Raw genomic sequence first — 72089 nt, 5'->3', positions numbered from 1 at the left:
GTGAATTTCGATTGGCACCATGCCCTTTTAAAAGAAAACATTATTCCCTGCTACTTTTAAAACAGTTCTTTTTTTGTTATTTATGGAAGATTTGTATGAGGACAAAAAAATTTTAAGCACAAAATAAAACAATTTTGAACAACAATTTACAAAACACAGCCAAATTTTAGAATTAAAGTTTATATAAAACCCCTAGGATTATCAAATAACATTAATTCACTCCTTAACACATCATCTCATCCATGACAAATCTCAATGAAATTATTTAAAACGTTTAAAAAACATACCTGAAACCAAAGTTGCTGCTTTCAGCTTCTAAAAAACGTGTAAAATGGGTTAGCCAAAAGTCATAAGACGTAAGTCACAAATCAAAAGTCAAAAGTCGAAAGTCAAAAGTAAAACATCCGTAAGTCGAAACTCAAAAGTGACCCTCCAAGGCTTCCATACTTATCTGATAAGAGTTTAGAATTGATGTCTTTCTTAAAAAAGAAAAACAAAAAAACATCCTCATATATACATAATGATTACCAGTCTATCGGCACTCAAAAGTAAAACCGTCGTAAATTTGATAAATCTATTACATCATTTTTATGTCATGAATGTGAATGAACCTCCTTACATATACTTTATAAAGATGAGGTCACATGCATTAATTGATCGACAGGTCGCAAACTTGTTTCATTTGAGGCAATACTTTTTAAACGTGTGAATAAATCATACATATAACATTCCTGTAGTTCTGAAAATAAACAGAATCCAGTCTTTGTAGCGTATTCATGCCCACTTGTTCAATAAATTCATTGCAGAGTATTCAAGTATATACATGAAGCCACACTTGTTCAGTTAATTCATTCTTCTATATACAACCACACTTGTTCAATCAAATCATTATAGGATAATTCGTGCTTAAATATACAGCCATACTTGTTGTAGCGTATTTATACTTAAAAAGATACACAATAGGACGAAAACCGCGTGTCCTTGCTACAGACACAATAGGACGAATACTTGGTGTTCTTGCTACAGGAACAATAGCACCAACACCGTGTATCCTTTGTACAGGCCTGGGTCTCCTTGCTACATGCACAATAGGACGACGACTGATGTCCTTGCTACATACACGAAAGTACAAAGACTGGAACACAAAAGTACAAATACTGACTGTCTTTAATACTGAAACAAAAGTACAAAGACTGAGTGTCCTTGCTACATGCACAATAGGACGACGACTGAGTGTCCTTGCTACATGCACAATAAGACGAAGACTGGGTGTCCTTGCTACATGCACAATAGGACGACGACTGATGTCCTTGCTACATACACAATAGACTATAGTACAAAGACTGGTTGTCCTTGCTGTATGCGCAATAGGACGAAGACTGGGTATCCTTGCTACATGCACAATAGGACGAGGACTGGATGTCCTTACAACATGCACAATAGGACGTAGATTGGATATCCTTGCTACATGCACAATAGGACGCAGATTGGGTATCCTTGCTACATGCACAATAGGACGACGACTGGGTGTCCTTGTGGCAGACACAAATATACAAAGACAGGGTGTCCTTGCTACATGTACAATAGGACGGGAACAGGGCGTTCTTGCTACAGATAGACACTACATTAAATAGAATGAATGACGATTGGAGCCACAATTTCATTAACAAAGACTGCCTGGTTTTGGTATATAAATGTACATGAACTTGTATTTAGATTAACAAAAAATAGAAAAAGATAAAAAAAAACAAAAAGAATGGGCAAAAGATAGGAAAAGAAAGAAAAAAAGCAAAGAAAAAACGAAAACAAAGAAAAATACAGATAAAATCAAAATACTGCCCTATACAAAACAAGTTAACGTTATTTCCTTGTTTGTTAAATCACCCTATCTATCTAAAATACGGAATGTTTAAACGTGAACAAACTTTGCTGTCGCTTTCTTAAAGGTCTTGTTTATACACCATTTATGATTGTGTTAATTAATTAAAATACAGTTTACAAAACATCGCTTCAGTAGGTATAATTATATACGGTTCGTTGTTTCACCAGGATGTGATTTTAAAGTAATTACTGCATCTCTTGTAATATAACGTGTTATGTACGATATTTGTTTTGGTTAAGAATCTCACCTAAGATGCGGTGATTTTCCCCCATACATAAAATGTAAATTTTTTTAAAGAACGTTAATCACTGTTGTACAGCGTCCACCGGATATAGCCCCTCAAAACTCCGAAAACGAAAGTAAAACGGTTTACGTCGAGTTCACCCAAGGTAATGTTTCAACTTAATTCTTCATCATAACTTCATCGATTTTTCCAATCTAAACAATTTTGTGAAGCTAAATATGTCAGATTTTAGGGCAGTATTTGCTTTTTTCTGCAAATTGAATACTTTTTGTTAAATCGGCGATAAATTGTGCCGTTTTTGTTGACATTTGCGAACGATGTTGATATTGACCTGTTAATTGGATCCAAGAGGCATTTGTTGTACCAAAATCCGTATTTAATATACAATATAGACTTCCTTCTACTTGTATTCAAGTGGTCATCCATCAACTGGGGCTGCTTTCATCAAAATTTGCGAAAAACGGTCTTTCCTTGTGTACAGAGTCTAGCAAGAAATACAAATTAAAGTGAACGGAGTGTAGAAGTTTAATGTACAGGGTTTAGTAGAATGTTACGGTGTATAGCAGTCACATATTTTTAATTTTTATAGCCTTTATGAGCTGACAATCATTCGAAGACACAAGATATTGATCGTAAACTTCAATAATTACTTAAATTCATACTAAAACAGGCGTGGGTAAGATTGGTACTGTGTTCATACTGGGATATACGATAAGTTATCGTATATCCCAGGTTCATGTCGTATGGTCGGATCAAGTGTTTTACGCTTATGCATGATTTACCGCCCCCAGTTTGCATCTAATCAAATTCATAGTTTGGAACGCGCATTTGCTCTTTTTAATCTGAACATGTTATGGCCCAGACCCTTTTTTATGGGCCTACAAGTTGGAAAAAGCTAACTATGTCTTTGCCATTAAAATTGTATTCAATGTTTACGATAAAACATTTGTATACTTTCACGAAGTTGCGTGACCTCACTGCATAGTTATACGTGGTCAACTATTATCTTACAGGAAAAGGCCCATGATAATTTTGCAAAAAACAATTGGCCCAACCCTTTTGTTTATTGTGTAATTATGTTGATGTAAATAATTGATGATTATATATATGCAATGAAATATCATCAAACTTACTGTTCACAATGCATATCTTGAACATGTTTTGATTATTGTTTAAGACAAATTTTAGAATTCCACTGTAACATGGTAAAGTTCTACCAATCTATAATGATTCAGTCTACTGACTTTTACATTTTTTCCACAAAATCACGCATAAAAAGTTGTCTAGCTTAGGACGGAAACGGTTTACTACCATTGATATCATTGCTACGTATAATGTTTCTTATCTAATTTAACATTTTTATCCTTTTTAAAATGATAAATGTTCACCTTACGATCCCTGCCCCCGGCATCGATTGTCATTACTTCATCAGCGTACGTGTATGCTCTAGTACTTAATTTAGTTTATTTTTTGCAAAAAAATATAGCAGTCGTTTACCTACTACACCCCGTACACTTGCTAACAGATTTCCATCTACACCCCGTACAAAACCGTGCTAGACTCTGTACACTAGGCAATGTCTTTTTTCGCAAATTTTGCTAAAAGCAGCTTGATTTGATGGATGACCACTCAAATACAAGTAGAGGGAAGTCTATATTTTATATTAAATACGGATTTTGATACAACAAATGCCTTTTGGACCTGATTTACAGGTAAATATCAACATTGTTCGAAAATATCAACAAAAACGGTACAATTTATCGCCGATTTAACAAAAAGTATTCAATTTGCAGAAAAAAGAAAATACTGCCCTAAAATCTGACATATTTAGCTTCGCAAAATTGTTTAGTTTGGAAAAATCGATGGAGTTATGATGGAGAAATAAGCTGAAACATTACCTTGGGTGAACTCGACGTAAACCTTTTTACTTTCGTTTTCGGAGTTTTGAGGGGCTATATCCGGTGGACGCTGTACAACAGTGTTAATATGAATGTACAAATGTACTGTGTATTTACATTTCATTATTATATATGTAACGGTCAGTAACTATTCGATGAAAATATTCAATTTAGCTGGAGGGACCGTAACCTCGTGATCTTGCTCAGACACTCGGTGACACAGTGACATCTCAGCCAGCCTCTGGCTCAAACCTAGGACCCCCTCTAGCAACAACAGTATGCAGTCTTCAATCTGTCAAAATTGTCGCCTTTCAATTTTAAAATTTCAACCTTTCAAATAAAATGGGGTAAAAATAAGTTGTTAAAAACAATTCCCCCTTTTATATCTAAATAATGTATATACTTAAGTTACGTAAACTTAAGAACGTTATTAAAACATAATGTAAGCAAAATGTAGCAACTACCAACATACATTACTGTTTTAGGATTATATACCAGCACAGAGCTGTTTTCCGACATCACTTTACAAGAGTTTTCTTAATTTACGTGAACGAATTCTTTAACACTAAGTACCCGACTATACATGTAGTTAATATCTACAATAATTATTGCACTGCTTTTTTTTACTGTAACAAGGGACAGTGTAACCAATGTCTTCAAAGAGCAAAATCAACTTGCATCAACATTGCATAAATCAGCAAGATTTCTAGAGATAACTTCGTAAAGTTTTAGGTATGGAATACATTAGAAGCTGTATTCACGACATACGAAAACCTTTTACTGTTATCATTTCGTGTAGGCGGTGCGTTGACACTTAACATTTGGTCTGTAAAACAATAAGGAGTTTTCATTTTTATTTAATAATAAAAAGGGCGGTTAGTCATTGCGCCGACATTACCCTAATTTATTCGGTATTTGTTACAATTCATATGTGAATTATATGTATACCATGCAACCGTGTATAAAAATGCAATTAACTAATTTACACTGAATACAGTTGTTACGTGGTAAAAAGAAATTTACAGTGATATTTTTCAGCAGTCATTTCTATTTCCTTAAAAAATTATTATACTTGTAATAATTTTTTTTTCATTCTATTTATGTCATTATTACATAAACAAATAACATCAAAAACAATACCAGTACAAAACTTCAAATACAGTACCGGTATAAAATTAAAAACAAGAAAACTATGTGACATTTTACAAAAAAAACAAAAACAAAAAAACAACAAAAACTGATAAAGAAATATTACAATTTCATAATATCCTTGACACATAATGATATAATATTATAACCTGTTAACCACAGTATGATTTCCCACAACACACACAGGAGACATAGATATATAACAGGAATATGGTCTTAATTTGAGGGAGTGTTACAGGAGCGTTATCTTGAACGACCGGAGGTGTGTGTAAAAATTGCAAATGTTCGACAATGTTTCAAAATTATTATGTTTTAAATATGTTTGACGTGTGTTATCGATGTAATATTGAACATTGTCGTTATTTGAAACCCCTCTGTTGATGGCCAGACATTAAACGACAACATTTATCTTAAATTTCAGGGCTAGACCTTAACAAAACAACATGTTATGGATGTATTGAAATCCAACAATTAATAATATATAGTGAATAGATAATAGTGAAGAGAACTCAAGGACTAGAAGGTGAAACCCCGTCTTCTGAATACATATAGCTTATCACACGTTCAATATAGTATCAAGCAACTGTTTTCCCAGTAATACAATAAATGTGAACTATTATATGAAATATATGCCAACAATATGGTCCATACATTTAATAATTTATCTCCACATTTCCCCACCCCGACAACATAAACATACTGCTATCGATTAAACTGGACTTAACTGCCTGAACGATATACAATATAATTATACAGACAAGTATTTTATGTAAGACTCTGATATTTTAGATAGTGTTTGTGTTTCTGTATGCATAAAGGATGAAATTTCTAATTTGCAGCAGCTTAACAAAATGTTAAGGACCAGATACACAGACGGTCGGTTCTCAATCGGTCATTTAATTTTAAATTTACTCGCTGTTATGATCGGTTGCTTTGTATCGCTACAATTCAACTTTCCTATGCAGTTAGCACAATGGTGTTTTTTTTTTCAGCAGAGAAAAAATTAAAAAGATTGTGGTCAAGCCTCGTGACAGTGTTATTATCTTGTTGTAATGTTTAAACGTTTGTATTTAAGAATTTTTGTCTGTGCATACAAGTTTGATCCAGATATGTAATCACTTCTGTAAATTATACAATATTATATAAATGCTATTTCTCCCATTTAACGAAAGGTATTTTTGATACATAAACAACTTAAGCAAATTAGCTATGGTCAGAATTTAATATAACTGTGTATTGTTTGACAACAATGGTCAGCAAAATGACCCGGATTATTATCTGTTAAATACAGGGCACTTCTGGTTTAAATTCTCTTGTACTAAACGGGTGAATAGGTCACTCATTAACCAGAGTGTAGTTCATAGTTCATAAACAATTTTACATATAAAATACGTTAAGACTTTTTTCTGTCTCAAGTTATGAAAAGCGGATGTTCTTACACAATATGCGTCTGATATTAAATTATAAAGATATAATTTCTAAAGAAATAAACTATATTTCTCACAATATTTTCTAGATCATGCGTTAAACCGGGTCACAAATGCATATGAATATTCATCCTGTATTACGGACAGCTATATGTGTACCAGAGTACATTAATTCTACACGGTATTTAAAAGAAAAACTTCAGTTTCATTCATATTGCAGTGATGTTTTATATTTATTTGTACTTATAAGTGTCGCAAAAATGGTTTAATGTTAACTGATAAACAATGTCGCAAACGTAATGCGTAACCAAATCTGCACGTGAATCTCGTGGTTACGAGAATGTGACAGCTGTATATTCTTACCTTTTGGTAAGGTAGACTGAGCTATTCCGGTCCCTGTCATCAGGAACATGTACAATGCTAAAATAATCCGTAAACTTAGCTCCATATTGAGTTTTCAATTCGCACGTTACTACAGAATTTAATGATCACATTATATCCGTATGGAATTTCTGTATCACAAACTATTAACACTACTGTAGAAGTTGCAAATCACGTTAACAACTCACTGTGTCATTTTATCAACTATTACGATGGTTAGAAACTTTCTATTTAGTTCACGTATAAAAAAGTAAAAGCGTCTGGAAAAAATCCAAAAAATAATATCAAAAGTACCACCACATATTTTCAACAAACTCCGTTACATAAACACGTTTTAAAGTAACGGTAATGACAGATCAAATGTAAATGCCGAAAGTAACAATCTATTATTCTTTCCAATTTTGACAAACGGCCCAGGTAAACGATTAAAACTACAGCGTTATGCGCGTTCCGCCTCAATGCCCGAATGACAGCCTGCTTGTTGCTTATGGACAACGAAATTGATAGAAAATTGCGTCTTTATATTGGTGAAACATCACTTTATTTAACACACGGTATAATGAAGGTACTTTTGCTTGTCACTTGAAACAAAGCAGTAATGATCCTCTACTTATTATATGACATCAGATAAACAAGTGAAGCGTACCTTGCTGGTCATCGTTGACATACAGTGGTCATCAAATGATAATTATAATAATGATCAATATACAATACACTTAATGAGCACGATCATATAATTTATGTTTATACACTAATATCATGTGTGTAAGTTACATTTATACATATAAATAATTACATGCATGTATTATAATGAGAACGCGCGCGTTATCAAATGAGGTAGAAATTCATACTCATGTTTCAACGCAGAGAAAAAAAATATAGAGACATATATAACACACCTCGAAGACACCACACATTTTACTTTGTAACCCATTTCCTACCAATGTACTTATGAGCACTAAATTTATAAACTTAATTATATTCTGTCCTTACTATTGTTAGAGCGCATTGTAATCATCATATGGTTATAGTACTTAACATACGATGATGTATTTTTCTCAATCAAACGACATTTGAGCCGCGTCACGACAAAACCAACATAATGGGTTTGCGACCAGAAAGGATCCAGACCAGCCTGCGCATCCGCGCAGTCTGATCAGGATCCATGCTGTTCGCTATCAGTTTCTCTACTTGTTATACGGTTTGTAAAGGCCTCAACAGACGGTAGGATTTTGAAGTACAACACTAATTAAAACTAAGATGTACAGGCAAATCTTAATGTGTGAAGGCTACTATTTCTTGAATTCGGAAACCTTAAGTCTAGATGTAAGGGATAGGACATGTTCTATTTTGAAAATCTTGTCGTATAGATTTCTACAGACCTCCCACAATGACAAGTAACAGATTACCGAATTATCTCCTGATAGTGGGTGTAATGAATGAAATTCCAGAACAATTAGGACTAAAAGGTAAACATATATAGTAGTAAGATGGGGTAAAAATGATGTTGAAAAACTCTTCAGGAGACCCAAAGTTGTGTTATGTTCCAATCCCAAATTATTCCGAAAATGATTATGTCACGGTATTGAACTGTTCTCTAATTAGGGGAGGGGAGGTAGTTTGTAGGCGGCCGGAAAGCTTAGTCAGTAGAGCCGCAGTACGGTATCCCGAGGGTCCCAGGTTTGAGTCTCGGTCAGGCTTCACATTAAAAAAATATGGAGGTGTTTCAATCATTACTCATGGGGAAAAAGTATTTAGTGAGTAAAGTAGGTAATGGATCAATGTAAAGGGATCCTTTTTAGGGAAACCTCAGACGATTCCTACAGTGTAGATGCAAGTGTTGTATTGCTTTGAAGTTTATTTATAAACATGATTTGATATTACAGGCAATTTCTTCCCATATTTATGCTCTCTGCAAGGCTAATAACACATGATGCATTATAAAAACAACAATTGTAATGTAAGTCGCTCAAATTCTCCTAATGGTTTCTAAAAGTAGTGGCTTAAAACCATTGTAAGCTCCGACATTCATCTTGTGAAAGAGACCGCAACACCATCCCAGAATCATATCATAATCTATCTAACAGTTGAGGTGATTTTGATGAAAGCATTTCCTGCTCTTGAGGTAATGTTGTTTAACAGACAGAAAGGGTTTTATAATTTACGCACGGGGTCATGTAAGGGTCATTCCTAATGACTTTTACTCCCTTATACATTAGATAAACAAACAGGAGTGTTGAAGAATAAATATAAAAAAGAGAGAGAATTTGATCAAAGTATATGCAATGGTTATAGAGTAGGATATATATAAAGGATATATATGCAATTGTTTAAGTCCAATGTTTATCTAGCTCAGTTGGTTATCTTGACGACTGTAGCATTTTTTTTGTAAAGGGCCACCTGAGGATCATTCATCAAACACTGTCAAATGGTTGAGGTGGATCCATTTTAAGTTGTTGTTTTTTTCGATTTATAGCTATGATGGACATCTTTTTCAGCACATATGATTATTCTATAAAATTAAACAAGAGAGCCGTGATGGCCATGTATCACTCATCTGAGATACACTGCTAGAAAAGGTCACACTTTCAGTACTGAGGTCATATTGGGCTTGTCACCATCATGAATTTCAAAGGGTTTGTATCAATGCTTCATTGCAAATATCTAAGCATTAGTTTCACATAATAGGACATAAATATACTTTACCAGGTGCGTGTCACGTGACTTTTCCTGCCAAAATGTTATATTTTTCGCACAGATAAATGGTCAAGGTGGGGAACAAACACAAAGTTAACCATGTAGGAGACAGCTGCACTGCGTTTATACTTCCGGTTTCTTTTTTTTTTTTAAGTTAGCCGCGCATACATCACCATAACAGCCTGCGCATGTCGTCACGTCCTGAAATCGCGTGCTCTGACGCGCGCTTTTATGTCACACACCACTAAATCAGAATGTCATAGGGTTGAAACATCGCCAGTAACTGCCTATGCGGACTGAGAGGCGACACTTTAAGGTAGGGGGTCTCTATGAAAATGCTTGAAAAGGTGGTGGCCGCCGAAAGGATATCAAACAGACCATTAATCTCGAAAAATTATCTTTAGTTCTCGTCTTGTCCACAATACCTAAGTGGGGTCCCTTTAAGATAATGATTTAGGCAACATGTTCCTTTGTATAAACATATCTAGTGACACTTCATACAGTATGTATTCACTTAATTAAAAAAAAACACACACACACACACAATAAAACATGCAACAGCAATAACAAATTCAACAATACCAGTATTTTCAGAGCAATTTATTTACAATAATGAATTTTTGTTTCTTTTTTTAACAAATGAATATTTATTTGTATGACTGATGGACTTTCAATATTTATACTGATTTAATTTACACTATTTACAAATTATGACTGAAATAAATAAAATGTCAGTAAAACAAGAGGTTGTTTTCTAAACAAACATGTAGATACAAGAAACCCAATGGGTATATATCTCTCACCTGAGTAAATGGAAATTAGCATGAAAAATTCAAAATGTGATTTTTTTGGACTACATGTATTACTTTTGTTGAGTCCAATTGTACCAATTACTTTTATAACAAAATGTAGGATCTGATACCTGGTAAAGTTTGTATACATAAAAAATAAACATGAGAATCAAACATTTCAAGATGAAATCAAACAAAATGTCCTTAAATAATTAAAACACTTACAAAAAATCAAACCTGATTAAAACAATAACAAAAATTAAAGAAACATATGATTTTTTTTTCAATGAGCTTTGCATGCATTATATAAGAAAGGATTAAGTTTATTATTTTATCACCATTATTCGAGTGTAGGACAAAAGCCCCCGGATGAAAGCCCATTCCCCCCCCCCCCCCCCCCGTCTAAAAATGACAAGGTGGACAAAAGCCCCCCCATGAAATTTTCACATAGGACAAAAGCCCCCCCATCAAAAATACAGGTAGGACAACCCCCCCCCCCCCATCTTTTTTTCACTTGCACAGGTGCTCGAATTCATCAAATTTCACACAAAATTTTAAATAAAAATGAAAAGAATTTGTTTTAATGTTTATTTATAATGTATATATTGAAGTGATAACAAAGTTTATGATAAAAAATTGAATAATATATGCATGTGATACCGAATTCATAGCTTTTCATATACACAACAAGGGTCAGAAGAGTAGTAATGTTTTATCACTTTTGTAAAGGGATCAAATTAATATCCTAAGCACTTTGTCACCTACATGTGATGTCCATACATATCTTTTTAAACACATAAAAAACACAACTTTAATACAATATATGTAAATTTGATTGACTATGGGAGGGGGGCTTTTGTCCTACCTTTACTTTTTTAGGGGGGGGGGGGGGGCTTTTGCCCTATGTGAAAATTTCATGGGGGGGCTTTTGTCCACCTTGTCATTTTTAGATGGGGGGGGGGGCTTTCGTCCGGGGGGGCTTTTGTCCGTATCCCCCATTTTTCTAACCTGTTTCTGACATAATAATAGCTGATGTGAATATTCTGACATATTGTAAACCTTTTCTACAGCACTGATTTAATATAAAATTATAAAACAAAATATGGTTAAGTAGTGGATTTTAAAATCCTTTACATTTTCAAGTAAAGTCTGGTCAAATAACACAGTTGTGCTAAATGGGATGAATCTTTATTGGCGGAGAAGGCCTTTTACAGTTTTTGATTCCATCATTGTAAAGATTTAAGTACTGAACTTCTCCCCTGAATTTAAATTACAATACCTGAAATATTACATTAATTATCACTAAGCAATAACAGTAACTTACAATTTTTATAAGTACTTAATTTTGCTTTTTGATAAATATAAAAGACTTTATGTATGAAATTATATAACAAAAAAACCCTCTAAAGTCAAAGACCACAAAATTAACAAAACATGTCTGATGAAAAACAGGGGGTGGCATGTTATGATGTATTAAATTTGTATATAACAATGGTAACAATATGCAGATGAGATCGAAGTTGTCTTTACACAAAAATCATGATAAAAACATGTGTAAGACAATAATATACAATAAAATCCTGGTTTTGTTCACTTCTTGTGTGTAAAGAACGTTATATTTTCACTCATACCAATATTAAAGCTTCTCTCTCATAGAAATGTTGGTTAATTTGAACTTTTACACTCTGCTGAATTGTGAGTGGTCCTGCTTTAAATATCAAAATGACAAGTATATGATTCAACTCAAAATTGAAGCAACCATTAATCTTGTAGGTCTGTACAGACATTACTGATAGTAGCTTATTAACACTGGAGTTCTGTACAAACTTGCATCTATATGAAACATGTACCAAGAAATTCAGGAACCTAAAATGATACCAAGCCAGCTTGTTGTATACTCTCTATATGATGTACATGTACAACAAGATCCGAATGTAAGTAAAATGAGGTGTTGATACATATGGCAAGAATACCTAGTTTATCTAAAACATTAATATAACAACAATCATTTAAAACATCTTTATTTATCAGTAAGATTTATATCACTCATTGTACAACCCTTACTATATCTCTATTTCACTGTACATCACTCTCAGAACATCTCGCACTTTACATGACTCAATGTTTATCTCTCACTTTACATAACTCACTGTTTATCTCTCACTTTACATGACTTGCTGATTATCTCTCACTTTACATAACTCACTGTCTATTGCTCATTTTACATAACTCACTGTTTTTCTCTCACTTTACATAACTCACTGTTTATATCTCAATTAACATGAATCACTGTTTATATCTCACTTTACATAACTCACTGTCTATCTCTCACTTAACATGACTCACTGTTTATATCTCACTTTACGTAACTCACTGTCTATCTCTCACTTTACATAGCTCACTGTTTATATCTCACTTTACATAACTCACTGTTTCACTGTTTATATCTCACTTTACATACCTCACTGTTTATATCTCACTTTACATAACTCACTGTTTATATCTCACTTTACATAACTCACTGTTTATATCTCATGTGGGTTCAGTAGAGAAGCAATCAAGCAAGACTGGTAACATTACATGTCGACCATTTCAAATCATGAACTATGCTAGTTACCTATATATGTAACATTAACCTGCTGGAGGCAACAGGTTCTACCACAGCTACCAGTGCAGACCAAGATCCCTAAAACTGATGAATGGTTTAGTCTATACTGAAAGATGGACAAGTCCATTTAAGATGTTTAAGCTTGACATGGGTGAATTTGATTCTATCATTTGCCACTTTTAGCCAGTAGCTGTGTTTAACATAAATATTGTATATATTTGTTTAACAAATATTTTAATGATACTAAAATATCCTAGATGTAACATGTTTCCTTTCCTTCATCTAACTTGTGTGTTTGTTTTGTTTATTCATTTTATTTTTTTGGCATCCAAACAATTTAGGTCATATGGCACCAAAATAGGAAAGATGATATTGGCTAACCTATTAAATTTGTTGTATTATTATGCATCAAGTCAGTTTTGTATACATTTCTAAACAAATTATTTAAATCATGTGGACTATAAAAACAAGTGCAAGTGAAATGTTAAAATGACAAAAATCTAAACGTAAAATTAATTTCCAATGCATTTCAGAAATAACCCTTATATATATGCATAGGCACTTGCACTCTTAATAACAAATGAGATAAACTTAAGTAGATGCATTTGTACAATTTCAATTTGAGGGTGTTTCAATAAGCTTATAGCTTCCAACACAATTGAACTGAAATAAATTTGTATAAACTAAACTAAGTTAATGCTTCAATTACCGGTTATTGGCAAATCCAAAACCTTACAATATTTGAAGATCCCTATAGTGACTTACATTGTTATTATTTTAATGATGAAACACAAAATATAGTGTAACATTGACCTGTAAAATGAGCCGCGCCATGACAAAACCAACATAGCATCTGCGCAGTCTGATCAGGATCCATGCTGTTTGCTATCAGTTTCTCTACTTGTTATATAGGGTTTGTAAGTGAACAGCATGGATCCTGTTCAGACTGTGCGGATGCACAGGCTGGTCTGGATCCATGCTGGTTGTAAACGCATTGTGTTGGTTTTGTCATGGCGCGGCTCATATATCAATTATATCATATGTATTGTTTAAAGTGACGTAATGCACATACATGAGTTAATGGCGAGTGTTCAGGTAAAATTAAAATACTTGACATTTTATCATATTTGTTATCAATTTTATAATGACCAGAGTCCATGACCCACATAAATATCTATCAATATCCTTATTATCGGTAATGTTCAATTTATAAAAAGATCAGGGCAATCTTTTTATATTTTTGACAGTTTTTATATTTTAACCTAAACATTTGTAATTATTAATTATTGTTCAATCGCTATCAAAATAGTCAATCTTATGAAATATACAAACGACTTACCTAACCTTGATAGTGAACAAGAGGGCCATGATGGCCCTGAGGTCGCTCACCTGTATATAGGCCCCCCCCAACCCCCGGGCCAATTTTTACCCAAGGGCTTTTTATTTGTTTATTTGAACAGACTTGGTAGACACCCATAAGAAGATGTTTCATGCTAAACATCTAAGTTCTAGCTCATTGGGTTTTTTAAAAGAAGATTTTTAAAGTTTTTACTATACACATATAGTTAAAAACAATGACACCCCTGGGGCAGGGCCAGTTTTGACCCCCGCGCTTTTATTTGAACAAACTTTGTAGATATTTACTTAAAGATGTTTCATGCTTAATATCTAAACTCTAGCTATTTGGGTTTTTTCAAAGAAGATTTTTAAGTTTTTGCTATACACATATAAGGAAAATCAATGACCCCCCCCCCCCCCGGGCGGGGCCAGTTTTGACCCCAGGGCTTTTATTTGAACATACTTGGTAGACACCCATTAGAACATGTTTCATGCTAAATATCTTAGCTCTAGCTCTTTGAGTTCTTTAAAAGAAGATTTTTTAAGTTTTTACTATATGCATATAGGGAAAATCAATGACCCCCTGGGGCGGGGCCAATTTTGACCACAGGGCTTTTATTTGAACAAACTTGGTAGACACTCATTAGAAGATGTTTCATGCTAAATATCTTAGCTCTAGCTCTTTGGGTTCTTTAAAAGAAGATTTTTTAAGTTTTTACTATATGCATGTAGGGAAAATCAATGACCCCCCGGGGTGGGGCCAATTTTGACCACAGGGCTTTAATTTGAACAAACTTGGTAGACACTCACTAGAAGATGTTTCATGCTTAATATCTTAGCTCTAGCTCTTTGGGTTCTTTAAAAGAAGATTTTTTAAGTTTTTACTATATGCATATAGGGAAAATCAATGACCCCCTGGGGCGGGGCCAATTTTGACCCCAGGGCTTTTATTTGAACAAACTTGGTAGACATTCACTAGAAGATGTTTCATGCTTAATATCTAAGCTCTAGCTCTTACGGTTCTTTAAAAGAAGATTTTTTAAGTTTTTACTATATGCATATAGGGAAAATCAATGACCCCCCGGGGCGGGGCCAATTTTGACCCCAGGGCTTTTATTTGAACAAACTTGGTAGACACTCACTAGAAGATGTTTCATGCCAAATATCTTAGCTCTAGCTCTTTGGGTTCTTTAAAAGAAGATTTTTTAAGTTTTTACTATATGCATATAGGGAAAATCAATGACCCCCTGGGGCGGGGCCAATTTTGACCCCAGGGCTTTTATTTGAACAAACTTTGTAGACACTCACTAGAAGATGTTTCATGCCAAATATCTAAGCTCTAGCTCTTAGGGTTGTTTAAAAGAAGATATTTAAAGATTTTTCTTTCGGTTGCCATGGCAACCAGAGTTCTGCATGGAATTAAATTCTTTGAACAATTTTTAAAGGTGACCACCAAAGGAACATTCCTGTGAAGTTTGGATGAAATTGGCTCAGTGGTTTATGAGGAGATGTCATTTAAAGCAAAAGTTTACGGACGGACGACGGACGGACGGACGCCGGACGAAAAGCGATCACAAAAGCTCACCCTGTCACAAAGTGACAGGTGAGCTAAAAAATGAGCATAATGTCAATTCCATACACTTATTGCAATTAGAATTTGGAATTGTTCACTATTATTATATCAGAGGGATATTGTTGCAAGTTTTTAAACCTACTATTCAAGTTGTGTATGTGACAATACAGGGCCTAATCAGAAAATTTCAATGTGGCATACATCACATGTTAAATGCTGCTGTTGATCAATGTGAATATGATCATTATAATATTGCTATAGAACTGATGTAAAGTAAGGAAGAATGTAAATAAAACTGAATAAACTTTAAACTGTTAACTCAAAAATAATTTGAACTTAAAAAAACACCTGATATAACAGAAATGAAGTCTCTGTCAATGGAATTAACACTCAGTAGATAAAACAAGATGGCCATGATGGCCCTAGATTGCTCTCCTGAGACCCATTGCTAGAAGATGTCATAATTCATGGATATAGTAAATAAGTGGGTTGTTCCATTTTTTACTGTAGGTGTACATGCAAAATAACAAAACTCTTGGCATACTGGTTTCCTAGCAGTTTCCGACCCCAAGTCGCACTTTTAAAGAAATAAAATAAAAATCTGTCTATGGACGAGTATAAGACTTTGATAGAACAAATGTAGGTACCTGTCCAGAATGACAATGTTTTCAATGTTGCTCTTTCACTTCACTTTTTAATTGGAATATAGGCCTGAATGTAACACCTTTTCTCACTTTCATTCAAAATTTCATAGCAGTTTTTTTGACCTTTTTTATTTAAATATACATGTAATTCAATACCAGTAAGAAATGTTAAGATGATTTTATCAAAGAAATATAACCTTTTCTGTGATACTCCAAATATATTTTTCAAAAGTATTGATTTACACATGTACCTGGAATGGGGTGTCAGTTATTGCAGATGGGCATTCAAACAAATTCCCCAGGTGTTGCTTATTTTAAAATGTTGCAAGTTCTCTAAGGTAACTTTAAACTGTTTAATAAACAACAGGAAAAACTTCAAAACATATAAATCGCTGCATTATTTTAACTACTGTCTTGCATAGAAAACAAATGTCTCTGATTTATTGAAGTAACAGAGCTGCCCTATTGGTAAAAATAGACTGTATTGGACGAAAATAATAAAGGGCTGGAAAACTGCTAGGGGTTGGAATCTACTAGGAAACTAGTAGTAGTTTTAAGATAGATTCATTTTGACACTAGTTTGACAATATATTAAGTTATTGACAGGTATGTAAACTATCTGTTCGCAAAATCAACACTGGATCTTTCCTTTACCCACATGTTCTCCTTCTTCTATCATATACTACATGAAGCATAAAAAATAAAACAGGTCAACTTTACAATATGACACAAGAACAAATCAAATCTTTCAGCACCAATGTTATATATAAGTCACTATCTTATTGTGTAATATAAACATTCTTTTAGACCATATAATGTTCACTGACTAACACTTTTCATTTCACTATAAAAATATAAATATATGGTCCATATTTGAATGAATCCTGTAATAATATATTACATATACTCATCAAACATTCTTCAAATCTGTCAAACCCGGCTACAATTGTTTATACCCGCATCATAATGCTCTTGACATCACATTAATGAAGAGATATGTATGTCACATGTCGATCAAACACTCTCTCTGGTCTTCCTTTATATATAAAACTTCCTGACTTCAGTAATTTCTATCCCTGCAGACTAAATAACTAGGTCAACATCAGTTCCCTAGTGAGCATAATTTCTCATGCAATGTTATGTCCCTTCAAGGGCAAAATCACGGATGACTCCTATTTGCAATATGTTCAATTAACACCACTAACATAACCTGCATCAATTAACACCACTAACATAACCTGCATCAATCCAAAGATATAATGTCCGAGGGTGAGACATTTAAATAGTTTCTTGAACTTAGGCTGTTTCCATTAGGCGTAGGGTTTGATGTCAGAGTCAATGGAAAGTCAGGTGGAAATGGTAAAACGTGGGCAATCTGAAATATATTCATTATGTCATAACAACCTCAGTTTATCTGTATTAGTATAAAATTGATAAGTATAAAATAACAGTATCTCAATAACAAACAAGATCTTTGACTGACTTAACCCTTATATAATTCAGAATTTACTTGATTGATATGTAAAACAAATACAATCCTCAAGTCAAATGCATGGCGGCATGGCCGAGTGGTTAAAGCTTCGGACTAGTAATCTAATGATCGCTAGCCGTATGGGTTCAAACCCAGTCAGGGGCAAGTCGTTGTTTCCTTGAGCAAGAAACTTTACACTCATTGCTCAGTACTGGTTGGTTCCAGGAATGGATTCGAAAGTGTGTCTATAAGCTTATAGATTCCTACACAATCAAACTAAAATAAATTCTGTATAAACCAAATGCATGGTTTTTACAAACTGCTGTGTGGATAAAATAATCTGCTACCACTACTTGAAAAAGTTGATCCATTATAATATATTAAACAAGCAATTATCATAGTATTGCAAGCAATCCATAAGTCCCCTACCGGTTAGAACCCCAGCAACATTCTGATGGGCCATTGGCCATTCAATTTTACCAGTGATATTTTCATATTGTCATATTATTACGATGTGGGATTTTAAAGTAAATCCTATAAGGAATGAAGAAGTTGGAGTGAAAAATACCAATTTCTCGAAAAAATCTAAGTTCAAGGGGGACATAATTCTGGAAATAGTCTTGCTAGAGTATTTAACCTTCTCAAAAATGTTGAGTGATAATAAGAAACATATATATGAAGTTTGAAGTAGATACATTAGGAAATAAAGAAGTTATTTAAAAAAGACAACATTTTTTTTCATAAAAATTCTTAGTTCAAGGGAGGTAATACTGATAATTTTTGTGTGCTAGAGTTGTAAACCTTGTCACATATGTTGTGGTTGATGACCAGAATGTTATATTTAAAGTTTGAAGTAAACACCTTAAGAAATAAAGAACTTATAGTGAAAAAGCAGAAAAAATTTAAATCAGAAATCTTGAATTTCAGGCTATTTGTTGCCATAGCAACCAGATTTTTCAACATAGGAAAAAAGGAAAAGATGTGCATAATTTCCAGACTGCCATCTACCCATATTTCCAGTTTCATAAAAATATTTTCAGTACTTTTTAAGTTATCACTGGGTCCAGTTTATGTGTTAAATTTGCCATATTTTCAGACTATTTGTTGCCATAGCAACCAGAATTTTTCAACATAGGAAGAAAAGAAAAAGATGTGCATAATCTCCAGACTGCCATCTTCCCATATTTGAAGTTTCATAAAAATATTTTCAGTACTTTTTGAGTTATCATTGGATCCAGTTTATGTGTTAAATTTGCCATATTTTCAGACTATTTGTTGCCATAGCAACCAAAATTTTCAACATAGGAAGAAAAAAAAAGACGTGCATAATCTCCATACTGCCATCTATCCATATATCAAGTTTCATAAAAATATTTTCAGTACTTTTTGCGTTATCGCGGGATCCAGATTTGTGGACGGACTGACGGACGGACGTTCCCACAGGACAGTAATTATGTGGCTACTCTATTGTTCTTTTTAGCCACACAAAAGAAAATAGCCACATAAAAGCATTACGGAATGAATGACATCAAAGAGAAAGAACAGTTACCTATTGTCCCTATAGCCACATAATTACTGTCCTGTGAATGCGGACTGACAGACAGACGGACAGACAGACGGACGGAGGGTAAACCTAAAGTCCCCTCCGGTTAAACCGGTAGGGGACTAATAAAAGAATTCATATTCCTTTAACAAGAACCTTTTTTGTATCCTTACCAGTGCTTAAAATAACTTCTGAACAAACTGCAAGCAATTACTCAAAATATTTCACAGAGTGCAAATGACTAAACATTTTCTTGAATAATCACAAAAATTGTGCAGTAACTAAGGTCAATATTTGCCTTACTGTTGGAAAACATGTGGAATCATCTTATATCATTTATTTGAAATCAAATTTGACCAATAATATATATAAAGAAAATTGGTTGTATACAAACATACCTCCTCGCTATTTCTATCCCTGTCTGAATCTAGTATACTACACAGCTGATCCAAATCTGAAATCAAACAAACAAAATTACATTGTATAACTATCATTCTCATGTACAATATTAGCTATCACACACAAGCCTATGTTACAAGTATTGTGCCAGCCCTGACTGAACTACGATTTGTCTAACCTAATCAAGCTAACTTTTATTTTTGAATGTCTTCATTGTACTATGGAGGGTTCAAAATTTAAAATGTGACAATTTTATAACATCTCTAACCCCACACCCCCACCCCAAAGGGTATAGAGAAGAAAATAATTTCAGTACTTTTAAATGTGTCATGGTAGAACATTGCATGTTGCATATAAGCAATATTCACTGGTAGTAATGATAACTTCCCAAACATTCTTGATAGAAGGGAGATTTTTTTAGCACATTTACAAAACAATCAAGCTAAACTGCATATGACAATTTTTTCTGTAACTTTTGCACACATACCTTAAACCCAGTAATCAGTGAAAATTATGGGACAGTATAAAAATGTAAATAAATCATATGAATACATGTACATTGTACTTATATAGAATTAAAAAATAAAAAGTCATTTATTTGACTGTATAACAGTCAATTATTATTATGCTTGGTTTAGTTCAGTATAAAACAAAAACACATCAAATGAAAATGATAATACACCAGAAAGTAGCGTGGCAGTTAGTAAGAAAAAAAGTGTGATATTCAATAAACAAACTGAACTATCAACAAATTTTGTTCTGTGTTAACTAAGTGCTAATTATGATAAACACTAAAGTTTAAACAACTGGATGTAAAAGACTTGCATGCAAAAACTTTGATTTTAACAAAACCGATTTTCTTTTCCAGCTAGTCTCGTTGCCTCTTTATCAGAAAGTGGCATCCCATTAGGTATTACTAAAATTTCAAAATAACAGATTATTTCTTTTCATAAGAACTTGTCATTATCTACAGGGAGTACATGTATTGGTCCATCCTTGTTTAAAAATGAAAATAAACATTTTTTTCTTTTTGCAATTCTTCGTATCCAATTGTTAGCACTACTAGAAAACTGACTTAAACAAACTAGAAAAAATTCATCTGTTAAAACAACTGGCTAAAACTAAATGGCTTTTACACTCATGTGGTTAATGAATATCAAAATCTTTATTTTTTAGTCTTTTTTGAAAAACAGTAAAAATCCTATTAATTTTTCAAGTTAATTTGGCTATAAATTTCAAGAATCAGACAGACCCATGATATAAAGAGAATAAATCATGACTTTATTCTGTCAATAAACAGGTTATAACCCTTCACAGTATTATAACTTCTAGTTAAGATCAATAGATACAAGTTACAAGAGCAATCAATAGATACAGACATCATCTTAAACTTATACTGATTTATCACCCTCTGTGAACCTGTACTACTGTATAACTTTCAGTATCTAACAGCAGTTTCAATTGTTACCCCACAAATGCAAAAGTTAAAATCCATTTCCATAATTATCAAAGCGTCATAACTCTAAATCAACGATTATACACGAGACAACGAGCAATATGTAAAACTACAAGTAGGTATTCAATTTTCTATTTCTAAACTTTTATTGCATTGTAAATATAGCTGTTGTAAGAAAGCAAAATAGCATAGACGGCACAATCTACTAAATTTCATTTTTAAACAATGCTACAATTTGTTATTTATTTCAAAATAATCAAAACAAACACAAATTTACAGTAAATATGACAGTATACATACCAACAAGTGGTGACATGTTAGAGTTTGATGATGACGGAGAACCTGTCCCAACTTTGTCCATCAGTGTACGTTTAGGTGGTGGCTGGTTGTTTGAATGAGCAGGTGGCGGTCTTTTCTGTCCTTGCGTCTGTCCACTTAATGCTGTAAGCCACGACTGAGGTGATGATGACGAGGGTGAGGGTAACGGTACCATTGATGAAGTATGAGGAGGACTGTGTAAAGTGTGGGACTCGTATTTCACTGGGCTACTGTTTCTTGAGTTTACACTAAGATTTAGACCCGACTCATTTAGAGAATGAGATGAAATATTCCCTGGATTGTTAAAGTTTGTACTGGGTACATTACTATCACTTCTTCTATAACTAGTTAATGGTGGTAGTGGCGGGAGTTTATGTACAGCACTGGAGATCTCTGGAGATAATGGTGCTGATATAGGTGGTGCATTCATTATCAGCGACGGTGTAGACGATCTGAAAATGTAACAACAGCAAAATTCAATACCATGCTCATACAAAATTTTATGGAGAAAACAACATATCAAACACTTATGTAGTATTAAATGTATTCAAACAAATTGTATTACAAACGTTTCAAAACATTTAAACAAGAATTTCTAAGTGCATATTTATACCTCTGCCTCCAATTTTGTTCAGCAAAAAATTAAATATGTCCAATGATTATTTCTAATAATAAATATAATCCAAATTTTTTTGGCGGTCATCATGTTCTATGGAGCAGAACTGGCTTGAGTTTCAGTGCTAAAATTGATTCTGCTGAGTTTAACATGCAGTAGTTAAAGAATGGTAATAAGATTATTCTAGCTCAGACTGCCATTTTTTTTTCAATGGACAAGATTTAACATTTTTTATTGCAGCACTATATACAGACCACTCTGTGTATTAAAATTGACCAAGGTTTAAATAAGGAGAGTTGATAAAAGAATAACTGATTACAGGATTACTGAATACCAGAACAAATTCGATCAAAACTAACATTTGGCTCTCCAGACAGGTTTTTTTTTATTTTGAATGATGTTGACTTTCAGAAACATGTTTACATGTTAACACAAACCATTTTATACAAAGTTCAAGACCCTGAAACTATTCAGTTTTCACCTTTTGCAAATTGCATATTTCAAACATTCAAGAGGGATAACTTTGTCCAAAATCATCCATCCATGATCAAATTCAAACTTGATGATGTATCTATATGTCAAATTTGAATTGAATGTGTGCAACTGTTGAGGAGATAATGAAAAGAAACTGAAAATTTCTCTTTTTTTTTCAAAGTTCAAGAGAGACTACTTTGTCAAAAATCATCTAACCATGACCAAATTCGAACATGACCTGCGTATTCCTATGACATATCCATATCTTAAATTTGAGTTGAATGTGTACAACTTTTAAAGAGATAATGAACGAAAACTGAAAATTTCTTCTCTTTTTTTTTTTCAAAGTTAAAGGGAAATAACTCTTTCAAAATTCATCAAACTATGACCAAATTTGAATTTGACCCGAGCATTTTAATGTATCCATATATCAAATTAGAGTTGAATACAACTGTTGTGAAGACAATGAACGGACGCTGAAAATTTAATTAAGGAGCATAACTCTGTCAAGTCATCAGACCATGACCAAATTCGAACTCCACCTGCGTATTCCTATGATGTATCCATATGTCAAATTTGACTGTGGGAACTGATGATGACAGAACAGAGTAACAGCTGCCATAACTTTGCTATATATAATTTCAGGATAATCTGCCCATGTGATGTTTCATCATAAGATGACAATAAACAAGTGAATAGCTTTGGAAGTTTGAGAAAATGGACCCTAACATATTACAGGTCACATTGACCTTAACCTTTTGATTACTGTAACCCAATTTATATTCGCGAATACAAATTTTCGCGTTTTGCCGAGGTCGGACATATTCGCGAATATTAATTTCCGCGTTTTCTTGATTTCCGAAAAAAAAATATATTCGCGGATTGGAAAGTCTGATGGGGCCATAAAATCCATTGGCCGACTATTAATCTTCAATAATTGAGGTCATTATTAGTCTTTAAGAAATTCAATTAAAGCGTTTCATAAAAAAATACCTTCGCCAATCAGAGATCGAACCCACGCCGAGAAAATTATGTTATATGAGTCGCAATCTAACCAACTGGGCTATACAGGCTGTTAAGTTTGACGGGTAAAAATCGATACTAGTATGAAACCATCTTGTTTTTCACTGTTTGAAATTATGTACACCCAATACCCTTTTGTGATGCTTGATAGGTTTCTTAACAATTCACTCAAACAATTATTTTATAGGGTCCAAAAAACAATAGCCTTTTGTGATGCTCGATAGTTTTCCCACTTTTGTCAAACGATTTATTCAAACATTTATTTTATAGGGTCCAAACAGGTCGTGGTCACTGGACTTGAGGACAAAAGGCAAATTACTGCACTTTTTATTTATAAAATAGTAGTAGTTTACTTTGTTTGTGTTTTTATTGCTTTATGGCAATATTCGTAACAATTCATTACTTCCTAACAGGTGCCCGTAAAATTTGAATATATCCGGTCAAGTAGCTTTGCATGAACAACGTCTAAAATAAAAAAATCTCTCTCCAATTTATTCGCGAAATCGTGCGGACTTATTAGCGCAAACAAATATTCGCGATTCGTGGCCATCCCCGAATAAAGCGAATATTAATTGGTCGCGAATATTCGTTGGGTTACAGTAAATTCTGAAGCTTAAACTTATCAAAGTAGAGTATAAAAGGGACTCAATGTGGATCAGATCTATGCCAGAGCTAGGTTACAGTCTCTTTTATACAACAGTGGGGTTTCACAGGACTCAGCCTATTATTTGATAAGACATTTAACTTTCTTCAGTGATCAAATTCAGAAATAGTATGAAGGAAAGCAATCTAATGTTTTACAAGAAACTGAACAGGGCAACATTACATTATATTTATTAAACATCAAAGATTTATATGTTACTTTGTAGCTTTTAATATCTAGTTGTATTTGACTGTTTAAAGAGAATTATGGCCATTGCAATATCATAATTATGTTATCTAACCCGTTGTAATATTATCATTTACAATGTATTGTTACCATGTTAATCACTGTATAGATAATGGAATTCTTTATAAACCACCAGTCATTTATAATCTACTTAAATTGTGATAACAACATGACACATGTAATGTTTTAAAATACCATATGCCTCTGTAATCTTTTGCATGAATTATTAAAGATAAAATATAAACAAAGTGGATTTTGATGACACCTATATAACCTGACAAAAGAACAAAATAACTATCCAGCACCGTTTACTATTAATTTTATATATTAAACAAGTGCTGGATAGTAATTTTGTTCTTGATGATCAAGGGGTGATTATTTTATGATAATTTGACCATTATTTGGCATGGCAAATGTGCTGAACGCCTGTGATATTTTGATACTGAAATCTCTACTTTAAAACATGGCATCTCTATATAGTACAGATTCAGCAAGTAAAGGGTTAAAATTGTTGGCAAAGGTAGTTCATTATGGCATTTAATTATAAGTTTCAAGGCCTTTATTGGTAACAATTAAATCTGGTCAGTCTAGTACAGGCCGACTACTCAAGGTTTAGGACTAAGTCATTTTCACCTCTTACATATTTGAGTGTAATGATTTAGAGGGGAGTGGGGGAGACTGTACTGTGTACAGATGTAAACAATAACCGGTTGAACTGGGTGATGCTCCCCGAGAAAGTTTTGGGCACAAGAAAGTATACAATAATGAATAAAGGGCAAAAACTCCAAAATAAGGCAAGGCAGAGTTATGGTTTTTTTGCACTGCACTTCTATTCAATCAGATCTATCTATCTATAAAGTTCCGTGATGATATCTCTTATAGTTTCAGAGTTATGTCCCAGGTTAAATTCAAAGTGTAAAAATGAACAAAGGGCAATAACTCCAAAATTAGACAAAGCTGTGTTTAGGATTTTTAGCATTGCAGTTCTATCCATTGAGATCTATCTACCTACAAAGTTTCATGTTGATATCTCTGATAGTTTTAGAGTTATGTCCCGGACAAAAGTCAAAAAAAATAAAAATAAAAAAGGGCAATAATTTCAAAATAAGGCAAGGGAGAGTTATGGCTTTTTAGCACTGCACGTCTACCAAAAAAGACCTATGTACCTACAAAGTTTCATGTTGATATCTCTTATAATTTAAGAGTAATGTCCCCGACAAAGTTCAAAGTGTCAAAATGAACAAACGGCAATAACTCCAAAATGAGGCAAGACAGAGTGAGGGTTCTTTAAAAATGCACTTCTACTCAATGAGATCTATCTACCTACAAAGTTTCATGTTGATATCTCTTATAATTTAAGAGTTATGTCCCGGACAAAGTTCAAAGTGTCAAAATGAACAAAGGGCAATAACTCCAAAATGAGGCAAGACAGAGTGAGGGTTCTTTAAAAATGCACTTCTACTCAATGAGATCTATCTACCTACAAAGTTTCATGTTGATATCTCTCATACTTTTAGAGTTATGTCCCAGACAAAGTTCAAAGTGTAACAAGAGCCCGGTTTGAGCCGGGTGATGCTCCCTAAATAGGTTTTGGACACAGGAAAGTACACCTCTTTTAGTTTCAGAGTTAATAATTCCAAAATTAGGCAATGCAGAGTTATTGTTCTTTGCACTGCATTTCTTATCAACACGATCTATCAACCTACAAAGTTTCTTGTTGTTATCTCTTATGGTTTCCGAGTTATATTCCGGACAAAGTTCAAAATGTAAAAATGAACGAAGGGCAATAACTATAAAATTTGGCAAGGCGGGGTTCAAGTTCTTGTGCACTGCACATCTACCCATTAAGATCTATTAACCTACAAAGTTTCATGTTGATATCTCTTATAGTTTGAGAGTTATGTCCCGGACAAGATTTTTCTATAAGGGGAGATAATTCAAAAACCGGGCAAAATAGAGTTATGGTTCTTTGACACTGCACTCCCCCTAAATGCCCTCTACCACTGCATGAAGTTTAAGCAACTTATCTCCAAGGGTTTTAAAGTTATGCTCCGGATAAGACAACAGACGGACAAGGCGTGACTGCTCCCCCGAAATTTTTCGGGGAGCATGCATAAAAATAAACAAAGGGCAATAATTCAAAATTAGGCATGGCAGAGTAACGGTTCTTGTGCACTGCACACCTACTCAAAGAGATCTATCTACCTACAAAGTCTCATGTTGATACCTCTTATAGTTTTAGAGTTATGTCCCGGACAAAGTTCAAAGTGTAAAAATAAACAAAGGGCAATAATTAAAAAATTAGGCAAGGCAGAGTTACAGTTTTTGTGCACTGCACACCTACAGAATAAGTCTATCTAACTACAGAGTTTCATGTTGATACCTCTTGTTGTTTTAAAATTATGTCCTGGACAAGAGAAGTGAACAGACGGATGGACGGACAAAGCGGCAACTATATGCTCACCCTTCGGGAGCATAAAAAGTGGTCATATAGCAATAGCTTGTCTGATAGCACTGTGGCATGATGCTTTCCTATGAGATTGACCACTCAGAGAATAAGCTTTTTTTCTCCCACACTAACTGTAATAAGTCAAGACTTGGGAGCTGTTAACATCATTCATAATTGGATGGTAAATACAGGTTATTTCACTAAATATATATTTTTTTTAAATCCTTTTTTTAAGGGACATAAATGGAACCAAACTTTTATTTGTTCAAGCTATGAGGAGACCAGTCAAATGCAGTGTCAAGAGTTGTGATCAGTCTATTCAAATTTTGAGATATGCTTTAACCCTTTTCTATTCTTAATCTTCTAATGGACCATAAATACGAGCTTTGGTCCCAATGTTTTTTTTTCCATTGAACAATCAATGAATATAATTTAGCTTAGGTATTTCTTGTATGGTGGTCTTTGTTATGTTAACCGAATGTTCAGTTATTGCCCTAAAGCATTAATCATAATGATATCCAATTTATGATTTCTCCAGTAAATCCTGGAAATTTCAACTCGGGGGAAATATTATGAACAATCATTGAACAATTCACACAAAGCCCCATCATTATTCCTCCATTGTTACTTTAGTAGAGGATGATCAGTTGTTTTCTAGATTAAAACTATAATTGAAACTTCCTTGTTAACAAGTCCTTTAGCACAGGTGAGTTAATGTAAGTTATGTTTCCTGGCAAAAGTTTTCAATATGGCATGTAAACCTTTCACACACAAGTCTTGGGGAAAGAATTGGGTTGGAAAAGAAAATCATTTGTTTGGCAAGACATATATCAATTTACAAATAGAAAACATCAAAAGAAGAAAAAAATGTGTAATTCAACAAAGGAAAAAAATAAAATAGTAACAGAATAAATAACAAACTTGTAATAAGTGCTTCAACAGTGCTCTTGTATAGTAGTTTCAGAATTAATTAGGTTACAAAAACCATAACAGCCGCGTCATGACAAAACCAACATAATGGGTTTGCGACCAGCATGGATCCAGACCAGCCGGCGCATCCGCGCAGTCTGATCAGGATCCACGCTGTTCGCTATCAGTTTCTATAGGGTTGGTAAGCAAACAGCATGGATCCTGATCAAACTGCACGGATGTGCAGGCTGGTCTTGATCCATGCTGGTCGCAAACCCATTATGTTGGTATTGTCGTGACACGGCTCTTTTGATATATATCTCTTGCCAATCACAAAATGACTCTCTTAAAAATAATAAAGTCATAGTGTAATTTTAACATTTAATCATTGAACCAGTCTGGCGAGATTTTAACAGACTGTATATATCAACATAACATAAAATTATATGTCTTAAAAAGTTAAAACATTCGTGTGTTTTTCATATAATATTTGTTTAGCACATTATCATATGTACAGACATGTATAAGCAATTTGCTCTATACTTTTAAACATCATACACAAATGTATTGTATAATAAACATGGCTAAAATTATTACAACCTCTAAAACTGTAAAGTAATGAAGTTTATACAAGTATAGGAATGCAATTTTCTGCAAGTGGGAAATAAATGAATAAAAGATTATGAAGGGTAAAATTCTAGTTTTGCCAAAATATTGAAGTTCTGTCAAATGAATTGTTAATTTGAAAATGAATTTTCCTTTTTTCAGAGTATGCAAACAATTTTTAAAAAAAACTAGAACTGCCTTATCATGGCGTGAATACCCCCGCATACCACTTTGTCAGAATCAACAGTGGCCATTTAGAGCTCAAGGACAACCTCCCTGCCAAATCTGAGGTTACTAAGCCAGTGCATTGCTAAGTTATGTATTCTACATGCTTCAAATGTGAAAATGTGAAAAATCAATACATTGCGGACAGGAAATTCTTTAGCAATTGAGAAGAAAAGCTTTTATTTGTCAAGGTCCCTGTGACCTTGACCTTTGACCCAGTGACCTCAAAATCAATAGGGGTCACCTTATAGTCATGATCAACATCCATGCCAAATATGAAGACTGTGGGTCAAAGGAATCTTAAGTAAATGGGTGGACAAACTTTTTGAAGTCAAAGTCCCTATGACCTTGACCTTTGATCCAGTGACCTCAAAATCAAAAGGGGTCATCTACTAATCATGACTAAGCTCCATGCCAAATATGAAGACTGTGGGTCAAAGGAATCTTAAGTTATTGGGCGGACAAGCTTTTTGAAGTCAAGGCCCCTGTGACCTTGACCTTTGACCCGGTGACCTCAAAGTCAATAGGGGTCATCTACTTATCATGACTAGCCTCCATGCCAAATGTGAAGACTGTGGGTCAAAAGAATCTTAAGTTATTGGTCTGACAAGCTTTTTGAAGTCAAGGCCCCTGTGACCTTGACCTTTGACCTGGTGACCTCAGTCAATAGGGGTCATCTACTTATCATGACTAACCTCAATGCCAAATATGAAGACTATGGGTCAAAGGAATCTTAAGTTATAGGGCGGACAAGCTTTTTGAAGTCAAGGCCCCTGTGACCTTGACCTTTGACCTGGTGACCTAAAAATCAATAGGGGTCATCTACTAATCATGACTAACCTCAATGCCAAATATGAAGACTATGGGTCAAAGGAATCTTAAGTTATTGGGCGGACAAGCTTTTTGAAGTCAAGGCCCCTGTGACCTTGACCTTTGACCTCAAAATCAATAGGGGTCATCTACTAATCACGACTTACCTCCATGCCAAATATGAAGACTGTGGGTCAAAGGAATCTTAAGTTATTGGACGGACAAGCTTTTTGAAGTCAAGGCCCCTGTGACCTTGACCTTTGACCTGGTGACCTCAAAATCAATAGGGGTCATCTACTAATCATGACTAACCTCCATGCCAAATATGACGACTGTAGGTCAAAGGAATCTTAAGTTATTGGGCGGACAAGCTTTTTGAAGTCAAGGCCCCTGTGACCTTTGACCTGGTGACCTCAAAATCAATAGGGGTCATCTACTAATCATGACTAACCTGCATGCCAAATATGAAGACTAAGGGTCAAAGGAATCTTAAGTTATTGGGCGGACAAGAAAAAACCGACGGACGGCCGGACAGCCAAGCTGATTCCAGTATACCCCCCTTACAACTTTGTTGTGCGGGGGTATAATTAATGAAAGGTGAAGAATTCAAAACAAACAAATGATGAAATGAAAACATAATATAGATTAAAGTCTCTGTATAAATATATCATACCAATATAAGTGAATTTCTTTCAACAATATCAGATTTTTAAAACTATTACAGTCAAGTTTTAGAAGGAAAATTCAGGCAAACATTTTGCTATTAATTATCATAATGTCCATAAAAGATAATAAATGAAAATATCATTTGATTTAATTTATGTACTTAAAACAATGATAGGCTATACAAAGTTTGAAAGCACAATAACTTAATAAGCTTCACCCTTTTTCAAAAATAAAACCTAAAACTTAAATAAGATTATTCAACAGTAAAACCAATGTTGTCAACTGTATAAAAATTATTAGTAGATATTGAATAAGTGTATGTTCAATACTTTATTCATAAATTAAGTTGAATAAATTCTTTTATATGAGCCACTGGGAAGCATAATATTGTTTTACTCAACAACTTCAATAAATTTAGTAATGAAGTTACACAAACATAATATTTTACGTATCACATACATTAAATAAGAATTCTTTATAATAAAAAAAGAATCAATTATTTTTCATCAACACACTGACTGTGTAACACCAACATTTAGTGTGTTGTTACACTATGTTTGTTCAATGAAAACATATTCATGGCCGTGCATTATAAAATTTTCATAACTGGCACCGGTATGCGATTAAATTGTTTACTTACAGTAATATAAGGTAAGAAACTAATAAAAGCAAGCGCCATAAGCTGGTATTACCCCCCAAAAATAGAATAAACAATTAATTAAATGATTCAATCTGACTCTTCCGGAACATTATCATTCTTGAAATCACAGAAGAAATTGTTAAGAACCATGAACATTTACTTATGATCTAGCATTTAAAATCAATTAACAGAATTATCATGCCAAAATAATTTCCATTTCATTAAGTCATAAAAAATATAACAATCATACCTTTATTTCAGACTAACATAAAACTTTTTTTTTCACTTAATCAATAATTATTGAGAGAGAAAAACAACAACACATACACAAAAAAATTTTTCACTTGAAACTATTACATTTTTTGCCAATTACATTAATTCATCTTCAAAAACCAAAACAATGTGAAGTAACATGTATTTTTAACATACATGTACTCACTAGTGATATATCAAAATAAAATAGGACACCAATGTTTATACAAGAGCACACTTGAAGCACCTTTACAAGTTTATCCAACAGTAACTTATACACAAATACTTCTCTCCTAAAACAGCATTCTACAAAACTTGTTAACATAATGTTAAATCAACTCTAAAATTTTACAACTGTTTCTTTGCATTGTCTGAATTGAACGGGTTATCAAAGCCTTCATGCAAAAAGTGTCTATATCTGCTTTGTTTCCCCCCGAGCTATAACCATTTTGTCCAAATCTGATATAACCTTGACCCTTACATAATTATAGAACTACATAAATCATAAGCACTCTATGAAAACAAACTTGACAAAGCTAGAGCATTTTTAGAAGTAAATGCTATAAGATATTATAATGGACAGCTTACAATACATCAGATTATGTTGATATCAATGTGTGAAAATACCCATCATAAATTGTTTAAAGTTAGTAGCAAGTACATGCACAGATAACCATTGCAATGTAAATGACCTCTGAACTTGGTGCTAAATCCTGGGGAGTAAATTCCATTCACCAGACAAGCTAAATTTAAATGTCTCCAGCTTTCAATGTTGTACAAGTTTTTGTTGTTTTTTTATATGACTTTGGAATAAAGAAATTTCAATGACATAAATAAAAAGAAACACTTAAACTATTTTGACAAACATTCTAAGAATGAAGCCTTAACTAAAGTCTATAAAACTAAAATCTTTTTTTTATGTTTGGAAATGTTTTTCTTCATGAAGACTAATGCACCGGTCAGACTTTACAAAGAAACAGTATATCAACAAATATTTACACAAGGTGAAGAGCAGCAATTTTGGCAATAATGGGTCTGAAATAAATGTTATATTTCTTAAAACAAAACCCCCCAAAAAACTAAAACTATTTCACGCACTTAAAAATTAATATATTACATGGCGTGTTCTTAAAATACAAATGCTCCCGGCTATAACCTATTTATATAACAACAAAGTTATGGTGGAATTTCTTCAATTTTGAAAACTTCACCTTGAAGGTGAAAGGTTAAGAGTTAAAATAAACTTATCAGTAAGAGGTATGTTGAGTTGATATAGGAAATATATTTATGTATTAGAATGATGATGTTATGACCAAGAGGTTGAAGTTAATAGACAAACAGAAAGACAGGAGGAAAACAATCTGTCCCCAAATCTATCAGTTAATATGAAGGCATATAAAAAGTAAAATAATAACTATTAACAAAATCGCTAACAAAAAGTTTTAACTTACAAAATTGTAATACTATTCATTTGAGAGGACTAGTCAATTACATATAAGATGTAATTAATTATGCATGGTCATAAATCAATGAACATATAGAGTAAGTTATGACAGACTATTAGTAAAATCTCAATGATCAGATAATCTAACACTTCATTATTTAACATATTAAAGTACATTATCACAGTTTATTGTTATTTTTTATAAAATAGTCAGCACTTTCTTATTGATTTATAGGGGTCTGAAGCCCACTGAAAGGAATTTCAATTTTACCGTTAAAATGCCAGCAGCAGCATCAATGACTGGCTAATACCAGTATAGAGCCCGATCATCCTGTACACTGATACAGTCTGACCAGGCTGTATACTGCTACACACTTTACCTGCTAAATTTCTTATATGGACTTTTCCAATTTCCATTTTGGAATAGTTCATTATCAATTATAGGTATATCAAGGTGAGAATTTGAAATTGGCCAGTCAACAGTATAGAGCCTGGTCAGATTGCACGGATGTGCAGGCTGGCCTGGCTCTATGCTGGTGGCAAAGACTAAACACTTTTGCCTTCAGCAGGTTAAAGGCTTTAAACCACTAAAATTTAAAAAGGATTGTTCCAAATTCAAAGTAGGATGCCAAGTAGAATAAAATTAGAGCTGTAAGGAATGCTAACAGGTGTAAAAGACACTGTGATAACAGGTTCTCTCAATTTCGTGACAACAACAATAAGAATGCACATATTATGTACAATTTAAGAATTTTTAGTTACATTAAAAGATCAAGTAATCACAATAGAGGATATTAAATGAGTGTAGATTTAATATTGAATTTGTTAAACAATTCCAATACATTTAGTACTAAATCTACACAAATATAATAATCTATTTATCACCTAACTTAAATAAAACAAAAATGCTTTACAGTTAAAAAGCCATTAATGATTATTCATTGACATGCCTTTAATTTAATGCTAACACTTTTTTTTGCTTTAAAACTGTTTGTAAATAACACAAACAATGTCACATTAAAGTGTTATTACACTAGTGTTATATCGTTGTGTTTCTTTATTAATTGGCTTTATTATACTCCTGTGCACAGTTTATGTAATAATTTATCTTAGTAATTAAATGTAGAAATTATTCCACACTTTCTTTAGACTAATAACCAACAATTGATTAACAAAATGTTTGGCACATGAAATGATGGGGAATTTCAATTCTCATTTAAATATTGCAATGTTTACAATGAAGGAAACATTTTTAAATTGATTAAATAAAGGAAGCAAATATTACAAAATTAAATAACATCTGAACTGAAAAAATGAACTATAAGATGTTCCCTTTTTGTACACTTTATATTTAAATAATTGAGGCTGCTAAATGGACTGCAAATAAGCAATAAAAGGCAAATAAATCCCTAAGTCTGTCTGCTAATAATTCAAATTAATTTATCAAGTGAAGAAAAGATATATGCATGATACTGTAGGCTAAACATTTTCCCCAAATTGTCAATGGTCATATAAAATTCTCATCATCATTAAAGTGACATTATTGCAAAGTCAAATGATATACAAGGAAGGGCATTATTACATAGGTTCTAAGTTCCCATACTAGACACTGAGTAACCACTACTTTCCAACAGATTTTATTAGTAAAAATACTGGTGGGAAGAAGGAATTCATATCAAGGGTAGGTTGTTTTAAGCCTTTATGCTACATAAATATTACGTGTAAGTGATCCCATACCCTTTTTTATCACATCTGTTTTCACCCATCAAATAATAGACTATAATTTAGCCGTGTCACGACAAAACCAACATAGTGGGTTTGCGACCAGAATGGATCCAGACCAGCCTGCGCATCCGCGCAGTCTGATCAGGATCCATACTGTTCGCTATCAGTTTCTCTACTTGTAATAGAGTTGGTAAGCGAACAGCATGGATCCTGATCACATGCACAATGTTGGTTTTGTTGTGACGCGGCTCAATTATAATCTCCTGAGCATTATCATCTGTATTCATTGTACAAACCCTGTAGAAATTCTTCAATTTCCCTGTCTTCACCAAGAGGTAATCCTGACATTGGTGCAGCCATCTGAGTGGACATATAAACATTTGGAATAGATAATGAAGGGGGCATGGTAGGGAAAGGCGGTAAATACGGACTTGTTGGTGTTGCCAAGGGCGACATAGGGTGTGGACTAGCTATTGGAGACACGGGTGATCTTAGAGGAGATTTATAGGGTGACCGCGGAGAAAGGTGCGATCTTGGTGAAGAGGTAGGTGACTGTAGAGGTGGAGATCTCGATCCTGACGGTCCTGGATAATTATAACCTATTGTACTATTTGATGATGACGACGACGATGATGATGGTGATGATGACAAATGGGGAGAATAAGATGACTGAGACTGCGATGATACATTATCGAACGAAGATACAGACGATATTGATAAGGGTGCAGCAGGTGAATCAATACTAATAACAGGCGGAGAAACACACCCTGAGCTAATCTCATGACTCGACTGTGGTCGTACTGGTTCCCCTTCATCTTCAGAGTCACTCAATGTTAGATCTATCACCTCCATTTTAGGCTTCTTAGCTGGTGATGCTGTAGGGGAATCCTCCGAATCTAAAAATATCAAGTAAAATTGCATATATAACATATAAATCAACAGACATATTGAAATTCAAATTATCATTGTATAAAAACATATATTAAAATTCCAATCAGAACTGGCTACAGTATCAAAAGCTACTCAATCTCATTATTTTACTGTTAAATGAACCACATTTAGCATAGAATACTATACAGATATAAACCATATTCACCTTAATGTTATAAACCTATGAAATACAATGATGCTCAAATTGTAATCCTTCCATTTACAAACCTGCCTTCAAAATCAATTCTATCAAGTTTTACTTATATAGCTAATATAGCTATTACCAAAAAATTCATGAACATTTCTAACTTTATTGTCATGTTTTCTCAAGCAGAATCATTTTTCACCATGTGCTGCCATATAAATACAGAGATATAACAATTTTGAATATATCATGATGCAAAAACAAATCTGTCAAATGTAAATAGATGACAACATCTAGACTGTGATCCGATAAGATGACTGAGAATACATAAAAGGTGAAGATGATGGCATGATTACGCATGTGCAAACAGTCATGAAAGGGTGCATAATTGCAGAAAAGAAATACATTTCTACAGAAATGGGCTATCCTATGTATATTCTTGTATACCTGATTTTTAAACTTTCATTACTAATTCAGTTGATATTGGTTTAATCATACACCAAAATAAATTCCAACATTTAGTTGTGAAAATGCTACCAACGGGTGGTGGATTTTCACAACAGCATCACAATGAAGGATAACAATGAAAGTTTATTTTTTGATATATCCTTTAGAAGTAAATAAATTAACGAATCAGTATAGATGAAACTAAAGTTCTTTATAAATCTAAACACTCTTTAGCCTAAATAAAGCCTTGTAAGTTATATATTTATTTTTATATCACAAATCTCAAGTTCGAGGGCAATAAATATTCTTAAACAGTCATTCATTTCTTTCTTTCTTTTTATCATCTTTATTGCTCGCACTGCTGATTTAAATACATGTTGCTTGCCCTGCTCTACTTTTAATACCATGAAAAATTCAGATTTAGTTTTCTAAATAATATACCTGAAAAGGTCATTATACTGGGTCTTGTGTGTATACAGTCAGGCTCTAAAAAGATGGTCCGAGTTTGCCATTAGCATCCAAATCCCTCATAGACTGGCTGATGTGGTTAAATATTCGAATTGAAATACACACACACCCCCCTCCCCCACCCTAATGAGATGGAACAACGAATTATAATCAGGTATACAAGAATATAACAGAGATTTACATAGAAAGAATAAATTACCTCCACATAAATTCACTGTTTTCTCTTTAGAAGCTGGAAAAATGGGAAGATGGTGATTACTGACAATATGTAACAAGTGACACAAAACTACACCCATACACTACATTATAATAGAGTCACTCACCACAAACAACTGCTTTTCAGAGTTGGAAATTATCCATTGTCAATATTTTCTAATCGTAAAATTGAGCATAGACTATCTTTAAACAATAATTTAAAGCAATGCCATGACCTGGGTATTTAAGCTTTAGCACAAACGGGGCCAATCAAATTAATATGAGCAAACTTGATAAAAGACTACCTAAGATAAGTAAGAATGCTACAGATAAAATTTGGTCATCAACAATCAATTATTTCAGTAGAAGATGATGTTCAAAGGTTTTTCTATTTTTAGCTTAAGTGGCCCCTACAAGGGGCCAATCAAATTAATATAAGCAAACTTGATAAAAGACTACCCAAGAATGCTACAAAGTTTTGTGATCATCCATCCATTAGTTCTGTAGAAGAAGATGTCTAAAGGTTTTTATATTTTTAGCCCTAGAGAACCCTAATAGGAGCCAATCAAATTAATATGAGCAAACTTGATAAAAGATTACCTAAAAATGCTACAGACAAAGTTTGGTGATCATCCATCAATTAGTTCTGTAGTAGAAGATGTTTAAAGCTTTTTTCTATTTTTAGCTCTGTTGACCCCTAAAAGAGGCCTATTGAAATGACATGAGCAATTTAATTGTGACCGTCACAAGGATGCTACAAACCAAATTTGAAGTAAATCTGCCCAGCAGTTTCAGAGAAAAAGACGATTGTTGACGCATGGCGACAGAGACGGAGCATCCCCCTTTGACACTAAAAGCCCACCCTGAACCTTCGGTTCTGGTGAGCTAACAAGTCAAACATAACTAACATTAAAGCAATTTGATTTATATGATGGTATAGGGTAAGGTATAAAAGCTTATATCCCGGTGAAGAAGGTTGCTTATTATAATGAAAGTACAGTATAGATGATTTCAAATAATAAAATAGTCAAAATATTCACTGCTACTTTATGAGATTTCTCTATAAAAATGTTAAATTTTAAAAGCTTAATGTATACTAGAACTCCGCGAGTCGGATGTGTCGCCTTGTGAACAATGTAGTTTAGGGGAAATGGCCAGGACAAAAATAAAATATAAAAAATAACAAAGGGCAATAACTAAAAAAATAATAAGTGCAGAGCAGCAGTTTCTGTATCAATAAAATCTATCATTCTATGATGTTTCAAGTCCATAGCTTTCATACTTGAGGAAGAATGACCAGGACAAAAATAAAGTAAGAAAAGCAACAAAGGGCAATAACTCAAAAATAAGAAATGCTGAGTATCAGTTCTTATGCACTGCACTTCTTTTTAATGAAATCTATCATCCTATGAAGTTTCAAGTCCATAATTTTTATACTTTCAGAGAAATGGCCTGGACAAAAATTAAGTATGAAAAAAAAAACAAAGGGCAATAACTCAAAAAATAAGAAATGCAGAGTACCAGTTCTTGTGCACTGCACTTCTTCTTAATGAGACCTATCATCCTATGAAGTTTCAAGTCCATGGCTTTTATACATTAGGAGAAATGGCCCGGACAAAAATAAAGTATGAAAATTAACAAAGGGCAATAACTCAAAAATTAGGAAGTGCAGAGTACTGGTTCTTGTGCACTGCATTTCTTCTTAATGAGATCTATCATCCTATGAAGTTTCAAGTCCATAGCTTTTTTAGTTGAAGAGAAATGGCCCGGACAAAATTAAAGTATGAAAATTAACAAAGGGCAATAACTCAAAAAATAATAACTGCAGAGTACCAGTCCTTGTGCACTGCACTTCGGGTTATTGAACGAAGCATGCATACCAAGTTTGAAGTCAATCAGACTTATAGTGACTGAGTTATGCTCCGGACAAGCTTTACCGGACGCCGACAACGACAACGACGCCGACACAGACGCCGCCGCCGCCGACACCGCCGACAAAAGTAACCCCTATATGTCACCTTTTCAAGGCGACACAATAAACTGATAAGATTGCACAAATATACAAATTGTACTGGTTGTTGAAAACTGGTAAATGGCTTGTTATCTACACTATATACTTTAAGATTACAGGATTAAAACACTACTAGTCTCCATATTTCTATTTTAATGCTAGCATACCCTGTTGCCGTAAAGATAATTAATTGTAGCAAAACTTAGTTAGCATTTTTTTTTTAAAGAGAGATACTTATCTTGAAACAGAACCATTGTACAGTGATTTAGAGTCATATACAATATAAAAATCACATCATGCAACAAGAAGAATCAACTGTGAATAGAAAGCAAGTTATGAACGTGAGAAATGAAAATTGAGATCACATTTCTTTTGGCTCATTATCATTCTGTACCAATGGTAGAGCAACAAACAAGAAGTTTCCTTGATTCTTAGTATAATAATTGTAAAGTTTCTAATAGCAAACCTCAAAATTTGTGCCCAGAACCTATATTAGATGTGTTGTACTCAATTTTTAAAAAGAAAATCCTTGAAACAATACATGCTTTTTATGTATAAAGAGTTTTTGTTTCCCACTTTACTTGACCAAGTATCATACACCTCTTATTTGTGTGCTGAACCTTCATATTCTTATCAAACTGTCCTCTATCTCCTCAGTGATTAAAATATCTAATACATGTAGAATATAAAAATAAACAAAATCTTACAAGAAGCTGTTTGTCTTGATGGGGTATTGTTAATGGTATGTGTTTGTTTACTGCTTTTAATGGGTGCCCATGTACCATCCTCTATAAACTGGATTTCATCAACATCTGTTGTCTGTTTTAATATCTCAACAAACAACCTGAAACATCATTACAATGTGTTACAAAATAGAGATATATATAATATTTGTAATACCTTATCTGACAATCTATCATATAAAACCATATTTTTCAAATGATTGACAGACAAATACAAATTCTGCTGTAATATGTCCATACCTAGACTGATAATGTTATACAATGTTTTCATGATTCTTGCTTTGTTTACTTGATGGGTGATGTTTTTTAGTGTACATACTAAAAATAAAAACTCAAACTAAAATTATGCAAAGAAATTTTAACATATCAAAATAAACACTATCTCAGAGTATATTTGCTCCTGACAGGGTTTGAAACCACACAGCTATAACTCATTATATTACTTGTCTGACATGTAAACCACTCAGCCAAACCACAGTAAGGTATGGACTCTGATGACATGAGTTCAATAGGAAACTTAATACAATGAACTGTAACTACAAATAAAATATTGTAAAGATGCAATTATATAAAACACAGCAACAATGGCTACGTACCCATCAATTATAAGTTTATGGAACGGAGTAGGTTTATCACAAACAGGACATAGCCATGTTGCCTTCTTCTCATTCATCATAAGGAATGTTGTTGCATCAAAACACTGAATGTGTGTGCATGTACCTGCTCGACACGGCAACTGTAACCTCATCTTACCAAGCTAAATAAAATATATAGAGGATATTGAATGAGTGTAAGTTCCATACTGAATTTATTGCACGAGTTGAATAAAATTATATTATTAAAATATTATTCTATTTAACGAGTGCAATAAATTCAGTATGGAACTTACACGAATTTAATATTCTATTTATCACATACCCAAAATAAAGACCGTTTAAAGTGAAATAAGAGCCATTTTTCAGTATAACGCTAACATTTAGCGCTCTTTACACTATGTTTGTATATCGCTAATGACGTCAAATTACTCAGCTAAATTTATTAACAACTGGAAAGCTTGTCCAATTATTGTTAAACATATCAACAGTACAGCAAATTTCTTGCCTTAATGATTAATTATGTCCTGTATTCCTCAACCCCTGGGAAATAGCTGGCTACTGCAGAACTTACTGCCCCTTACTTTAGCCGAAACATGATATAGAAAATGCAGTTAAATCAGTGGAAGTGCTTTACCACTGGAAAACTTTCACATTTTCACAAGCTACTTTGAAGTTTATAGAAGGGACTGGTAATAAAGTAATTTAACTCAAAAGATTTCAACATAGCCCCCATGCGACTATTAAAACTAACTAGTGATAGACTTTTAAGAATGTATTACAATAGAACTACAAAGACAAAACCCTAAATTGAAACATTTCTCAATATATAATAAACACATAAAACAAATAAACTTACTGGACATGTTAAGGAGACTCTGAGACTAGTTGTGGCTATTTCACTGTCAGCATCATGCTGTAGTTTCTCTTTTACTGAAATATAACAACATACAACTATTGTATCAAAACAAATCAAAACAAAATAATTACTCATCCTCTAAGCCTAAAATTCTGATCAATGATCTATCAATAATGCACAAACACAACAGGTACGGTCTGGCCTAGGTTATACTTTGCATGTCAGATCTATAGAAATAGTTGTGGAGCTACTTATGTATCAGACTATAACTTATATATATATAACTTTGCAGAGGTTTACATAGTGTTCAACCTTGTAAAGCTTGGTCAAAATTCACAATGAGAAACTCTGGGCAACATCAGTCATTGCCATAGCAAAAGCTTAACTCTGAGTAAGATCATAGATGTCTATTATAATGAGATAAGTGTATCATGTAAATAACGTAATGCCTTAGTATACAGAGCTAATGAATCTTTCTAGTGTAGGTGTCAAGAACACATGATGTTTATGATATAAGTAACTTACTCATAGCTCTAGAATGATCAGCGTGTCTGTTACCAAACTGTTTTAACCGCTGCAGTAATATATCTGAGGTAAGTCTCTTCACTAGATTTATTGATACAACATAGCCCTGAAATATAATACAACATAACAACCTTTATCTTTGATATCATTTTAGTAGTAAGTCATTAAATGCTAAGGTCAAAAGTAGGGATTAAACGATGATCGAGTATAATCGATAATTGATCGTTTATAGGACCGATCGGCGATGATGGAATACAAAGTTCAATAATCGATTATCGGTAATGCATCTTCTTGCTGTTACTTAAGTGACTCACTGTATTATAACAACACTTTAAATTAAAGCCAGCTTTGATTGACCCAATAATTTTCATTAAAATGAATGGGAAAGCATACTGGTGACCATGAGGTTAATAACTGACAGTGAGGCATTCTAGTTTAAAGACATACTATGTTCAAATTTGACATTAGAAAATTGCTACACAGTCTATTTGTAAATATGAAATAAACATGTTTTGACTTCAAACAAAGAAGATATGTTATGTATAAAATTATTCTACACACTAAAGATGGTTACAATATCAATATAGAGTGTCATTAAAAAACCTGGCAGTTTTGTTAAGAAATGACCAACTTCTCTTGTTCCCATACATAGTTTATTCATTCCTTTATTGGAATTGAGACATAATAATTTCATAGATTTTAATAAATTTATTTTATGAAAATATTTTACTCAGGGATGAACATAGCATGAGTAACTAGTTTATTTCAGTTGATTAAGTGATAGTTCACACAAAATAATATAGAATATTAATGGAATTCTTATAAATATTAAAACATGATATGTACATTGTACATATCTACTTTGTTATTGTAAATGTTTTGATTATATAATCGATGATTGATCGAAAAGGGATGTTCGATTATTTTCGGTGATCGATTATGATTTTTGTCCGATTAAGAAACCCTAGTCAAAAGTAGCAGAACCGCATATTACAACACGTCAAATCTCACATTGGATAACTTTACAGAGAAATTTTATTATGGACATATGGCTGCCCAGAGTAAAACTTAATGATCAATACCTACATCACATGGGAGAAGATAATGTAATACTTTGTGAACACATTTATTCTTCATGTGATTTATACACAACATATTTTTTAATCAAATAAGAACAGAATTACATTCTTATTTTATTTTCTCCACATGAAAAATGATACACATTGTACAAAAACTTAATTGCTATTTACCCTTCCATATTCTGAGGCCCATGATATTTCTACATGATTAGGCATGGTTGGTGATAATCTACATAATGAGGTTATATCTACAGGACGTCCAGGACGTTTTGGTTCCACTCCTGGCTTTGTTGTAGGAATGGGATTCTGTAAAAACATACAATATTAATCATACAACAATCATTAACTTTTAAATAGGTTATACATAACAGTGCTCTCCATAAATAGTTCAATATGAGGTGATAAATTGAAAGTTGCCAGCAATAAAGCTATTCAGAAATCACTGTAATTCTGTCACCTGCAAGGGCGTAATGACAGGGAGTAATGACATAATCAAAATTATATCAGTGTTCAAACAGCAGAAAAAATTCTCTTTCCAACACCATTTTTTCAAACTTGATTTGCATGATCATCTTCAGCTACCTTTTCTTCACCATCAGTATTAAATGATAATCTGAACTGTTGTATGTCATCCACACATATTTGTCAACAGTTTTGTATGTGTTAAAATATGACATTGTCATGTAGATGTACATTTTACGTTGAAATAAATCTATGTGGCTTACTGAGCAGAACTAATCTTGCATTTCTATTTTGCAAGATCTACAATTAAAATAACATGTACAAGTAAAAATTTAGAATTAGCACCTCATGCAGGTGATGAAGGTGATAAAACTATCAGAACAAATTTGTTACTGTAGAAAACAATATCTTTTGAGTTTTAAAGTCAACATTGTATTATTGATAAATCTATACAACAAAATCAGGTACATAGAACATCTTATCACTTATCACAATATTCCTTCCTTAAAAATCATATACATCAAAGACAGGTAACTTACTGGTAATTGTGCCACCTTTCCATTTACTCGAACACATATACTTGGAGGAAAATTATCATCTTGTTCACAACTTGTCTCCAAAAAACAAAATCTGAAACAAAGTACATTTTGACATGTTTTATGTTTTTCTTTCTTGTACTGATGAATTGTACATCTTTCACAATGCTATTTGATGGAGGTTTAAGAGGCATTGTAATTCCTGTGACATCTTTCAGATAGAACCAATGTCCATGCATTCACCTATCATTAACAGGTGTTTTATGAATATGGCTAACAACTGATAATAGTTGCAGAACAATGATAATTGTATGACTCGTGTTTTTTTTATAACTTTCTGAATTTTATAAATTTTTTTGCTTGTACCAGATTTGATTAAAGAAATAGATAATGGACAAGACTTCAGTACCTAAGTTGTACTTGTACTGTATATTCCCACTTTGCTGTAGCTCTAACATCTCTAGACATGGCAATATCTTGTGCTTGTTGTGGTGTTAAATGAAATACAAAATATGTTTCCTGATACCGCGATGGTCCTTTTGGGGCTGCAGATACAAAAACAAAATATCATTATTGACTAACACAAACAGTTTCACTGAAATTATTTCTTGGTATATAATTATAATTATATAGGTTAAAAGAAATTTCTCAGAAATAATTAATTTGTAAACATGTAAATATATTTTTCCTGTTTGGTTTCCAGTCTTATTAACACTATTGAGGTGACAGCAAACTTGACATGAAAGGAAGTAATTATAATTGCATTGTTTCAGCCAAGTGTTGACATCTTTGTGAAATTATCGACCAGTAAGAACCTAGGTATATATAAATACACTTAAATCTGTATGAGCAATCACACACTTATATCAATTATATGTTTAATAAAGTTATCAAAACATTGGTATTTGTCAAAATTTATAGCATTATTCAGTTAACAGAAGCTTCTAATTACCTAGACTAGTAGGTTTCAAGAGTTCCCCCATGATATCAAAGAAAGGTAGAGGTCTAAATCTGACATCTGGATGTACAGGTAATGTGGAGGCTGCACTTAAACTATCAAGTCCTCTCTTTGAAAAATCTACAGCACCTGTAACAACAACAATGATGATGATGATGATATAGAGAAAAAACTTTTATTGTCACACTAATAGGATTTAAAACTTATGTTTATGCATTATTTCAACAGAATTTACTGAGTACACAAGTTGTCAGTATCCTAACTAGCTATGCTGTTCACATGGAAGAATTTTTATAACTTTGGAGAGCCCCAAAATTGTGATTTCTAATATGTGATGTTTACAAATTATTCATGGAGATGTCTTTGTTGTATGTGCTTTCAATATGGAACTTGAAAGTAAAGAAGAATTCTATCCCAAAAACTTGCCTATTAACAAACCCATACCAGCAATGAAAAATCAACATTTCTCTCTTCAACAAAATAAACCTATTAATTACCAATTAATTATACTTCACTAAACAAGTGCCCAACCTGTTCATATATATATTACCTGATTGTGTGTTCTGTAGTTGCTGTGATGTCACTTTACTTGTACCATACCGTCTTGCCCTATTAGCAGATAGAAAATTACAACTTGTATTAACATGATATCCCCTCCAAACATTGAACAGTTACAGTATTACCTGTATATTGTACATTACTTTAACAGGTATTGTCAACTTATATAGCATTTCAAAAATGACACCTATCTCATTAATACATTCTCTGATCTAAAATATTTTTTAGCTTTCTTTTAGGAATTTGTGAAAGAGGAAGTGTGAAAATATCAATATAAAATTTTGAATTTGGTCAGTCTATAAATGAGCTGTGTCACGACAAACCAACATAGTGCGTTTGCGACCAGCATGGATCCAGACCAGCCAGCGCATCCGCGCAGTCTGATCAGAATCCATGCTGTTCGCTTACAAACCCTATTACAAGTAGAGAAACTAATAGCGAACAGCATGCATCCTGATCAGACTGTGCGGATGGGCAGGCTGGTCTGGATCCATGCTGGTCGCAAACGCACTATGTTGGTTTTGTCGTGACGTGGCTCAAATAGAGCCTGGTCAAATTGTACAGATGAGAAGGCAGCTCTGGCATCGGGTTAAAATGGTGTACTAAATTGTGAAGAAAAGAAAAAATCAGTTACATGTTTTCATATGAACAATCAGTTATTACATTACAAATAAACAATCAGTTAGATGTTTACACATGAGCAATTAGTTACATTGATTTAAATAGTGTATATTTCTGCACAGCAAAGACACATAAACGTTTAAAACTACAGCAATCATTACATAAATTACAACACCAGACAAACACACTGAAATAAGCCATACAAAATGATGCTTGTATTCCAGAGAGAAATGTTCCAATTTAAAGTCTGAGATAATACAATAGATAAAATCACTTTGATTGAAATTACTTTTTTGATTAAACACATTACAGAAGAAACGTTATTAAATTGTATGGTTATATTAATTTTAAAATAATAACAAGAGCTGTCTGTAGGACAGCACGCTCGACTATTCTAAGTGCTTGATAGTAAAAGAGCCTTGATATTGTTAAATTTTTTAAGTTCACAAAAGGGCTAATTTTTTTTTATAAATTCATGTTATAGGCCTTAGAGAGAGTCTAATTATACAGAATTGGCTTGACTATTAGGAAGGTAATGTCACAAGGGTTTTTTATTGAGTATAATAATACTTATTACCTATGAATACATAAATTTGACAGAAAAGGTACAAAGGCTTGTTATTAAGATGTTTTAAGTTGAAAAAGGGGAGAAAAGTCAGCCTAAATGCAAGATAGAATTATGGATCTTTGTCAGTGACCTACAATTATGACCCTAAATGCATATGTGAAGTTTTAAATAAATATCTTTAATAGTTATTGAGATATTTAAAACTTGCATGTAAATATTAACCAAGAAACTAAGTAGAAAAGGGGATATGAATCAGCCTTAATGCAAGATAGAGTTATGGAACTTGGTCAGTGACATACAATTATGACCCTCCAATTATGACCCTAAGTGCATGTGTAAAGTTTCAAGTAAATATCTTTGAAGACCGTTAACCTTTAACCAAAATATGTCAAGCAATAATTGAGATATTTGACTTTACAAAAAACTTTAACTAAAATTTCTAAGTTAAAAAGGGGCATTATTCTGTCAATATTGTAGGCAGAGTTATCCAACTTGTCAATCTGATGTACCTTGTTACTATAAATAAGTATTGTAAGTTTCAATTGAATATCTCAAGCAATAATTGAGATATTTGACTTTACAAAAAACTTTAACCAAAATTTCTAAGTTAAAAAGGGGCATAATTCTGTCAATATTGTAGGCAGAGTTATCCAACTTGTCAATCTGATGTACCTTGTTACTATAAATAAGTATTGTAAGTTTCAATTGAATATCTCAAGTAATAATTGAGATATTTGACTTTACAAAAAACTTTAACCAACGCAGACGCCGACGCGGACGCCGACGCCGGGGCGACTACAATAGCTCTCATATTCTTCGAATAGTCGAGCTAAAAAATGGCACAATTTCTTTGCATCTCATCGGGGCTTGTTAAAGCATGTTCTTCTATCAATACATTGCAACCCTGTATTAGCACTCATGTTGGGTTCAAGGTCTCAATACCGTTATATAACAAGGTAATGATATAAATGTCAAACGCTCATGGCAGAATTGTTGCATTACCCCATCCACTTCCACTACATACAATACTTATGACTTATTTACTTTCCTATCAATGAATATCCATAGATTTGTGTTCTAAAACAATTTAATAACTTAAAAGTATATTATTTTGTAAAGTATTTCTTATAACGTTTAATAGAAAGAGAAAATTTTTGAAAGAAAAGTAAAAGTCATAGCCATTAAAGTTTGTAGTAAAAGCTTCAAGCACTATTTGTGTCCCTTAGTTAATCAATTTCAAATGCAATTGAACTTCAGTAAGACTTTCCTGTTGTCTATAGTAGAAAAGCATTAATTAAGAGCCAAGGCCCATGAGCGTTAAACTGAGGTAAGCGTTATAATGGGGATAATACCCAGTAGTTACAACAGGGTGGCTTCATATTTTTCCAATACAATGGACAAATAGTGAAAAGATCATAAAAACTTTTGGTTAAAAGATGCTGAAGAAGTCTGGTTTTTATACTATAAGCCTTTTTTTTTAAATAAGAATTAATCAGATAGTTATCACACTACACAGATATGCAGGCTGGTCTGGCTCTATGCTGATGACACTGAAAATATTACTGCTGTCAGGAATTTACGGCTTATATGTGGATTGAGAACAGAGACATTTGTCATGTAGGTATATATATAGGCAGACAAATACAAGCGTATTGATAATATAAATGTACATGTAAGTTTACTGATGATGCTTTGATATAGGTGAACATACGGCATTTCTACAATGAAATGAGAATCTGAACCGCGTCACGATAAAACCAACATAATGTGTTTGCGACCAGCATGGATCCAGACCAGCCTGCGCATCCGCGCAGTCTGATCAGGATCCATGCTGTTCGCTTACAGACCCTATAACAAGTAAAGAAACTTATAACAAACAGCATGGATCCTGATCAGACTGCGTGGATGCGCAGCTGGTCTGGATCCATGCTGGTCGCAAACCCACTATGTTGGTTTTGTCGTGACACGGCTCATCTCATTTTTCAGGGACCTTGACCTACTTGATATCAAACCTTATCCATGAGAAGAGGTCCAGTAGGAGTGGCCGCAAAATACCAAAAATATCTAAGAGATCAGTCCATGGCTGAAGGTGCTATAAGAAACATACCAGGAAGGACTGGGGGAAGGTGCTATAAGAAACATACCAGGAAGGACTGGGGGAAGGTGGACAAATTGGTGAAAATATTCTATATCTGAGGAAGATGGAAAGGCAACTCGGTGTCTGAAAATTTCACAGAGGATAAAAACAAGAGACAAACAGGGATATATGTGGTATGTAGATGTAATATAATGTTGGGAGTTAAGCGGTAAAGTTACAAAAGCTGTATTTATGTTGAACAGATGAATCATGCATACTGTAAATGAACTACCACCAAAATAAAATAAGATGAACTAGCACCAAAAAAATTAAAACAAAAAGCACAGGATCTAAACTACAAACAATATAATTCTATATGTGAGGCTGCATAGAGTATTTGCAATGTTAATTAAACTTCAAATTTTTGCAAGTGGTTTTTTTGTGTGTGTTTTTTTTATATTATAAACAGTTATTGCGTGTTTTTTTAACAGTTATTACCTATCACTGTATCTGAAAACAAAATGTCAAATTGTTGTGACAAAAAATTCGGTTTTAAATTTATGTTCACAAGTGTGATAACAACTTAATAAAAATTTCATACATAAATTTTTTTTTTTTGCATATTATAACATAGCAAATACCCATCATAGATAATGTGCTAAGACAACTTTCAATTCCAAATATTTCCCATAATAAGTAATAAATTGGACTTTACTTACAGTTGCTCTAATTGTCTATAGAAATGATATATAAAAATAAGAAAATAATTTAAATCCATCTCACTCCAAGTTTTTGTAAAGAACTTTCTTAAATTACTAATGTTATGGTCAAATAATAAGAATTAATACATAAAACTACAAGTTTAAATTATTTTCAATGTTACATAGTGAGAAAACTTCATTCATAAAATTTGTAACAGGCTATTGATCAGTTACATTACATCATAAATAAATTTCCTCTGAATTTTAGGGCTATTTCATGTGCTCATTAGCAAGTGAACTTTCAGGTTAATTTATGGAGGAAGAACTAGCCCCAGTCAATGTGACAGAAAGATAATGCCTTATAGTAGTGAAAAAACAAGCACTCTAAGCACGTGACCTTAACCCATTGGCCAAGAGGGCTTTCTTAACGTCCATTGTATAACCTGTTAACCCGTTACGGTGACTTGCATCTGTCAAGCTCTGGTGGCATATAGAATAACCAGTTTTGTCCAGATGGGTGTTTAACATAAGCTAGTCGAATAGTACAAAAAACTCAACTTTAGCAAGGAAGTGTTTTCAATTCACCTTTTTTTTCCTGCTTGTAATAAGTGCTAAGATTACATACAAAAAATACAGCAAAAAGATATTTAAACATAAAGCTTAAAAATCAAGCTAAAAGCAAAACTTTTGACAAAATCAATTCCATACGTCAAAGTTTAAACAAAGTATGTGTATTTTTTTTTTACCTGGGATCTGAAACCTGCTGTTGACCTCTTGGCAAATTACGTGACCTTGGAGGCTCTACAGCATAAGGATTGTGAATCTGCCTGTACAAGGGAAAACAGAAAACCTATATAAGATGTCTGTATAACAAATAATTTTATAAATGCAGGAAATATTTGGCTTTCAACCAAACAAAATACAATAAATAAATCAAATGTATTATTAACAATAACTATAGCAAAACATTTCAATTCAATAAAATGGCATATAATTTAAAGATTAATTTTGTCGATGTAGCAAAATTTGCAAAATAATCATTACCACAGATATGCCAGGTTTCAAGCATTTGCATATTTATAAAATAAAAATCAACTTAAAATAAAGCCATTAACCTTCCAAAAATATTGAAAAATCAGTAGTAAACAGACATATAAAAAAAAGTGTAAATGATATGAAATGTTTTGCTAAAAATGATTTCATAACCCTATTTGATCTAAACAAACTCTTGCACAGAAATGTTCCCAAAGTTTGATTTATAATAGTACCACTCCAAATAAATATCAAACGACATTTATACATTTAAGACTTCAATGATTAGGTAGATAATTCCAGTAAAGAGTATATTTAGGGCCTTTTCCCTTTTATTTTTGAAGTCAATTATGAATGGTTTTCCAAGTGGAAAAAAAAAATCAATTCCTCTTTTTTGTTTATTTTCTTGAGAATTTCACTGACCACTCAATAACAATCATCAATGCAGATCAAGCCTGGATAAATTTGGTCTTACTGTTTTGCAAAAATCATTCACCTGTTTCAGAATTTAGTTCTCAGAATTTAGTTCAAAGTATGTACTTTTTTATTTGTTGTTGTAACACCATCCCACTTTTGAGAAAATAGTAAACTTGTCCAATTTCCCAAAAGAGCTGGCCGTACAACATGCTCAACTATTCTTCATAAATGGCAGGAAGAAAAGGGGCATAACTGTAAAAAGTTAACTCGGAGTAATCAGACCTGTGCCCATCATGGTCTAAAATCACAGAGAACAAGTTTGTGAAGTTTCAACGTATTCCCAACTTGCAGGCAAAGACTTGACCAAAATGTGACAGCAACACTGATACCAGTGGGTGAGTTCAATAGCTCTATCTATTCTTAGAATAGTAGAGCTAAATTAGAAATACTAAGCAGGGACATCTTCCTAATTTCTATGAAGAGAAAACCTTGAATAATGTTTAAAAAAAACATGTTGAAGCAATATTCCTCACACTATAAAATCTTGAAAAGTAAACACAATTTTTTTTTATAAGAATAGAATTCTGTGAAGAGTTTGCCACTTGAAAGGTATTTACCGATATAGTTCTCTTATTTTTTGATGTATTCTTGGAGAAAGTTGTCTCTCTATTTGATAGAGGGCTCGCTGTAAAAGATCAACTTTTCTTCCATATTTACTCCAACCGGCATAGGATGCCAAAACCTGAAGTTCAGATACGCGGAAACTCATCACCATTTTCTGAAAGCAAATATGAACTAATATTTCTAGCAGGGATCTGAATAATCGATATAAAAATATTTACCTATAAAGTTCTCTAATTTTTATTTGAACTGGCACAGAGCACCCTCTTGATGAGTTAATCAATGTCACTGCCCTCTGTAGTAAGGTTGCTTTAACACCAACTTTGTTCATGCCCACAAAGCCCAGCAATTCTACAAGTTCCGCTCTCCGGAAACTTAAAACCATTTGCTTGAAATTGAAAAAGAACATGCTTAATTATGAAAACTCAAGAAAGCCAATATAAATGCTTATCTTTGTTTCATTTTGGTTTTATTATTACCTAATATATTTGAAAGTTTCAAAACCATTACCATATTCTAAATTTATTGAAATGAAAAAAAAATCAGTATTTTAACATTTTGTTATGTAAAAATCAAAATTCCACAATATAATCAGCTTTAACAATTTCATTTACTTTTAAATAGGAAATTAATAACCATGGCTTTTTCAATTTTCAAGTTTTAGGTGCCCTCTTTTAGTTTTAGATAATGTATTAATATTTATTTAAACTTGCACTATAAGCATGCAGGGCTCACACTGTCAGTAGCTCAAGAGTATAATTCACATTGTTCAGTAACCCTGAGAAATTAGGGGATGAATTTAAAAATAACGGGGGAAGTCACAATTTTGAACTGTTCACTATATACAGTAATTGATGTGTAACTTTTAAGTGGTCGGTTAGCTCAATCTGTAAAATTGAGGAGTGGTATTCTGTCTATCTAGGATTTGAGTTCCGGTCAGTCTTCAATTTCTCACCCTGTGACAAAAGTGAAAAGTGACCAATGCAATTTTCTAGATATATTGTTTACTCAGTGATTTTTTTCACTTCTAAGGGAATGGTGGCAGGGCCCATGAAGAGGGGAAATTGCATCAGAGGAAAAAAAATAATTCAGAAATGGATTAAATAGTCCATTTTAAGTAAAATTGTGACATAATAATTATAATCTAATACCATTTTTTTTCAAAATACAGTATCTGGTTCTATCTCTCTATTCACTATTCTGATAAAATAAATCTAAGAAGGGGGGGATAAACGTTTTGAGGAGGGAAATGGACCCTAATTTCGGCCCCAAATTTGGCATAAAAATCACTGGTTAACTTAAACTAGTTTCTAAAAAGAGCGGAGTTACGGGTAGTCTTTTTGTAGGTTGAGTATATAGATTATATGTTGTTATATCATAATCATTTTTCATTATCAAATTTTTGGTAAATAACCATTATAATAGCAAATCTTATGCTATATGTCACAAATTCAGCACCACTTCAAGTCTTGACAGCAAAAAATGAGAATAATATCACTGTAAACTAATAAAAAACAATATAGTTCACATAAAAATATCATTTTATACATTTCTGATTTGCATTTATAGAAAAAGATAAACCATATTTTTTAAAACTTTTTTTCTCTTATCTTATATTTCAATATTTTAAACGAATTAAAATTATAAAGTAATCTTCATTTACAGAAAAAACTTATAGTTTAACTACATGTTTGTGTATGCAAGAACTTGAAATTAAAATAAATTTGTCCTTTTAATGCAAATTATTACTTATAATTCAAATAATTTTAGAACATCGCGGAAACAAGTGACATTGTGGATCCTTTATCTGAAAGCTAACAAATCCATTTTAATTCAATTCCAAATTAATAATGCTGCCAAATGATACATAAATATGAATAAATTGACGGTTCGAACCAACAGTTTAATGAGTTTTATAAATTTACGCATTTAATACAATTAAGACGCGTCTTAAATATCTTCGACGCGTTGTAAATATTGAAACGCGACAAAAATCAAACATACAAGTTCTACCAATCACCTTTACATTTTTTTCAGGAAACTGGAGTATTCAGGCATTTCTAATTTGAATTAAATCATTTCTTACGCCAAATGTTCATTCTCATACAATTAATCTTATATATTGTTAATGTTGTCATACCTTCAATTCTTCGGCTTCCGCCATTTTTTAAATCTCTATTGCGCATGATCGGTGACCTAGATATCATTCATGTATAATTTTGCCTCGTTTTCAACTGACCTAGAAAGAGGACGATGACGTCAATTGTCATTGGATTCGGAAAACTTTGGACTTATCCTTATTTCAAAATGTGAAAGATATTGATAACTGACTGTATGCATGATAAAAAAAACATTTAGATGTATTATGCCTGTTAAATGGTAGAAAGAAAGAAAGAAAGAAAGAAAGAAAGAAAGAAAGAAAGAAAGAAAGAAAGAAAGAAAGAAACAAACTAACTAACAAACAAAGAAATGTCATATTTATAGGACTAAGGCTGAAATCGAATCTGTTTTAAGCACTGAACCAAATTTTGAGGTGCTTGTTTGCATTAAGGAAAAATTGAATCTATTTTCTTTGGGCCTTAACAAAATGTTAAAGGGACTCCACTGAGGTTTAAATGATTTGAATTTCTTACATAAATGAGCTGTGGCACTTTCAACAGAAATATATGCAAGGACAGTTAAGAATTATACTTTGAAATTAATTGAAAATTGTATTTTTATGCTTTTCTAAGTCCGATTTGAGTGAAAAGCTTTTAAACGCTTTTCATTTTGTTATTTTTTACAATTTGAATAATTATTCTGGAAAAACGAAATGCGCGAATGATCTGAAATTTTGCACAAAGATTAGTGGTCTTAACCTACATCAAATGGTACATTAACCTGGAAAAAATATTTTCAGTCCCATCATGTCAAAAAACCTCAGTGGAGTCCCTTTTAATCTCAGTCTGTTCTAAATGTGATAAGTAATGGTCAACAGATTCAGTACGCTATTTGGGATCAACCATTGACCACACTCTTACTTTTAATTCAATTATTATGTCAGTCATGGAAAAAGCTTATAAAGTTTCTTTTTAAGATACTTTCTTTCTTCAAAACTCATATCTATTATTCAGGAATTATAGTAGTAGCTAGTCTTTCTAGGCTGGGATTAACCGCTTTAATTAGCATTTGATATTGCCTCTATGCTCTAGCTCCCAAATGGGGATGACACAACCTTCCACATAGGGATTACAAATAAATCTCTGGTGATAAAATGTGTACATTTGAAAATAAACAATGGGAAATGAACAAGTTTTATCAATAGGGAAAGTGTGAACTTAATTGTCAAACTCTAGAGCAGAGGCGCAACATCAGCTCTGTTACCCTACTCAGAGACATATAATGTGTATTTTAACGTCTCTTTCAACACTGAAGGAAAACACGGCACACCCTTCTTACTTCTTTTTTTTCTTGATCGATTTTAATAATTTTGGTATCAAATGAAAGATTACCTGATAAACTTTTTAGGGATGCTTTGAAAAAAAAACAGCAGTTCTAAGTAGTAGAATTTTTGTCTCAAAGTTTTTCATTTTTTTCCAATGACAACCACTAAACTGATAATTCAAATGGACAGACTAAGACAATTTTGGAATATATACGTATAAGATGCTAACATTTTAATCTAGGACTTGATTGGGCGGTTCATGAAGTAATGACAAAGAGAATGTCAAGTGCACCAATCATATGTTTTTCCTGTTTATGTCGGCTGCATTCCATGAATGTTATTCTAGTTTTGTTTTGTTCTGTTCTGTTCTATTTACAGAACCCTTGTTCTTAATCTTTAACATTGTACAGCAAAGCGTTTTTTTTTCCTATCGATGTTTTGTTTTTATTTCACTCCCTCCAAGGTTTCCCTTTTGTGGAAGATAATTATCTCAGGTTTTAGACGGAAATATTTAGCAGCATTAAACCTTTCTTAAGAACAACAACAACTTGGTAGCCCGCTACAACAACAACAAAAATGGCTGCTAGGACAGGTAAAACTCAAGTTTTATATGTAAAAATGCATTCTTTTTTATGTTTATAATAAAATTTCAATCTTTATTCAACGATGTTGAGTATTACATACGTTCTTACTTATACCATATAGAAAATTTTACACATTTGCCATTCCACCGTTCTTAATTATCTCTCATTCTCTGACCTTGTAAGAATTTAGAAATTCATCTCTGATTCGGTTGCATAACGTTCATATCGCCATTTTAAAGCTATTTTTAAATTTATATGACGATTACATATAAGTTAGCTGTTTATCTTCTATATAATCATTGCCAATTCATGTATATGCTGAATGTTATTTTCCAATAGTGTTCTAAAAATTCATGATTATCGGATATACATAATTTCGGATGCCATAATTTTTAAACTTACTTTGTCCATTCATTTAATCAGAGACTACATATGGAACATAATAATTATCACTTAAATCAAGGCATAGAATTGTAATAAAACCATTTAATAAAAACAGGTATTACATCGTTTGAGTTATAATACACTCAGAAAATAAATAGATGGGCATGTTTCAATTTCTTAATGGTGTATCCAGATAAATCTGATTAGAAATCATTACATTTTATTCCTTTGAGATTTTGCACACATTTTTGTCAATCTAACAGAAAAAAACAAATTATACACTAGTGACTAACAAATTCTGACCTAGCGATCCAAATAAAAAAAATCCAGGAATGAAAGGCGGTAGTAAAGAAGACTTTTGAGATTCTGAATCTTTGAATTTAACATATATTGTTTATAATAACAACTCAGTAACATATCACTGTATGGCCCAAGGAACTGGCAATACACAATCAAATTCTCCTCCTCATGGAGTGAACATAACGCCTGATTAAGACTTTAGACAGGGTCCGCCATTCCACATGCAGTGCCAGTGCGAGGTCATAAACGTTGTCTATCTGGTGATTTGTCCTCACTCTTTGCCCAAGTTCATCCCAGATATGTTCAATGGGATTCATATCAGGGGAGACAGCAGGCCAGGGCAAGACATTAAGGTGGTTTTGAGTTAGAAAATTGGCTGTTAAACGGGCAGTGTGTGGTCTTGCTGGAAAGTTAACCCAAAGCGATTAGCGTGCATGAATGGTAAAAGAGTTTTTGCCAGAATATGCACATAACCCTGTGCTGTAAGGTTGCCGCCCACAACTACAAGCTCTGCCTTTCGATCCCCCATAATCCCTACGAATACCATCACACTTTCCCAACCAAACCTTTCCCTTTCCCCTATGCAACATAGTGCAAAACATTTCGGCAATGATAGATACGCACCCTGCCTTCAGCATGACCTACTCTAGATTCGTCGCTTAAAATAATCCAACCCCATTGGTCTCGTCAGTCGTGTCCAGAATAAGCGAGGCTGTGCCCAGAACAACCTGGCGACCCTATGGCGGGGTCTCAGTATCTGACTAGTATATGGTCTGCAGGCACAAATTGGAATGTGGGAGTGCATAAGGTGATTTCGGATAGTTTGGGCACTGACACGTAGCTACTGAGCAGGCGCTGTAGCAGGCAAAACACTGTTTCAAAGGTGATTTAGCCTAATGGTGTGGTTGTCCCTTAGTGACATCTCACAAGGTGCAGCAGATCTTGGATGATCACAAACCGATCCAGTATTACAAAGCCGTGTACTAAGATTATGAATTGTTTGCCTAGGGCAGCCAAAATGCTGTGCAATGTCCATAACCCTAGCACCTAAAAATAGGTAGACTTGCTTATCGCGCTTGATGAGTACACACAAAATGTTTCTTTTTTTGCTAAGTGTATATACAAACATAGTGTTAAACTTAAAAATGCGCTAATGTTAGTGTTACATTATAGGCACATGAATGAAAAATGACAGATTTTAACAGATTTTAACTGTAAACAGTTCTTATTTTTTTAACTGTAAACAGTTCTTATTTTTGATATGCGATAAATAGAATATTATATTTATGTACATTCAATACTAAATTTATTGAATGAGTTGAATAAAATCATATATAAAATCATATATGCGCTTAATACTGTTCAATTTCATGAGTATTAAATCTACAATCATTCAATATCCTCTATTTAATATTTTATTGAGGTGTATCGTCGAAATTTGTCACCATCGGCATAATGCATTGCACTGTATCAATGATAGGTCAATGATAGCTCTATTTCTGGTTTCAAGCTTATATGAGCCAATTGAGGCCAATTAAGTGTATTTTAGGATCTGTTCATGAAATTATTGATTTTTATTTCCAGTTTGGCAGCAATGTGGGCGCATGCAGCCAATGCTGAGCCAGTTGTCACGGAAACCAACAGCTGTTATTGGTACCCAGTCTCGTGACCTAAATGTTGTTAACAAACGGAAGGAAAACAATAAAGAAGAAAAAAGCCTCATGTAAATTTTCACAAGATTACTTCCTGCAACTATGTCATTGCCAGAAATATTATAAAATTAATATTGTGACTTTGTAAAGCATTATTATGATGTTACAGATGTTTTTATCCCCCCACCCCACATAATAATGGCAGTGGGGAATAATTAATGTGCTACACTTCATCATGTGACCAAAAATCTTTCCGGCCTATAAGTTTGTCATGCATCAAGGGATTTGAAATAACTTGGCACAAAATTTGTAGCATTATGAGACTGTGTGTTATGATCAAGCTTCAAGGTCACGGTCACATTTAGAGGTCAAAGGTCAGCAGATAGAAAATTTTGTCTGGCCCATACATTTGTAACTCTTGTCAATCATCTGACCATTGGTTTATGAAATAACTTTGACATGTGTGTAGCATGATATACAGTGTATCATGCACAAAACATAACCCCCAAGCTTCTAGGTCAAGGTCACACTAAGGGGTCAAAGGTAAGCAGTCAATGTGAATATGGCAAAAACTGTTTTATCAACAGGCATAGGGTCTCTTACTTAAAAAGCTCTTTTATTGCAAAAACATACATAATGGGGGCACTAGGGTCTTTCAGACACATTTCTAGTTTTTTGTAAGCTTGTTAATGAATACTTACTTTCATTAGGGGAAATTGTTAAATTTGTATACTCATAAATATGCATAAGATATGCATCAGTGGCATCATATAATTAGTATTAAAATGGCAGTGTATTCTTCAAAGATAATTGTTAAAGTAACAAATATATAAGGCAATTTTTGCACCAATCACTTTAAATTGTATAGTGTGAAACAAAATGTATTTAATGCAAATTTTATTGTTCTTGAATTCAGGGTGATACCAAACAGAAGTGTTATGTCTCCTCCAGATGTTAAAATGAAGAAATACTCACCATTTCCAGCTACAATAAAAGACAACAAAATAGATTATGCTCTTGCCAAAGTTGATGACCTTGTAAATTGGTCAAGAAAGGTAATTTTGTTTCATTTTTCATGTTTAACTGATCCAGGGACAGAAAATTTACATTACAATGTACATTTCGGATGTTACTAAGCAAGTCTTCACTATTTTGTATTGATTAGCATCTTATGTGTATTTTCACAAATTTAATGATGGTAGATTCAACAACACAAGCTTTAAAATATTTTAGTTTTTCATTGTAAGACCTTCAAGTAGACCTTCAAGTGGACCAAATTGATCACTCACCAATGACCTTGACGGTCAAATGAATTGATTTTGCTTGATATTTGCTGTATCTTTATGATTTATAAATGGATTGTCTTCATACCTGGACAGAACAATCCCTTAGACAAGACCTTTAAGTAGATTAAATTGATAACAACATTCACTCATCAATGACCTTGACAACAAAGGTCAAATTATTGTGTATTTTTTTTGCTATAATTGCCTATTACTTTGTAATTAATGAATGTTGTGCACAACCATTCTTGGGACAAGACATAACAGAAGATTTAATTGAACTTGATCTTGACCTTGACCTTAATCTGACCTTGTCACTTAAGATCTAATAAGTTAGTTTTGCTACAACAGGTGATAACTGTTATTTATTTATGGATTAGATTTATACTTGGACAAAAGAAACCCATGACAAAACTCTTATGATGAATGATTTATAATATAATAGACCTTGATCTTTATTTGACATTGACTGTCTTAGGCAAATTATTGAAATTTGCTTGAATTATCATAACTTTGTTATTTATTTACAGATTTGATTCATACTTTGAACAAAAGAACACACATGATTTCTAGATTTAAAATATTCCTGTTTACACATTACACGGTCATAAAATGTTTTATTCTATGATTGAATGTGACTCTGTAATCTACTTCTGTATTGTAGAAATTACGATTTTGTTGAAGTTAATAATTCAAGCCCGTTGTTGTAGTTATAAAATGTCAAATTATCATGTTTGTTTTATTTTTCAGGGATCATTATGGCCCTTGTCATTTGGTTTGGCATGCTGTGCTGTAGAGATGATGCATTTTGCTGCACCACGATACGACATGGATCGTCTTGGTGTCGTATTTCGAGCCACTCCACGTCAATCAGATTGTATTATTGTTGCTGGGACAGTTACAAACAAAATGGCACCTGCTTTAAGAAGAGTAAGATTCCTTTAAAATTGTTTAAAGATAAAAAATATTTCCAATTTACTGTAATAATTCAGAAACTATAGATAAAATATCACCATGTCTCAATTTGAACAGTAATTCTCCTCTGGATCATTTTATGTATTTCTTCCTGTGACATCTGTGTAAGAAGCTACTTCATATACACGGAAATATATATGATGATATCTTTATGACCACCCTATCTAATAATGATAAACAAAATGTATACATTATAGAATTTTGATGAGCTGCAGTTATATTGAGGGTATTGAATGAGTGTAGTTTAATACTATATTTATTGAACGAGTTGAATAAAATCATATTATGCGAGCCTATGGCAAGCATAATATTGTTTTATTCAACAAGTTCAATAAATTAAGTATTAAATCTACACAAATAAAATATTCTATTTATCACATATATAAAATAAGAACAGTAAACTGTTAAAATGAGTATATTTTAATGACGCACCTACAGTGTAAAGCTAGCATTAGCACGCTTTAATGGTATGTTTTTTATGTAGCGCAAATGACATCACATCAAAGTGTTATTACTCTAGTGTAATATCGTTTTTATTAAATGGCTTTATTACACTCCTGCGCTGCGGTTTATGTGATAAAATGTTGTTATTTGTTGTTGTAGATACAGTTATAATGTTATTTTTTGATGTAGATACAGTTATAATGTTATTTTTTGTTGATGTAGATACAGTTATAATGTTATTTTTGTTGATGTAGATACAGTTATAATGTTATTTTTGTTGTTGTAGATACACTTATAATGTTATTTTTGTTGTTTTAGATATATGATCAATTATTGTCACCTAAATGGGTAATCTCAATGGGAAGCTGTGCTAATGGTGGAGGGTACTATCATTATTCGTACTCTGTTTTGAGAGGCTGTGATAGAGTTATACCTGTCGATATATATGTACCAGGTAACTTTTATCAATTCCTTAAATATTAAGACATACGTGTAAGATTATTCGCATTCAAGATAAGCAAGAAGTGTTTTCTTGTTAATAATACTAAAATTTGAGAAAAGCAAGATACTTAAATGATGCTGTGTGGTATAATGTCTGATTGCTGATATATGTACTAAACCATTTGGCTCATTTTTGAAGTTATCAAATCTTTAAGTAGAAATGAAGATTTTAAACTTCTTGTTTTGAACTAATGGATGGGTCATCATCAAACTTGTCCTGTGCCATTTTTAGATGGACCACCACTAAATTACATAAATTAAATTGGTCATATTTAACCTAAATAATACTGAAATATCCTAAAGCTAAGCACATAAGCAGTACAAAATAGATGATATTGATCATTTACAGATGAAGGATGTATAAACCACAAACATTGACATGTGCACTTTTGTTAACAAATATGTTGTGGTGAAATACTTGTGGTATTCACTTATCAGACATGTCACAGATCTATGTATTCAGACCACATTATTTGAAGACCAAGAGACTTGGTGCTGAGCTTCCTTTTTTAGTAAACAGATTCATACATAAATAATCTACTGTTATCTAATCAGCCTTTGAATGCGGAGAGCCACAGCCATTTTAACCTTTTAGCAGTAGAATTATAGAATGGTAAATTAAGGGACCAGGTGCTAACCATATTTATATATGTGTTTGTATATGTTTGTGTGTGTTTACAGGTTGTCCACCGTCAGCTGAAGCTCTTACCTATGGAATCTTACAGTTACAGAAAAAGATCAAGTATCAAAATAAAACACAGTCCTATTTCCGACAATAGTCTCTACAAAAAATAAACAATGATGTGAATTCAATGTGCTGTATAGTTATAGTATACAGTTTAAGTTACTAACTTACGTTATGAGCATACAGTATTTGCTGTGAGAAAGGATGTTAATTATTTAAATATACTTTTTTTTATTAAAGCTTATAGAATAGAATCACCTTTCTATGTAAGTGGATTGAAATTATAAGGTCAAATGACATAATTATATTTCCAAAACAACATTGTTAGCTGTGCATTTCTTGGACTTTGGTAAAATGTTTTTTTTTATGTCCTGAATTTGTTTTTAATAAATGATATATAAAATGTATTTTTACTTGAGTTTCTGTCTCACTGTTAAGGTGTTATTGAAGTCTGAAAAAAAGGCAGATGATGTTATACATTAACAGAACCATTGAATTAGATTCAGTGGTAGACCATGATAGAGTAGACCTAGAAGTCAGTTTACCTAATTAAATAGCTCCAGGAAAGCTAGGTTTAATGAGAACTTTCTAAAAATTTAAACTTCAGATTTCTTGAAAACTTGAAGGCACTTAATTCTAATAACATTGGTGCTTCTACATTTTGAGTCATTTGTAAGGTCATGCAAATGGGAGGTCATGTTAAAGTTAAGTAATAGAAAGAGCACCGAAACACGAGGCTATCTGATTTGTACGAGGGGGCGTAGCCCCCGAGTATTAATCAGATTGCCGAGTGTTTTGGTGTTCTTTCTCTTTTGTATCATAGTCAAACATAAAAGCACGTTCCCTGTTGTCACAATATGAAACCCCGGCAAAAATGAACCAATGAACGAACATCTGAATATGACATTTCTGTCGCTTTCCCTTTCTCTGCCGTCAAAATATGTAAACCCCAGCAAAAATGAGCCAATCAATGGGCATGCTCTGGAGTGCGGGTAACTAATACCCGCACTCCAGTTAACGCACTGTGCATGTATATGTACGATTTAACCCTGACACATTTTCAACAGAAAGGTCTCCAAACTATGATACAAGTACAGGTTAAAATCAAGGAAATTACATGTACATAAATGCAAAGTTACAATTAAGCTGCGACATAATATGACAAAAAATGCAGTTGGAGATAAGTGTCGCGCTGTCTATTCCACAAGACTTTCACATGGCTATTTTGTCTTGTTGACCTGTATATTTCTGTCTGTAGTAAACAGTATACTAGTAAATAATGGAAATATAAGCCTACTGGCATTATAATTTAACAGAACCTTTCCATCATGATGATAAAAAAAATTATCAATGCTTTTTTTGTAAACAGTTGTATCAAAACTATGCTTAATGATTGATCTGCAGTCAATTAGAAGCCAACATCAGACTGTTAGATATTCAGTAGTGGCTTGTCTAGTTATATTTTGTCCCAGAATTTAGCAAGTTTGGTTCCAGTAATACTAAATAATCACTGCCTGCTTTTGTAATTTGGACATATTGTCTGCAACATTCAGGTGTCACATTTCACCTCCGATCCCTTTTCAAAATTCCAAGCCTTCGTTTTCTCATTAAGGGCACGTGCACTTTTGTACATGGGGGATCATTTGACGCTTGACATGGAATGGCTCAAATGTGTCGCGTTGAAGGTTTCATGATGAATAGGGCTGTATGGAAACATCTGCAGATGTTTCTAAACTCAATTCATGTTAAATTCTGTTTAAGCTGGTGCTAGACAGTATCTCACATTTACCACTACTGTTCATGCACTGGTTTATGCCCCCATTCTAGGGAAGGGGATGGGGGCATTTAGATTTACCCCTGTCCACGTGTTCTCATTATGTGTCACATGTACTTCTAAATGTGCTTGACCTAATAAACAAACTTAAAATAAATTTATCAGTATGTGCACCTGGGGCTTTGCTTGTGGATTTATTCAGTATTCATAGTTATTGCCCTTGACTAAAAATTTACTATTTTTAACAACCCAAAATGTATTTGACCTGGAGTCTTGAAACTTGACAGAAATGTTGATCAGGATGTGAAGTTGTACACCTTGGGGTTTACTTTCATATTTAATTAGTATTTATAGTTATTGCCCTTGACTTAGTAAGTAAAATTTTTGCAATTTTCAACTCTGTCACACATAGCCCAAAAATTGTTGACCTTGTCATGAAACTACAGAAATGTTTATCGGCATGTTGTGGATTTATTCGTTCTTTATAGGTAGAGATTCCCTGGACTTGCTATATCAACATGTTAGGGTGTTGTCTGAAAACCCTGTGTTCATGTTTATCCTCAAAAATGTTTTCCTTTATACAGTGGCTCTTTTACTCATGTAAAACTTTTATATACATGTATATATATAGGGACACAATAAGGCAACTCCTACATTCTCTTGGGCTTTTGATATTTTCCATAAGACTTACCCAATGACTTAGCAAATATTATGTTGCATTGGTAATTTTTGGGAGAATAATGGCACTTTTTCAATTACATCTAAGTTCCCATGTATAAAGATCCTAAAAGGGATACCCTTCAGTGCCCTAGGGTATGTAGTTTCGTAATTCAATCATTTTTAATGCCCTCTCTGTTCTCTCATTTTTCATTTTAGAGCAAAACTGTTCCATGTGTATCTACTAGTCAATCCAGGTAACTTGACCAAATCATCAATGTTGGTCAGGTTTTCAGAATATTAGCAGCAGATCCCTGCAATTTTTTTTTTTAATTTCCCCCAATCTTTTAAAATAAATTCAATATGAAGAGACCAGTTAAGAATATTTCCTCCATGAAAAATATACATTGTGCTGTCTAAATTTTAAGGATTTAACTAAAATGTCCTTAATCCTGTCTGAAAAAAAAAAAAAAAAAAGAGACCTCGGTGCCATGACAACTTTGCTAGTTTGATACCACTTTTCAGTAGGAAGGTAGGTTTCACACATTTTTCGTCAACCCTCAAGGGTTGATCAGACCCATCAAACAAACTTTTCCCCCTCTAGTTATTACCGATGTATCTTCAAATCACCAGCAGCAGTGAGATGACCATTTGACTCAATATGCAAGATAGGGGACAGAGAAAATTTCGCCTTGCCAAAAACTGGAACCAGCTATTGTATATCTGATGCTCTACATATTGAGCCGAGGTGGTAGACTTCAACCTACTGCAGTAGTATAATTTGGGTTCAAAAATAGTTGTTAGCTCACTCATTCCAGTATACTCCAAAAGGAAAAACCTTTCAATCTGTTAGCCAAATTGCTTTAAATATTCAGGCAAGAAAGGCACTAGAGATGTGTTTATTATAAAGTCGAAAACATAAATGACACTGAACATGTGTTTTTCTCTTTATTTACACACTCATACAAGATAAATAGTCTATTTCAGTGGAATAAATCTTGAAGAGTGAGTGGCACCAATACCAGGTCGACCGTGCTTCACAGGTTTGTATGTGATGCTGAACTCTCCCAAATAATGGCCAATCATCTCGGGCTGAAAATAGAACAACACACTGATAGTAAATGGCAAATAAAATTGACCACAGAAAATGGCAAATAAAACTGACCACAACTTGGTTTCACAGCACTGTTCCCACTGTTATAATGTAAGGATAATAAAATACATGGTAAACAATAATGTCGCCTTAACTGTTGTAAACTAACTACATGCATAGCTAATGTGAAACTTTTTTTCAACAAGATTTAAATCGGCAAAACTATGTTGTTTTCATATCTTATGATCTAATCATAATGGTCCACTTTCAAAAAGAAATTACAACATAGAATGTTTCTGCCATTTAGCAAAACAAATTCTGAAACAAAGTATGCTGTAATATGGGTACATTTTAACTGTTCATCAATTTTTGGTACATATACCATTGCCTTTAAGGAAATAAACAAACATATTTCTTTCATAACAGGCATTTTAGATTTATTCCTTTTGTAAATAAAACAAAATATTTGTAAACTGCAGACAACAGATAAAGCTAAATGCATTTTAAAAGTATGATTCTTACATTACCAGCATGATATATTTTAAGACACCGAGACACTTATGATGAATAAAATATCTCAAACAGAAATACATTTAGCACTTCAATGTGTACATTTATCACTACACTCAGATAAAATGATTCGGTGAGTAAGATATCATCCATGTAGGTTCAGCGTGGTACATGGGTTGTCATCATTGTGTAGTGACATAATACATAATGAAATATTTGAAGTCATAATAAGGAAATAGACGCATGTAATTCTGTAGTGTTCAAGTCAACACACACAATATCAAATGCAAACACAGCCTCGGCAAGTTCAAATTAAATCTTAATATCACTTCTCAGATATAACACTCCTTCAGGGTCTCCCATGGAGACTTTCAGAGAGCTGGGTTATATTCTCATCATTGCTGTGTAATATCTTTCCTTTAGATTCAATTAGAGTATCTTAATCCTTACACTGCTAAATATATGTGTGACCTTAGCAAGTTTATGAGTGGGAACTGTCAATTATTCCCCATTGTGCCTCAATTTTTATGATAAAGAATTAACAGTATGATAGAACACTTTCAGGACCTCCCATTGAGATATTCAGAGAGCTGGTTTATATTTTCATCGTTTAGTATAACTATGTATGTACACTCAGATAAAATGATTCGGTGAGTAAGATATCATCCGTGTACAGGTTCAGCGTAGTACATGGGTTGTCATCATTGTGTATAAACATCAGACTTTTATGATTTTTAAAATTACTTGCTGTAAGTTTAGATAGTCAAAGAAACTTCTTTGACAAGAAGTATATTGAAAAGGAATAACACTTGGAAACAATGCTTCCACTGCAAAATACATCCAAAACTTTCAATGAAACACAAAGATTAAACATAATTATTAAAATCATTTCTCAGATATAACACTCCTTCAGGGTCATCCATGAAGACTTTCAGAGAGCTGGTTACTGTGTAACAATACATTAAAACATTCGTACAAATATTCACATACAAAACGTCAAAGTGTTTAAGTTAAGCATAATCCTTTACTGTATTAAACACTCAGACAAAATGATTCGGTGAGTAAGATATCATCCGTGTAGGTTCAGCGTGGTACATGGGTTGTCATCATTGTGTATTAACATCAGACTTTAAGAAGGGTATCTTTACAGTCAAAGAAATTGTTGAATGACAAGCACAATGATAAGGACATTACCACTTAGAAACAATTCTGCCACCGGAAAATACATCCAAAATTGTCAATGAAACACAGATGGAACATTTGCAGGAAAATTTGAAAGAATAGATGTTGTAAAGTCACAACAAGCATTAAAATTACTACTCAGATATAACACTCCTTCAGGGTCTTCCTTGAAGACTTTCAGAGAGCTGGGTTATATTCTCATCATTTATAGTACAAATTCTATTGTAATACTGGGAGAATTCACATTAAGTTTTATAAAAGTAGTATAATTAATATGGTTTCAACTGCTCAATCGTAAACAAGTGTTTAATTAGCACACAAATTCTGTCAAATTGTTATTATCAATGCTGATTCAAACAACATTGGTTTTCATCATTTTAATGTTTAAATGCAATCATTAGTGAGATAAATTAACATGTTGAACAAAATTATTAACAGGTTAACGTTTTATTAGGTAAACTTCTTGATTTTAAGAAATTATCTTGGGGGGATGTAGCCTGTATTTTGCTACAATTATAAACTGAATATATTATTTTTACTATCTTTGAGCAAACATACTGTTAAGATTTGGTCTTCAACTATGTACACTCAGACAAAATGATTCGGTGAGTAAGATATCATCCATGTAGGTTCAGCGTGGTACATGGGTTGTCATCATTGTGTATTGACATCAGACTTTTATGATTTTGAAAATTACTCGCTATTAGTTTAGAAGGGTATCTTAATAGTCAAAGAAACTATCGTCTTAAATGACAATAAGCACATTTAAATCACTCGAAAACACTTCTTCCACCACAAAATACAGCCAAAACTGTCAAAGGAAACACACAGATGATTAAACATTAGAAGCAAAAATTCGAAAGAAAAATCTTGTGAAGTAACAACTTAATCATTAAAATCACTTCTCAGATATAACACTCCTTCAGGATCTTCCATGAAGACATTCAGAGAGCTGGGTTATATTCTCATCATTGCTGTGTAACAATACATTAAAACATTCATACAAATATTCACATACAAAACGTCAAGTGTTTAAATTAAGCATAATCTGTTACTGTATTAAACACTCAGACAAAATGATTCGGTGAGTAAGATATCATCCGTGTAGGTTCAGCGTGGTACATGGGTTGTCATCATTGTGTATTGACATCAGACTGATAAGACTTTTAAAATTACTCGCTACAAAGTAAGAAGGGTATCTTTACAGTCAAAGAAACTTCTGTGTTGAATGAAAATAAGCACATTGATAAGGACATTACCACTTAGAAACAATTCTTCCACCTCAAAATACATCCAAAATTTCCAATGAAACACAGATGGAACATTTGTAGGAAAATTTGAAAGAATAGATGTTGTGAAGTCACAACAAGCATTAAAATTACTACTCAGATATAACACTCCTTCAGTGTCTTCCATGAAGACTTTCAGAGAGCTGGGTTATATTCTCATCATTTATAGCACAAATTCTATTGTAAAACTGGGAGAATTCACATTAAGTTTTTATAAAAGTAGTATAATTAATATGGTTTCAACTGCTCAAATGTAAAACAAGTGTTTAATAAGCACACAAATTCTGTCAAATTGTTATTATCAATGCTGATTCAAACAACATTGGTTTTCATCATTTTAATGTTTAAATGCAATCATTAGTGAGATAAATTAACATGTTGAACAAAATTATTAACAGGTTAACGTTTTATTAGGTAAACTTCTTGATTTTAAGAAATTATCTTGGGGGGATGTAGCCTGTATTTTGCTACAATTATAAACTGAATATATTATTTTTACTATCTTTGAGCAAACATACTGTTAGGATTTTGTCTTCAACTATGTACACTCAGACAAAATGATTCGGTGAGTAAGATATCATCCATTAGGTTCAGCGTGGTACATGGGTTGTCATCATTGTGTAATAGTATAAACATCAGCTTTATATGTTTTTCAAAATTACTTGCCTAGCAACCCCCCCCCAAACAACTTTGGTGTTAAATGACAATAACCACATTGAACAGAGGAATACCACTCAATACTTCTTGGACCCTAAAATACATCCAAAACTTTGAAATGAAACACATAGACTGAATATTTGTTGCAAAAATTCGAAAGAAAAGATCTTGTGAATTTACAACATAATCATTAAAATCACTTCTCAGATATAACACTCCTTCAGGGTCTCCCATGAAGACATTCAGAGAGCTGGGTTATATTCTCATCATTGCTGTGTAACAATACATTAAAACATTCATTACAAATATTCACATACAAAACGTCAAGTGTTTAAGTTAAGCATAATCTGTTACTGTATTAAACACTCAGACAAAATGATTCGGTGAGTAAGATATCATCCATGTAGGTTCAGCGTGGTACATGGGTTGTCATCATTGTGTCCAGAATAATCTACCAACACCATTCAGGATTTTTAAGTTTTCTTTATATACATAACATGTCACAGTAAAGTGATTATTTTCTTTACATCCCAAGGTCCTAGACAGAAAACTGTTTTTGAATAAAACATGAACAATTTGTTTAAACAAGAGAAATGCATACAACTTTCAAAATAAATTGACAACCCATGTTAAACATTTGCAAAGGAAAAATTATTCAGAACTCACAAAACATCACTGCTCTGACATAAAGATTATGCCAAGTTACAACCAGAAAACAAGAATAGTTAATTACTTCTCAGATATAACACTCCTTCAGGGTCTTCCATGAAGACATTCAGAGAGCTGGGTTATATTCTCATCATTGCTGTGTAACAGTACATTAAAACATTCCTACAAATATTCACATGCAAAACACATAATCATTTACTGTCTTAAACACTCAGACAAAATGATTCGGTGAGTAAGATATCATCCGTGTAGGTTCAGCGTGGTACATGGGTTGTCATCATTGTGTATAAAAATATCTACTAACGTCATTCAGGATTTTGAAACATTCTTTATAACATGTCACAGTAAAGAACCAACTGCCTGACATAAAGATGGTGGAAATGTTTAATGAGGGTAGAAGTAAATCACTATTCAGATATAACACTCCTTCAGGGTCTTCCTTGAAGACTTTCAGAGAGCTGGGTTATATTCTCATCATTGCTGTGTAGATTTAATATGCTCTTGTATAATATAATAAATATTGAAGAATATTTCCATAGAAAACAGGACGGTACTGACATTTAACATTAACTATCCCAATATTAAACACTCAGACAAAATGATTCGGTGAGTAAGATATCATCCATGTAGGTTCAGCGTGGTACATGGGTTGTCATCATTGTGTATTAACATTAGCTTTAAATTATCAGCTTCCCCCCCCCCCAAAAAACTAGAAATGTGTCCATAGGACATGTATGCCCATCTCCCCTGATGCAACATTTTTATCACCGAAGTGAAAGGCGAGACACACTGTGTGACCCTGGTGTAGATAGCTGCCAATTATTTTGACAAAACATCAGGAAACCAAAGAGAACAAACACAATTTGACCTTAGGCTTAAATTCTTAGACACAATTTTACTCATGACACACCATCTGACTGAGATAAAGACTTAGGTTATCAAGTAACAAAAGTTACAAGAGCGGGATTGACTTTAAAGATGGTGACAAGAATCTTGCATGTAATACAGTCTGACAGTGGTGAAGACATGTGCAAAATATTTGCGCAAAGATGGTGTTCATGCTTGTTAAGTGTGCTACACAGGTTGTCATCATTGTTAATCATATTTATCACAAGCTTTTTTTTTGTTTGTTTTTTTTATATAAAATTCACTATATATAATTCTTTTTGGACCTACACTCAGATAAAATGATTCGGTGAGTAAGATATCATTCATGTATGTTCAGCGTGGTACCATGGGTTGTCATCATTGTGTAGTTTCTTGTATTAATCCCATAATAATGAAGTGGCAACAGTAAAGCATTTTTGTTAGGAGTAAAATCACTAGAAATAGAATCACCATGGTCTGTATCAAGTCTATATACAGTTTAATGTGTATGGGTTATTACGATAACAAGCATCTTTTATATATTGCAAGCTTGTACAATTCAATTTGTATCACTTTTTTTGCGAGCACAGGAAGAACGTGTATTGCTACTTAGTGAAGATCTATGAGCATCCATATATTACAAAAGAAAACATAGGCACCTATGATCCATCAACCTTCCATAAGTCAGCTAGACAGTAACTGATTAATGAATTCATGCTCACATCAAGAATCATGAATGTTAGTTTGCATAAGAAAGAGAGTTTTTAGACAGAAGCCATATATTAAGAATGGTATTATATCAAAACTTTTTAAGTTGTATACTAGAGCAGAGCACTCAGACAAAGATGGGTGAAAACATGAATCAACAGTTTACATTCTGCTGGTGGTACATGATACTGTCATCATCGTGCTTTCTATTATTGTCCTAACAAATTTCTACAAGATTTACGTAGAATAAACAACCATTGATTAAACTGCCACTCAGACAAGAACACTCCTTCATGGTCTTCCTTGAAGACTTTCAGAGAGCTGGGATCATCTGTCATCACTGTCAGCAGTACAAGTTTACAGTCTTATTAATACAGCATTCATATACTTTTTCAAATTGTTCAAAAACTAATTCATACCTTGATTTCCACCTGATTAAAAGTCTTTCCATTGTAGACACCTACAATGCTGCCGATCATTTCTGGAACAATGACCATGTTTCTCAAATGTGTTTTGACGACCTAAAAATAACACAACATACAAAACTCATTCAATTATCAAAACACAACTCTGGTAGAGTTGCACATTATATAAATATTATGTTTATCATAATATAACATCAATTAACTTTTTTGGGGGTTTAAATATGAACCACTTAAGAATAATACTAATCAGTTTTCAAGAAACAACATTTGTGCTAAAAATGACAGCATGCTCTGAGTTTTTTGGACATGACCTGTCTAAACATGTTTTATCTTCTATTTTTCTTTCAGAATTATAACTTGCATTGTGCAGTTACCTAAAAATGAAGTGTTTTAAACTCAAATTAGGCTATTTATCATACTGAAATTCAATTTTCTGAGAATATTTCTCTTTAATCCTTTGCTGATTAATCCGTGTAAGATTTTCAATTTTAACATTTATAGGATTTTGGACCTCAGTAGAACTAAACATATCTTCAATTGATTTTTTTATTTATCAAATGGCAGATAATCTTCAGAAATATCTATCAGCATTATCTCCCCTGTTTGGGAGACATCTGAGTGAGCTGAGAAGTTTCATCATTTATCTATCTACAACATCATTTTAGTCATTAATCTTCTATATAAAATCCAATGAACCAGTTGTCTACATATATTTCGCAATACTTCGACATTAGAATGAAAGCATATGAAACGCAGATAGATTTTTGTTAATGACACAAATAAAGGATAAATTTGAGGACTTTCTTTTTTCCTTGACAGCATATATGCATCACAGGAAACATTGTGAAGTTCTTAGAATTTTAAATGTTTTCATTAATTACCCCTGATGAACAATTGATACCATTTCAAGAAATACAGGGGTAAAAAATTTAA

General features: G+C 33.0%; 4 protein-coding genes across 13 annotated transcripts in view; 1 reads left to right on the top strand and 3 right to left on the bottom strand.

Annotated features, from left to right (window-relative positions):
* Nucleotides 1-7725, bottom strand: part of LOC132728302 (deleted in malignant brain tumors 1 protein-like) — a gene marked incomplete at its 3' end in the record, with an annotated part of 59198 nt that extends 51473 nt beyond the window's left edge. The window contains 1 exon segment of the mRNA XM_060713933.1: nt 6964-7725. Coding sequence (XP_060569916.1) covers nt 6964-7048 — 85 coding nt within the window.
* Nucleotides 7726-16080: 8355 nt separating this feature from the next.
* LOC132728303 (E3 SUMO-protein ligase PIAS2-like) lies at nt 16081-53354 on the bottom strand. 10 transcript variants are annotated; one of them, XM_060713943.1, is made up of 20 exons: nt 53234-53352; nt 51315-51481; nt 49770-49850; nt 49042-49056; nt 45049-45107; nt 44493-44627; nt 43950-44085; nt 43544-43634; nt 42714-42848; nt 41464-41569; nt 40939-41012; nt 40083-40243; nt 39451-39587; nt 36737-36769; nt 35314-35443; nt 32378-32413; nt 21802-22271; nt 20898-20961; nt 20045-20100; nt 17871-18007 (listed from the first exon to the last, which is right to left on the bottom strand). In XM_060713943.1, the coding sequence occupies exons 1-19, from the start codon at nt 53255-53257 to the stop codon at nt 20082-20084; spliced, it is 2073 nt and encodes a 690-aa protein (XP_060569926.1). In that variant the 5' UTR covers nt 53258-53352; the 3' UTR covers nt 17871-18007; nt 20045-20081. The 10 variants fall into 10 exon arrangements, 9 of the variants coding, with proteins under 9 accessions (XP_060569919.1, XP_060569920.1, XP_060569918.1 ...); XR_009625465.1 differs by having other exon boundaries at nt 17942-18007; nt 20871-20961; XM_060713936.1 differs by lacking the exons at nt 20898-20961; nt 51315-51481 and adding an exon at nt 51090-51250 and having other exon boundaries at nt 16081-18007; nt 53234-53354.
* Nucleotides 53355-54961: 1607 nt separating this feature from the next.
* On the top strand, nt 54962-61732 carry LOC132728306 (NADH-quinone oxidoreductase subunit B-like). The gene is made up of 6 exons (XM_060713945.1): nt 54962-55109; nt 57370-57508; nt 58354-58492; nt 59471-59650; nt 60458-60593; nt 61322-61732. The coding sequence occupies exons 1-6, from the start codon at nt 55094-55096 to the stop codon at nt 61417-61419; spliced, it is 708 nt and encodes a 235-aa protein (XP_060569928.1). The 5' UTR covers nt 54962-55093; the 3' UTR covers nt 61420-61732.
* Nucleotides 61733-64691: 2959 nt separating this feature from the next.
* Nucleotides 64692-72089, bottom strand: part of LOC132728305 (small ribosomal subunit protein uS19-like) — an 11238-nt gene continuing 3840 nt past the window's right edge. The window contains exons 4-5 of the mRNA XM_060713944.1: nt 71151-71252; nt 64692-64848 (exon numbers count right to left, since the gene is read on the bottom strand). Coding sequence (XP_060569927.1) covers nt 64735-64848; nt 71151-71252 — 216 coding nt within the window. The 3' untranslated portion in view covers nt 64692-64734. The remainder of the gene's footprint in view (nt 64849-71150; nt 71253-72089) is intronic.

This window comes from Ruditapes philippinarum, unplaced genomic scaffold, assembly GCF_026571515.1.
Source record: "Ruditapes philippinarum isolate M1 unplaced genomic scaffold, ASM2657151v2 ctg1343_1_1_1_1, whole genome shotgun sequence".
NCBI classification, from domain to species: Eukaryota; Metazoa; Mollusca; class Bivalvia; order Venerida; family Veneridae; genus Ruditapes; species Ruditapes philippinarum.
This window is presented reverse-complemented; position numbering and strand designations above follow the sequence as displayed.

Coding starts and splice junctions, on each gene's coding strand:
- LOC132728303 (XM_060713934.1), bottom strand. CDS start 53,257: ATGGCGGAAGCCGAAGAATTGAAG. Junction 32,414..35,313: donor AGTCATGAGATTAGCTCAGG/GTGTGTTTCTCC, acceptor CATTTATTTCAG/ACCCATTATTGCCAAAATTG. Junction 22,272..32,377: donor ATTGCTGCTCTTCACCTTGT/GTAAATATTTGT, acceptor TTACATTTTCAG/ATCGTCTACACCGTCGCTGA.
- LOC132728306 (XM_060713945.1), top strand. Junction 57,509..58,353: donor AAAGAAGAAAAAAGCCTCAT/GTAAATTTTCAC, acceptor TCTTGAATTCAG/GGTGATACCAAACAGAAGTG. Junction 58,493..59,470: donor TTGTAAATTGGTCAAGAAAG/GTAATTTTGTTT, acceptor TTTATTTTTCAG/GGATCATTATGGCCCTTGTC.